Below are 53,509 nucleotides of genomic sequence, written 5' to 3'. Positions count from 1 at the left end.
TTGCAGTCAGACTTCTTTCCATGTCTCTGCTGGGGAGATACTTTGTTACTGTTGACCCCGCACTGGACACATTGTCATTGTGCTGACCCTGATAAAAGGTATTGCATCTGCTGCCGCTAATCCCCCAATAATCTCACCGGCGTAATTATAGGATTATTATGGCAGTTCCGCCCTCCATGCTCCACAGTCACTTTCCCTGGATCGTGGGTTCACATTCCACAAGTGCTGACACCGCAGCTCCTTTCGGGATCGTGGGCACATTCTTTGAATTTTGCTTTTACAAGATGTAGCTTTTACCTAGAAAATATGTGTGAAAGAAGAACGCCAATAAGTATGCGGGCTACATAAATGTTCAGTCCGGATTCCTGGCCAGTGCGTTACATTGTGACACGAGGGTCTGACAGCTGCAGTGAAACATCCAGACTGAAGCGTGTTTAGGCACCGTCCTCACCAGCTAATGACCGGCCGACTTGTCGAGAAATGTCAGCTGACAACGTGTAATATATCTTCTAAGGATGCGAAGGCGGCAGAGTCAGAGTATACCTGTGTATAATCAGCTATGCCGTAAGTGGAAACCCTGGTATAAAATACATATTCTATCTCTTCATTAAATATCTAGTATTAAACTTCAGAGCTGGACTCACTATTCTGCTGGTGCAATCACTGTGTACATACATTACATTACTGATCCTGAGTTACATCCTGTATTACACTCCAGAGCTGCACTCACTATTCTGCTGGTGCAGTCACTGTGTACATACATTACATTACTGATCCTGAGTTACATCCTGTATTATACTCCAGAGCTGCGCTCACTATTCTGCTGGTGCAGTCACTGTGTACATACATTACATTACTGATCCTGACTTACGTCCTGTATTATACTCCAGAGCTGCACTCATTATTCTGCTGGTGCAGTCACTGTATACATACATTACATTACTGATCCTGAGTTACATCCTGTATTACACTCCAGAGCTGCACTCACTATTCTGCTGGTGCAGTCACTGTGTACATACATTACATTACTGATCCTGAGTTACATCCTGTATTATACTCCAGAGCTGCGCTCACTATTCTGCTGGTGCAGTCACTGTGTACATACATTACATTACTGATCCTGAATTACATCCTGCATTATACCCCAGAGCTGCACTCACTATTCTGCTGGTGCAGTCACTGTATACATACATTACATTACTGATCCTGAGTTACATCCTGTATTATACCCCAGAGCTGCACTCACTATTCTGCTGGTGCAGTCACTGTGTACATACATTACATTACTGATCCTGAGTTACCTCCTGTATTATACCCCAGAGCTGCACTCACTATTCTGCTGGTCCAGTCACTGTGCACATACATTACATTACTGATCCTGAGTTACATCCTGTATTACACTCCAGAGCTGCACTCACTATTCTGCTGGTGCAGTCACTGTGTACATACATTACATTACTGATCCTGAGTTACATCCTGTATTATACCCCAGAGCTGCACTCACTATTCTGCTGGTGCAGTCACTGTGTACATACATTACATTACTGATCCTGAGTTACCTCCTGTATTATACTCAAGAGCTGCACTCACTATTCTGCTGGTGCAGTCACTGTGTACATACATTACATTACTGATCCTGAGTTACATCCTGTATTATACCCCCAGAGCTGCACTCACTATTCTGCTGGTGCAGTCACTGTGTACATACATTACATTACTGATTCTGAGTTACATCCTGTATTATACCCCAGAGCTGCACTCACTATTCTGCTGGTGCAGTCACTGTGTACATACATTACTTTACTGATCCTGAGTTACCTCCTGTATTATACTCCAGAGCTGCACTCACTATTCTGCTGGTGCAGTCACTGTGTACATACATTACATTACTGATCCTGAGTTACATCCTGTATTATACCCCAGAGCTGCACTCACTATTCTGCTGGTGCAGTCACTGTGTACATACATTACATTACTGATCCTGAATTACCTCCTGTATTATACCCCAGAGCTGCACTCCCTATTCTGCTGGTGCAGTCACTGTATACATACATTACATTACTGATCCTGAGTTACATCCTGTATTATACCCCAGAGCTGCACTCACTATTCTGCTGGTGCAGTCACTGTGTACATACATTACATTACTGATCCTGAGTTACATCCTGTATTATACTCCAGAGCTGCACTCACTATTCTGCTGGTGCAGTCACCAACCTCGTAGCAGAGACTACCCATCATTCGTAGAGTACCGCCATGAGGGAATGGGTGATGGACGGTGTAAGCAGGCACCAATGAGAAGCAGGTAGCGCCAGGCGGCAGATCAGCATGTAGCTTTCCTTGCTTTATTTTCCTTCTGATCTTGGATTCCTTATATACAGCAGCCAACGGCAGAGGAATATGGCGGCAGCCTAAGCCTACAATGAGTTCCCAGAAATGACACAAAAACGGTTGCGTGTGGTCACCCCTTGGGGAGATCTGAAGGCGATCTTTATAGTCTTGGGACATTCTTTTCATAGTACATTCCTCACATCTATCACGAGAGGTATGACACCATTGTCAGCGCTCTGAGGGCCTCTCTCCTCTGTAGATCTGTTAGGATCACTGATAACCGACCAATGGAAACTCAATAAGGGACAGTCATCTATTAGCAAATACAAAGAGCAGGAGTCAAAGAGCGTCTCTTTCATTGGAGGACCAGACACATCCAAGCATTACACAACCATTGATTTCACATGTAATTCCTCATTTCTCCACCGGGGTTGCTGCAGGCAAACTGACCACTTAGATATCTACAAATCACAGCTGATCGCTGGTGGTTGCAGCAACAGGACAACTTATTATAAGGGGAAGCCTAGTAAAAAAATGTAGAAATAGTCATAACTACAAGGATCTTTGCGGAAGATAATGTGATGAAGAATTTGAATCAGGTGTTAAAAAGCAAGCTGAAAAATTCCGAAAATTCTGAAAAGAACATCTTTCGGTTTTTTTATTTAAAGAAGATGACCTCAAATTCAGGGAAAAGGAGTGTAGCCTGTGTGTGGGAATGAAGGCAGATAGGACATTATTATTATTATTATTATGTTATGAGCTCAGGAGTAAAGTACGCTGTTACGATGTGCCACCAGGGAACATTTCCTCAAGTACAAACAAGCAGTTGTGATTCCCCCCTGAGCAAGAGCAAATCCACCATTTCTTCTAGTGACCAGAAGGAAAAACAAAATAAGACAATGAAGGATCTGGCCGGGTCCCATGTCGCCCCCTAGGGGAGCACCGCCATGTGTTCGGCAGATGCTATACTTCTTTAACTTACAGCAATACCCGGCAAGTCGTTCAGAGGACGAGGGAACAGATGGCTCTGTGCAAAATTCTGCAAATGGTTTAAAAAAAAAATAAATTTTTTTTTTTGCACCAGAATTTAATGTAAGAGTGAAAAAACAGCAATATTACAATATTAAAAAGGATTGCTTGGTCTGTAAAACCCCAGTTACCCTATACCTAGTTCTCCCCTCCCCCCTAATTATAGAAATGGGGGGGAGAAGGGGACCCTCATCTAATAGCCAAAGTAGAGTATGGCTGCGAAGAAAGAACATGACTCAGCAAACCCACATCCTACATAACAGCCCATTCATTTCATAGTGTAATACTCCATTTCCCCTGTGGGGGTGCTATAGGGAAATTGAACACTTAGGTTTCAGCTTATCGGTAAGTAATCTAGGAGCAAAACACTCTGTGTTCAGAGATGTTGGACCTTTCTAACCTAAAATGATCACCTAAAGTGAGTATCTGAATGCTTTTCCCATGCATTAGTAGATACAGGAATGAGCACATAACCTTCTTGGGCAGCTAGTATATAATATGTGGTCAGCAATCTGAAGGGGTCTACTTATTAGAAGCGTCTGTTGACAGAGACCCTTCTAACCTCTTTCTGGAACGACCAATGAATTGTGGGAGAAAACAGGCAATAAGTGTTCAATTCTTCTATAGCGCCACCCCAGGTTAAAAAAAAGCATTACACATTACTTATTATCATTTATTAGTGTAATGCCGGACAGGACAGGTCCTCCAGATTGAGGGATGCTCTTTGTAAAAGCTCTTTGTTGTGACCAAAAGCTGAGGATCCAGGGTAGACCCTCCGAAAAGAGTATAGTTCAATGTTTTGGGGGGATTTTTTAACTAGGAAATCCCTTAAAGGTTTATGACCTTATGAACACTATTAATTTATGGGTCAGTAATCTTCACCAAGAAACCTTCTCTGGTTCTGCTGAGGATAACTTCTCACCATTGGGTTTTATGGTGATATAAGCTAAGCCTACTAGAGCCACGAGGGTCCAGGTATGGAGGCGTTGATATGGACCCTAAAATGTGCACATTCCTCCCCCCGCCAATCAAAGTTCACCCTCATCCTTCTTTAGTATAATTATCTGGAATGTCCCCCCCCAATAAGTAAACTCCCTCTGTCCTTGAAGACAACACAGCAGTAATTATCCCAGCGGGGCTCCAGGAATGTTGATATGGACCAAAAAAAAAAATTCCCCAAATAATGCAACCCCAGATAGGAACGCAAAGAGCAATGACTGTGGCGTAAGTTGCGTAGCTGAAAAAAATCTTAGGCGTTCCAAAAAGTTTTTGGACGGGCAAGGACAGGCCTGGTGCGTACATTCATCCCGCGCAGCGTGCCCTTGATGTGCCTTGAGTTCTGGCAGGAGCAGCTGTCTGCCACGGCCACAATGGGCACTTTCTTCTGTAGTGAGAATAGGCTTTGGAATTTGTTCCTGGGCCCCCGGGGCTGTAGACAAAGTTTTGCACCCAGGCAGCTGTGTGACTCAATAGGTTCCTCTCTCTCCCCTCACCCTGACTCACCTTTTATCCCTGTGGCCTACAGCTGTCCTGACAGCGCAGACAGACATCATTAAGGATATTAAGTATTCATAGTCGGGGATCAGCTCCAGATAAATCACAGAATTATCCGTGACATTAGCGAAAATTAATTCCCTGATCGAGACCTAAATAGTTGTAATCATTGAGCACTTTGTTAACAAAAGGCGGAGGGAGAATTTAGAGTCAAAATTTTCCGGGTGAATAAAAAAACCAATGAAGTAATGTAAGATTTACCTTCAGCAATTAGCAAACTGCTTAAACAGCAATTACTTAACATGTCGATAGAATTGTAAACTGCCCAATTTGTAGGCTTTAGGGGGCTAGGTGTCTGACCAATGTTTGATCCAAGTGTAAGCATAATAATCCGATTCTCTAAGATGAGAGAATGGGAGCACACTAAGGAGAAGATGGAGAACAACATTTCTCCATCTTCTCCATTGTGTCTGTTCACGGAAATCGGACTACATTGAGATGTCATCCGAGTGTAGTCTAATGTTTTCAATGGACTCATTGATTTGCATGGCCGCATGCGATCCGATGATCAGATCAAACTCGGGAATGCAGCGATTTTTTTACTCGGACAGTCTCAGGAAAAAAAAAACAGACATGTGCGTGGCCCCATAGACTAACATTGGCTCGGGTGCGTTCCAATGCTTTGACGGATCACACTCGGACTGATAATACGGTCATCTGCAGGAGCCCTTGCTTTGAAAACATGTCAAATTATGAAACAAGTAAGTTGCTAGAAACCATGTTGGAATTTTTACACTAGGACCCTACAAATTTTTTTCCCCTTAGCAAATAATTGTCACAACTTTGGTTTTATTGTGTCTGGCTAAAGATTGACTTTTGTGACACAACATATAAATATAAACCAACCATCTTATGTGCAATGAAGGGGCAAATGTTCGTTGGTCATGGGCCTCATTCAGGCATCAGTTTTTCCAATTTTTTTTTATATCAGAGTGTAGTCGGAGTGTCATCAGTTTTTTTTCGTATGTGGAGAAAAATAAAGGTTCTTCACCTTCACCTCTCTGACAGTCCATGCAAATCGAACCACACTCAGATATCCAAAAAGTATTAGATAATAGTTGTCTGAACCATCTGATTTTGGTGGTATCAGCTGACCATACAATGTCCATGGTGGCCTCTCGATTCTCCCTCAACAGATTTTGTTAGAAGGGGAAAGGATCCACGTACCGTAGTTGGAATTTCGTGGACCAATCCCTTTGTTTGGTGCAGCGATTAGCTGCCACCAGATGAGTCTGCAATTGAATTTTTCATAGAGAACACAGGAGCGGTCGACTCGGGAAGTCGGGAGAGAGAGACTGCTATCTAATGTGTGGGATCAGTTTACGGAAATAGGGTTGTCCGGTGAAAACAAGTTATTACCTTTCCACGAGATTGGTCCCAAGTTGTTAATTGGTGAAGGTCCAACTGCTGGGACTTGTACCGATTGGCAGAACGGGGCACATTTATCGACCGTCGTTCCACACATTCTCTATACGACTGCTGAGCTCCACACTAAGGCTACGTTCACATTTGCGTTGATGGGCGTTGCGTCGCCGACACAACGCAAAACGCATGCAAAAACGCATTGTTTTGTGACGCATGCATCCATTTTTGGCTTGATTTTGGACGCAAAAAAATGCAACATGCAGCGTCCTCTGCGCCCTGACGCTTGTGCCAAAAATGACGCATGCGTCACAAAACGCCCCATGTTAAATATAGGGGCGCATGATGCATGCGTCGCTATGCGTCGCTGAACCTGCGCCTGACGCAACGCAAATGTGAACGTAGCCTAAGCTTTTTCTGGCAGTCCGATAGAGAATGAAGGAGTGGTGGCATCTGACCTGCTTCTACATTACGCGATCAGCGCAGGTTCCTAGCGGTAGGAGGTCCCTTGGTAGCTTCAGTCCTTCCTCTGCTCCAAAAAACCAACCTTCAAGTTAAGTAGAGCACAGGACAGGAGGACGCTGATGTAGCAGGTCTCCACGACGCTGGGTGCACAGAGACTGGTGAGACCCAACACTGTCCCCTGGTCAGGAGATGTAGGGCTACAGCTTAACTACGACTCTGTAGGAACTTTTTTGCCAATTTGCCATTTTTATTTTTTTTGCAGTTTATTTTGGGATGGGATGTCTGGGGTGCAGCTGACTTCATCTTTATCATTTCTGGTTTTATCCCAAATCTGTCCTCCAACTCATCCTCCTCTGACACATCTCCGATTCTGAAATCCATATATTGTGCAATCCACAGCTCAGGTCGGGTCTGATCCATGTTGTGTATGACTAAGAGGAACATTGCATCAAATCGGAGACTCATAGAGGTTATTTGTGACCCAGACATAGCTGTCCTGAGGATGACGGCGTGTGACTACATGTACAGTCCATGAGTGGAGATCCCCACCGCATAGTGCACATTGAGATCCTACTGGCCATTAGTGACAGGAGACATTTCACTGTTTCCTCTGTCATAATATTATCAGAATTATTTTTGTACCAAAGAAAAAGATGCTCCAAAGGAGCAAGGCTAAATTTGGGCCCATATCATAAAAGTACTGTGCAGTGATAATATACCACACTATAATAGTAGACAATCTATATCAAGGGGTCCCAAAGAAAGCAAGGAAGAATTAATATAATAGAATAATATATCTTTATTAAACATATATCATACAATACAACAGGAATACAAAATAGGTGGTATAATAGGTAAAGTACAGCTAAAAGATAGTTGGCACCCCAAAGATGGCAGAAATGCAGTGCCAAAAAAATCGCAAAGAACGTGTCTCAATTGACACAGCCACACATAATATCCAGAAGAAAGAGAGAGATTGCCCAGTTGTCTCAAGTTAGAGCTCTGCCTATGTCTAATTAGATTAATGCAGTCAGCTAAAAAGTAAAAGCTGACGTCCTGCCCATAAGAAATTGTGAAGGATTGTTGATATATAATAATAATACCTTGCTTGTAAAAAAAGCAGAAATGAACAAGCTATATTGCTAATGGCTGCTGATGTCTAATAATAACCAGATATATGGTGCAGGGATAGCAATGATGATATACGGGCAGAGATTTCAATCTGGGATCTTAGCACAAGGCAATAGATAATAGTGTTATACCTTGAGACATGGTGGTCTTTTTGGTGCTGCTGTGTCCGTGAGACGCGCTGGCCTCGACGCGCGTTTCACCGCCTACGGCTTCGTCAGGAGGCGTACTAAAAGTGTGGGGGTCCGTGGTATAAATAGGGTAAGTGAGGAGATACCGGCGAATCGATGCAGTAGTGTGCCGAAAGATCCGCCCTCAAAGGAGGCGGAGCGGCGCGCGATATGGACGATGGGATCGCAGGACGTGCGTGATCAGAAAGCTGCTGTCGCCATAGCGACGCATCCCTGCTTCACTCGCGTCATAAAGACGCGTCTCAGCTGGCCAAAAGTCAGTCGCCGGGACGCGTGCGCAATGCCTATCTGAGCCCAATAGCTATATGGAATCAGTAAGTCGGCGCACTGTTGCGCGTGATGCTCCGCCCAGCACAGGGGCGGCCCGGTGCAGAGCGCAAACAATGGGGAGGAGGACAACATCATCACTCCCCATCGCTGCAACACCACACCAGGACCGCCCCCGCACCGGGCCGGAGCAGCGCACGCGCAAAGCGCGTCTGCACCGAAATCCACATGCAAGTGTCCATGGGGATACAAGAATCCGGGACTGTGCAATAAGGGTAATATATATAAGAAATGATTAACGCGACTAGCTGGTGCGGCTAACAATATATAATATATAGGTACGATCATATGGGCATCAGTATTCAAACACATATCATAATCCCTGCAGAAAATATGCAGATCCACATATCAGTGGAATATACTATATTGAATGGACTGCTCACAGATTCCGCACTACATAGATCAAGCACAGTATATACTTTTAGGTATTATCCATGTCATGGAAAAAATGTAAAACAAATAATAATAATAAACTAATATGTCCATCCATAGAAATGCCAAAAGATAGGTATTATCAGAATTATATCTCATAAATGTGGAGGGGAAATTTAGTATTAAATGATATTCCCACGGAATACAAGGACAATCCACCAGAGTCCATATTAGGTTTGTGTTTTACAATTCAAGTACGGACTGCAATGTACAGACCGGCCCGGGGCTTCAAACTTAAAAGACAAGGTCAAGAGTCCCACGGACAGTCCATAGATTGCAGTCTGTACTGGGACCATGAAACATGTGTGTGAATCCGTCCTTACAGAGCGGCTCCCAGTCCGAGCTCATGTAGGGGTCTCATGCATGGACACCCTCTATGCCATCCATATGCCCTAATAGGTTAGTGGCAGAGGGGCATTTGGCTGCCTAGTCTTGATGGCTACCCCTAAGCCATCTATGCTTTAACCCCTGTTTGCAGGCAAACTCTCATTTGACCTTGGTACATGTATTACGGATCCACGTTGAAAGGGTCTCTACTTTACCTCCCCAAATTTAAAAGTAGATACAGGGTTTTTTTCTTACATATTCATACAGAGTACAAAGGAAAAAAAATAGGTGCAGTATGGAGGCACCAGTTGGCAGCACAAAAATAGTTTACGCGAAAGGGATCGGTCCTATGGTGGACAAAAATGGGCATTTTATGATGGTGACTCTTTCGTAACTTTGTGATGCTGCTGCACAAGGTCCAGGGTTTGTCACATGTAAAGACCGTTAAAGGGAATCTATCTGTAGGATTAACCCTTCTAAGCCGTCTATATGGGCATGTAGGCCACAGAAAGTTGAATGTAATGATACCTTGATACCTTTGACCTAATGTATTATTCCAGCGTTATTCAGATTTTTTCTTAATATGTAAATGAGCTGTTAAGATCTATAGGGCCGGACATAGATCTCCCCAAGAATCTGCCTCCAGAGATTATTTTAAATATAAAGGATGTTACAAGAGTGAGACATGTAGATCAGGAGAGCAGACTGTCAGTCATCACATGTATCAGACTGGTAATGCCCCCTTTCATTTATTAATGAGCTCTGGAGGCAGATTCTAAGATCTATGTCCAGCCCATAGATCTTAACAGCTCATTTACATATTAAGAAAAAAAGTAGATTTCTCTGGAATAAGACATTGGATCAAAGATATAAAGGTGTCATTTTATTCAATTTTCTATGACCTGCGTGCCCATATAGACGGCTTAGGGTTCATCCTGATGAAAGATTCCGTTTAAAGAAATGCTTCCAACGGGTGGCGCTATAGAGTTCAAGTCATCTTCCTCTCTGAAGAGGCAATTTGCAGTTTAATTAAATAATAAGTATAATGTATTGGTGGTCAAAGTTGTTGTCAGTTTAAAGGGGCACTCACATTTTCTGCATTTATGACATATAAACAGGATGTAACATAAATGTATATTAGATTCAGGTTGCACCTATGAAACCCGCATATATCATCATGCGAATTTGGTCTCATTACATTTAGCTGGCAGTGCAGACGTGATCATAATTCCCATACAAATGAACAGCAAATCAGACCACTAAAAGTAGAGAACGTCAGGAACCCGTTCTTAAGAAACACGTAGTCCCATTGGTAGAAACCATATGTCTTGTGTAAATGCCATAAGTGCACATGAGAATACCCCTTTAATTCCTAATGGTCAATTATGTCCTAAAATATGTAATCATTATCCTCATTACCACTACTACCGGGGGCCAACATTAATTAATGTTAATTTCAACATTACAACTGATTACTAGAGATGAGCGAACCCGAACTTTAAAGTTCGGGGTTGGTACCAGAAAGTTAGTGTCCGGTGCTAAACGGCGAATTCGAACTTCTCCCGGGAGTCCGTTGCAGAGAGGAGAGAGAATTTTCATGCCCAAAAGTTGGGGTCCCTGTACATGTCAATGGAGTTCAAGTATGGGTACTTGAACCGAACTTTGGACTAAAGTTTGGGTCAGTTCCCAGATCCCGAATTTCCATGGGTCTGCTCATCCATACTGATCACCTATCGAAAAGTGATAAATTGCGGATCGGTGGGGGTCCCCACTCATTTCGAGGACAGGGCTCTGAAATGGCGGATTTCCAAGTCATCAGCTACAGATGGATCTGGATAAGTTGGAAACTTGGGCTGAAAGGTGGCAGATGAGGTTTAACAATGATAAATGTAAGGTTATACACATGGGAAGAGGGAATCAATATCACCATTACACACTGAACGGGAAACCACTGGGTAAATCTGACAGGGAGAAGGACTTGGGGATCCTAGTTAATGATAAACTTACCTGGAGCAGCCAGTGCCAGGCAGCAGCTGCCAAGGCAAACAGGATCATGGGGTGCATTAAAAGAGGTCTGGATACACATGATGAGAGCATTATACTGCCTCTGTACAAATCCCTAGTTAGACCGCACATGGAGTACTGTGTCCAGTTTTGGGCACCGGTGCTCAGGAAGGATATAATGGAACTAGAGAGAGTACAAAGGAGGGCAACAAAATTAATAAAGGGGATGGGAGAACTACAATACCCAGATAGATTAGCGAAATTAGGATTATTTAGTCTAGAAAAAAGACGACTGAGGGGCGATCTAATAACCATGTATAAGTATATAAGGGGACAATACAAATATCTCGCTGAGGATCTGTTTATACCAAGGAAGGTGACGGGCACAAGGGGGCATTCTTTGCGTCTGCAGGAGAGAAGGTTTTTCCACCAACATAGAAGAGGATTCTTTACTGTTAGGGCAGTGAGAATCTGGAATTGCTTGCCTGAGGAGGTGGTGATGGCGAACTCAGTCGAGGGGTTCAAGAGAGGCCTGGATGTCTTCCTGGAGCAGAACAATATTGTATCATACAATTATTAGGTTCTGTAGAAGGACGTAGATCTGGGTATTTATTATGATGGAATATAGGCTGAACTGGATGGACAAATGTCTTTTTTCTGCCTTACTAACTATGTTACTATGTTACTATGTTATTGTTTGGTGATAACTTTTAATATTTGGAATATGCCTTTAAGTGCTTCATTCCCCCCAGATCTTGATGAGGGTGCCCAAAGCCCCTGGCACATAAGATGCCAATCTTTAAATATGGCACCTGGCAGGTATTGCATTGGGGCCGCCGGTGACCACTAGGGCTAACCCCATAATGTTCCCACTAATACCGGCAGCTATAATATTATAACACAATATAATTATAGAATGATTACACCACAATATAATATACAGCAGACAGCAGAACTCCCCGCCGCCGCCGCAGGTAGAAGATGTAATTGTCACATCAGTCATAGGGCCGGGGAGGAGACCTCACCCACTTCCCAAATGTGTCTCCTCCCAGCCATACTATGAGAATGTCAGAGCGGTCTCCCTGCTCAGTGCAGCCTGCTGCCCAGGGCTCATACACCACAGGAGGAACCAGGGGATAATGATAGACCCCATAGCAGCATCTGAGGGGTCAGAGAAGGGAAGGGGTGCAGCTCCAGTTTAGGTAACCCCCCCTAGATACTGCAAAAGGGTTTGCAACTTTAGAAACTTTTGCAACTTTCGCCCCCAGATTAAAAATCTGTAATTTTCTGTTAATTTATTAGGAATTATTTAATGATATTTATTTAGTGTTTTAGCATGGCCGTTTAGGAAATTATTCTGGAAATCTACAGGCGGACACCATGACAGGAGTTACCGGAGAGGACAACGCAAGGGACGGGGTCAGGTTGGGTGACATTGGGCGTAGAAGAGAAGAGGAGAGGTCCTCTAGTTGGGACAGGTGTGACCCCCGTGGGGTGCAGGGCTCCACTCCTGGGTCAGGGGCCGTGATGAAACACCATCACAAGCGCAGTATCAAACACCGCTACCAGCTGTTGGAGACCCTCGGAAGAGGAACATATGGGAAGGTGAAGAGGGGGCTGGATAAAAGCACCGGCATGATGGTAAGTGATGGGCACCGGAATCGTTTTCCTATTAGATCAGCGTTTCCCGTGTAGCAGAGCTGGATTTGTTGTTACGCACCTACGTTTGTGTCATTATGTGTCCCTGATGTTTCACGTCAAAGGATTTACCCAAAGATAAGAGGCATCAGATATATATGGCCGCCGCTTATCCTCATCTTTTTATTTTGGGGGAACGAGGGTATCTGGGTCCGGCCAAATATTGTGATCTTATGTCTAAGATTTGGGTAATGATGGAGTCGTAGTGATCAGGTGATGGATGTCGTCTATGGATGATCACATGTCGGGGCGTTCATCTAATGGGGGGTGCGGGGATATGTCTATGACCAGGGGGCGCTCATTGTGGGGGCGCTCATGGCGGGGGCGAATGTCATTGACACATAAACGTTAATCTTTATTGTTGGGTTTGCAGTCCCTGGAGGTAAATGCCTCTGCCGCATACAGATACGGTCGGATAATGACCAAGTTCTTGCTTTTTCATTATTTCAACCAATTCTTTGACGCCATATTTTAAGCGTGAACAAGAACCGGAGCCGTTGCCCATAGCAACCAATTTGGTCACTGCTTTCGTTTTTCGATCAAAACAAAAGCTGAAATCTGATTGTGCCTAATATGCATTAATAATAAATGTCTATAGCAACCAAGATTCCTTATGGAGGTAAACTATAGGAAATAAGGACGGGACATGTTGTCCATAGCAACCAATCAGAACACCGCTTTCATTTTCAAACCAGAATGAAAACTGAAATCTGATTGGACCTGATAAAAAAAAATATCCATGTTGTCAATAGCAACCAATCAAAGCATTGCTTTCATTTTCACACCAGAATGAAAACGGTAATATGATTGGGCCTAATATTCCTTATCAAATAGCCACGTTGTCCGTATCGACCAGTCAGGACGCTGCTTTCATTTTCAGACCGGAATTCAAACAGGGATCTGATTGGTTGCTACGGACGACAGTTCTTTGTTTACACACATAAGGCCTAATAATGGGCAGAATTACTAAGTAATAGAAATGTACAGTAAATGACGCCAATAAGGCAAAGTCCGCGCCGAGGGCCAGGATTATTATGTCTGCTGGATATCTTGGCAGTTTTGTGTAGTAAAATGCGCCAAATTTTTTCAAGATTGTTTTGGCCCAAAATATCAGTGTGGTGTATGGCAGCCAACCTGTCTAACACGTCTCGCTAGTCGCCATTTTGAAAGATCTGGCGCCATTTGTACTATGTGGAGACCACTGCGAGTTCTTTTCACATCACCTTTTTGCTCACTTTTGAGCGCATGCCATTAGTTGCGAGATTTTTTTTTGTGGTGCAATTTACTCCAAAATCCATTAAAGGGGTTGTCCGTGACTTTAACATTGATGGCGTATCCTTAGGATTATTATTATTATTATTATTATTATTATTTATTTATATAGCTCCATTGATTCCATGGTGCTGTACATGAGAAGGGGTTACATACAAGTTACAAATATCACATACAGTAAACAAACTAACAATGACGGACTGATACAGAGGGGCGAGGACCCTGCCCTTGCGGGCTTACATTCTACAGGATTATGGGGAAGGAGACAGTAGGTTGAGGGTTGCAGGAGCTCCGGTGTTGGTGAGGCGGTAGCTCCGGTGTTGGTGAGGCGGTAGCTCCGGTGTTGGTGAGGCGGTAGCTCCGGTGTTGGTGAGGCGGTAGCTCCGGTGTTGGTGAGGCGGTAGCTCCGGTGTTGGTGAGGCGGTAGCTCCGGTGTTGGTGAGGCGGTAGCTCCGGTGTTGGTGCGGCGGTAGCTCCGGTGTTGGTGAGGCGGTAGCTCCGGTGTTGGTGAGGCGGTAGCGTCAATAGTGATGAGGCAGCAGCGGTGTCAGTGCAGGCTGTAGGCTTTCCTGAAGAGATGAGTTTTCAGGTTCCGTCTGAAGGATCCGACTGTGGTTGATAGTCGGACGTGTTGGGCCAGAGAGTTCCAGAGGATGGGGGATATTCGGGAGAAGTCTTGGAGGCGATTGGATGAGTCATCAATGGTCATCAATGTCTGGAACTGCTCAATATGGAGTTGCACAGCTCTGACGATTGTATAGTGGCCCCGCTATTCCCTATTCATATCTATAGAGGCGGATGTACCTTACCCGGCCGCGACCATTATTCCATCGGCGGAGGTGTGCTGTGCAACTCGTCACATCTGGTCAACACCGGGAACAGCTGATCGCTGTCGCACCCTCATGATCAGACATTAAAGACATATCCCAAGGATAGGCCATCAATGTTAAAGTACCAGACCACCCCTTTAAAAGCAATGGCGATTGAGCTGCAATACCACTGTCCACCTGTGGACATACGTGGCGCTGTTTAATAAAGAAAGGAGCCATGTTTTTTTGGCTGTACAAACACTACTGGGCAGTTCTCCAATGGGGGGTGGGTTACGGTGGGATTATTTTTAGATTTTTGGTGATTTTTTTAAGCTATTTTGGATTTTCTATAGAGGATTCTCAGATTGACAATGTTCAGTGATTATTACCAAGCTGAAAATTCTCCAGAATGCAGCAGTAATGTAATGAGAATGAGCGCAGTCCGTGGCGCAGCGCGCCTCATCCCTGCCAAGTTAAATAAACTGTTTGGCATAGATATATACTAACTCAACAGATAGTCTTGCATGGCCGCGCCTTTAAAAATAGACCAAATCCCCCGACTCCAGACCCGAACAGCTGTTTTAATGCAGTAGGAGCTGACACAAGACGTATGTGGAAGCGGAAAAGGTAGCAAGTGTGTAGGACAGATGGAAGAATAATGCAGGCAGGTGGCCGGGGGCAGCGGTGGCATAAAAATTCTGCCTTCAGATCATATTGTGATCTGGAAGGTACCACGACAAGCAAGTCGCAACATGTCAGAACCACTTGGATTTATTGTGACTTTACTTGCTGTGACTTTGCGGCCCCAATAGATTTCTATAGGGCCGCAATAATTCCACGGCGCGCCGTATGGCCAATGGGGCCACAAAAACAGCGTAAGGTCGTTTTTGCGGTGCACCGTGACTTTCGGTTTTGCAGAGCGCTGTTTTTTTTTCCCAATACTTTTGCTATACTATTAGGAACCCAAAAAATGGCGATCCGCAAGATTTTTGGCGGTCTGATATTGCGGCAGACCTTGAAAATTGCGGCGATACGGCCCGCAATAACGGGTTGCAAAAAACCCAGTATGTGTAAAAGAAGCCTTATCGAGGGTTACCTTGACCTTGAGGGGCCCAATACATTCACTTGTATTATGCTGCAATGTCGCATGCAGCAATCTTTAACCACATGACACGTGCCGCAGCCAAATCTACCATGTCAGCTCAGCCTGAAAAAATAAATCATCATGTTGCCCTTGGCACCCAACTGCTCCAGTTTTTTTTAGATGACAGATTATTTTTCCCAAAAAGTAGAATTAGTTTTTGAAACCACGGTTTCCATAGATGCGCAACTTCAACAAATGAAAGGGGACTTGGTCATCAGTTCGATGTTGCACCTACCACAAAAATTAAACCACAGTCAATTTGGGAGTATTTATTCCCCCTGAAATTGTCAGCTTTGAAATAAGCAAATGTAAAGAGAAAAGCATTAATGTGTGATGGTGAAAGCAAGAATTCCACAAAATGTGTCATACATTGCGCAGGAACAGGGTGCTGACTCGTCTAAACACGCTCAGCGGCCGTGCCCACATGGGCTGTCACACAGCTGCAAATGGATTGTGTAAGGGAGAAAAAACCCACACAAAACGCCCAAAATCCAAAAATGTGACATTATGCACAGAATTGTGCACCTGGTTCTGAGAAACCTGGTAATAGGGTGGATCCTGTGTTATCTACTGGAGGAGGAGGTGAGCTGTGACATCCTGTGTTATCTACTGTATATAGAGGTGTTATCAGTCATTGTACAGGAGGAGGAGGTGAGCTGTGACATCACCTATTGTGAATGGTGGATCCTGTGTTATCTACTGTATATAGAGGAGTTATCAGTCATTGTACAGGAGGAGGAGGTGAGCTGTGACATCAGCTATTGTGAATGGTGGATTCTGTGTTATCTACTGTATATAGAGGTGTTATCAGTCATTGTACAGGAGGAGGAGGAGAGCTGTGATATCACCTATTGTGAATGGTGGATTCTGTGTTATCTACTGTTTATAGAGGTGTTATCAGTCATTGTACAGGAGGAGGAGGTGAGCTGTGACACCACCTATTGTGAATGGTGGATCCTGTGTTATCTACTGTATATATAGGTGTTATCAGTCATTGTACAGGAGGAGGAGGTGAGCTGTGACACTACCTATTGTGAATGGTGGATCCTGTGTTTTCTACTGTATATAGAGGTGTTATCAGTCATTGTACAGGAGGAGGAGGTGAGCTGTGACATCATCTATTGTGAATGGTGGATCCTGTGTTTTCTACTGTATATAGAGGTGTTATCAGTCATTGTACAGGAGGAGGAGGTGAGCCGTGACATCAAGTATTTTGAATGGTGGATCCTGTGTTATCAGCTGTATATAGAGGTGCTATCAGTCATTGTACTTGAGGAGGAGGAGGTGTGCTGTGACATCACCTATTGGGAATGGTGGATCCTGTGTTATCTACTGTATATAGAGGTGTTGTCAGTCATTGTACAGGAGGAGGAGGTGAGCTGTGACCTCACCTATTGTGAATGGTGGATCCTGTGTTATCTACTGTATATAGCGGTGTTATCAGCCATTATACAGGAGGAGGAGGTGAGCTGTGACATCACCTATTGTGAATGGTGGATCCTGTGTTATCTACTGCATATAGAGGTGTTATCAGTCATTATACAGGAGGAGGAGGAGGTGAGCTGTGACATCACATATTGTGAATGGTGGATCCTGGGTTATCTAGGAATCCTGTTTGTGATGATAATGAGACTGCTGAAAAGTTATCTGTATAGAACAGGAAACTAGTATAAAGCCTAGTGATAAGTGTTAAAATTTCAGAATTTTTTAAATATCGAGAATAACATGGAATATTGAAAAAATATTGTCAAAAATTAAATAAAAATGAATTTAACTTAAACATTTGATCGAACAATATGTACGTTTATGATCCTATATCCCTTTAAGGGAATGTGACAGAGCTGCAACACCTTAGACCTTGTAATCCTGGGAAACCCCTTTACCTTTCTATAGATATAGAAGGGTCTTTAGTGCAAGCTGGTGGGTATGTAGGTAAGTAGCAGTAATGGGATTTGCTAGGTTCCAGATTACAAAATATCAGATATTTCAATTATAGGTATGGTGTATTATAACATGAAGTTCCTTTAATCTGGCATTTGATAATCCAGAACATCTGGTAATCCAATACCTATTTTCAGCACAATATAGTGTCAGTTTCACAGTTATGTCCTTACACATTGAGGTTTGTGTTGTTTCTGGAATATTTGATAATCTGGCATCTGACAGTTCTCTTTGTGCCGGATTAGAGGATTGTTTTGTTATTTCCCCATCATATCACAGATGGAAGATCAAAGCCGCCCGCTCCTTTCTCTTACCAGCATGAGACTCTTCTCACTTCTCTTTCACTGTTTTCCCACCTTTATTTTCTCCTTCTTCTCAGCCCAGAATGTGCTAGAAGGAATCTGAGTGATTTCAGCGGCTGCCGACATTCCAGAGCAGACAGGGAGAAATTATATAAAGAAATATTGAAGTCTCTGATTCCTGGGGGGATAGAAAGGAAAACGTTCCCTCTCATGAATGGTGGTCAGGGGTCACATTTATTTTTGCATACCCTGAAACTTTTATATATCTGAATCCACTCACATGATCAATAATAATAATAATAATAATAATGAACGCCAGAATGAAGCTTACCAGCCACAAACAAGAGCATTGATTATTCTTTTAAAGCCTGCACTTCAATAGTGGAGTCACTGTGTACATACATTACATTACTGATCCCGAGTTACATCCTGTATTATACTCCAGAGCTACACTCACTATTCTGCTGGTGCAGTCACTGTGTACATACATTACATTACTGATCCTGAGTTACATCCTGTATTATACTCCAGAGCTGCACTCACTATTCTGCTGGTGCAGTCACTGTGTACATACATTACATTACTGATCCTGAGTTACATCCTGTATTATACTCCAGAGCTACACTCACTATTCTGCTGGTGCAGTCACTGTGTACATACATTACATTACTGATCCTGAGTTACATCCTGTATTATACTCCAGAGCTGCACTCACTATTCTGCTGGTGCAGTCACTGTGTACATACATTACATTACTGATCCTGAGTTACATCCTGTATTATACTCCAGAGCTGCACTCACTATTCTGCTGGTGCAGTCACTGTGTACATACATTACATTACTGATCCTGAGTTACATCCTGTATTATACTCCAGAGCTGCACTCACTATTCTGCTGGTGCAGTCACTGTGTACATACATTACATTACTGATCCTGAGTTATGTCCTGTATTATACTCCAGAGCTGCACTCACTAGTCTGCTGGTGCAGTCACTGTGTACATACATTACATTACTGATCCTGAGTTACATCCTGTATTATACTCCAGAGCTGCACTCACTATTCTGCTGGTGCAGTCACTGTGTACATACATTACATTACTGATCCTGAGTTACATCCTGTATTATACTCCAGAGCTGCGCTCACTATTCTGCTGGTGCAGTCACTGTGTACATACATTACATTACTGATCCTGAGTTACATCCTGTATTATACTCCAGAGCTGCGCTCACTATTCTGCTGGTGCAGTCACTGTGTACATACATTACATTACTGATCCTGAGTTACATCCTGTATTATACTCCAGAGCTGCACTCACTATTCTGCTGGTGCAGTCACTGTGTACATACATTACATTACTGATCCTGAGTTACGTCCTGTATTATACTCCAGAGCTGCACTCACTATTCTGCTGGTGCAGTCACTGTGTACATACATTACATTACTGATCCTTAGTTACGTCCTGTATTATACTCCAGAGCTGCACTCACTATTCTGCTGGTGCAGTCACTGTGTACATACATTACATTACTGATCCTGAGTTACATCCTGTATTATACTCCAGAGCTGTACTCACTATTCTGCTGGTGCAGTCACTGTGTACATACATTACATTACTGATCCTGAGTTACATCCTGTATTATACCCCAGAGCTGCACTCACTATTCTGCTGGTGCAGTCACTGTGTACATACATTACTGATCCTGAGTTACATCCTGTATTATACCCCAGAGCTGCACTCACTATTCTGCTGGTGCAGTCACTGTGTACATACATTACATTACTGATCCTGAGTTACATCCTGTATTATACCCCAGAGCTGCACTCACTATTTTGCTGGTGCAGTCACTGTGTACATACATTACATTACTGATCCTGAGTTACATCCTGTATTATACCCCAGAGCTGCGCTCACTATTCCGCTGGTGCTGTCACTGTGTACATACATTACATTACTGATCCTGAGTTACATCCTGTATTATACCCCAGAGCTGCACTCACTATTCTGCTGGTGCAGTCACTGTGTACATACATTACATTACTGATCCTGAGTTACATCCTGTATTATACCCCAGAGCTGCGCTCACTATTCTGCTGGTGCAGTCACTGTGTACATACATTACATTACTGATCCTGAGTTACATCCTGTATTATACACCAGAGCTGCGCTCACTATTCTGCTGGTGCAGTCACTGTGTACATACATTACATTACTGATCCTGAGTTACATCCTGTATTATACTCCAGAGCTGCACTCACTATTCTGCTGGTGCAGTCACTGTGTACATACATTACATTACTGATCCTGAGTTACATCCAGTATTATACCCCAGAGCTGCACTCACTATTCTGCTGGTGCAGTCACTGTGTACATACATTACTGATCCTGAGTTACATCCTGTATTATACTCCAGAGCTGCACTCACTATTCTGCTGGTGCAATCACTGTGTACATACATTACATTACTGATCCTGAGTTACATCCTGTATTATACCCCAGAGCTGCACTCACTATTCTGCTGGTGCAGTCACTGTGTACATACATTACATTACTGATCCTGAGTTACATCCTGTATTATACCCCAGAGCTGCACTCACTATTCTGCTGGTGCAGTCACTGTGTACATACAATACATTACTGATCCTGAGTTACATCCTGTATTATACTCCAGAGCTGCGCTCACTATTCTGCTGGTGCAATCACTGTGTACATACATTACATTACTGATCCTGAGTTACATCCTGTATTATACTCCAGAGCTGCACTCACTATTCTGCTGGTGCAGTCACTGTGTACATACATTACATTACTGATCCTGAGTTACATCCTGTATTATACTCCAGAGCTGCGCTCACTATTCCGCTGGTGCTGTCACTGTGTACATACATTACATTACTGATCCTGAGTTACATCCTGTATTATACCCCAGAGCTGCACTCACTATTCTGCTGGTGCAGTCACTGTGTACATACATTACATTACTGATCCTGAGTTACATCCTGTATTATACCCCAGAGCTGCGCTCACTATTCTGCTGGTGCAGTCACTGTGTACATACATTACATTACTGATCCTGAGTTACATCCTGTATTATACACCAGAGCTGCGCTCACTATTCTGCTGGTGCAGTCACTGTGTACATACATTACATTACTGATCCTGAGTTACATCCTGTATTATACTCCAGAGCTGCACTCACTATTCTGCTGGTGCAGTCACTGTGTACATACATTACATTACTGATCCTGAGTTACATCCAGTATTATACCCCAGAGCTGCACTCACTATTCTGCTGGTGCAGTCACTGTGTACATACATTACTGATCCTGAGTTACATCCTGTATTATACTCCAGAGCTGCACTCACTATTCTGCTGGTGCAATCACTGTGTACATACATTACATTACTGATCCTGAGTTACATCCTGTATTATACCCCAGAGCTGCACTCACTATTCTGCTGGTGCAGTCACTGTGTACATACATTACATTACTGATCCTGAGTTACATCCTGTATTATACCCCAGAGCTGCACTCACTATTCTGCTGGTGCAGTCACTGTGTACATACAATACATTACTGATCCTGAGTTACATCCTGTATTATACTCCAGAGCTGCGCTCACTATTCTGCTGGTGCAATCACTGTGTACATACATTACATTACTGATCCTGAGTTACATCCTGTATTATACTCCAGAGCTGCACTCACTATTCTGCTGGTGCAGTCACTGTGTACATACATTACATTACTGATCCTGAGTTACATCCTGTATTATACTCCAGAGCTGCACTCACTATTCTGCTGGTGCAGTCACTGTGTACATACATTACGTTACTGATCCTGAGTTACATCCTGTATTATACCCCAGAGCTGCGCTCACTATTCTGCTGGTGCAGTCACTGTGTACACTATGACTCTGCCATGTTGGGACACAGTGGAAATGTCCGGAGCGGTGATTCCCAGTGATTGTATAGAATAGTTTACAGATTATGAGGGCTCCGGAGTTTTGTGCCTTTTTTAGTCCTGAATTCCTTATGTGTGAGATGGGAATCCTGCGGAGTTTCTGCGCCTCTTCTCACGTCCTCAGTGACGCCGCAGACGCATGTGTGTTGCAGGAGGATGTGGTTAAGTGTTTTCTGGAAGCTGCTGACTTGTCTGATAGATAAAAGCTTCCGGGCTCATTGATCACTATAAGAACATCTGTCCTTCCAGCAGACGTCCCATAAGATGGCTGCAGACATGGAGGACGCCCACAGGTGGCGCTATGAGTATTAGACCATTTTATATGAGCGATCCGACAACAGACGATCGCCGCCCATTCTAGTCTACTATTAAACATGAAGTCGTAATCCTTCACCTTTTTAGATTTTTATTATTAGTTCTGTGATAATTAAAGGGGTCCTAGAAAATCCGCAGTGATTGGCTCTGGGGAAACCTGGAAGTAAGTGTTTAATTTCCCTGCAGCACCTCTACAGGCGAAATGAAGTATTACACCGTGTCCATTCATATTCTGCATGATGTAGGATCGGCATGTCCTCCAGAGCGATAAATGTGACCGTTCTCTGCTGTGGCCCAAAAATATGGATCCTGAACAAAAGACCATGATTTATTAACCGTGAATTGACCAATTAGAACGTTTTATGTAAAAATATGACCTAAGAGTTGGGGCGATGATGTGGCCGGATTACTGGAGACATAATTGGATGATGGCAAGATTTATTGAATCTATTGTCCATCTACCCTAAGTATAGACTGGGAATTACCCTGCTCTTGAACTGGTAAAACTACAACTCCCAGCATGCCCCGACAGTAAGAAGTAGTCAGGGCATCCAAAAAACTAGTTTTGCAACGGTTGGAGACAGCCATTGTGGCATAATTGGCAATCATGTGTTTATGGGCGGCTCATGCCCAGCTCCGGGGGGGGGTGTATATTTATGCATCGGTCTATTTAGTCTGAATCTTTGCTGCCCGTGACGCACTATGCAAGAAACACGGTGCCAGCGCTAACGAGGAAGGAAGTCGCTTTAAACATGGCCGTGTATCAAACAGAATAAGAGCCTGACAAGTAAACATAAGGCTGAAGGCTCCGGTGCCCGGATTATGTGACGACACTGCAGCTGTGAGAGAGGGACAACTGGCCATTCTTCTTAATGGGGCATTTTCCTGCCATAGGTTGATTGCCAGAAAACTTGGGTAGAAAAGTTGCAAATTTTTGCCCATCTTGTAGTTGTGCAAAAAAATGGCGACTTTTGGTGATTTACTTTTTGAAAAGTGGACGGATCGTAGTGCGACTATGGTGTGGCCCAGCTCCTATGTAAAGGGGACCCCAAACTGCTACATTGTAGCAAACGAGCAGAGAATTGTGCAGATACTGATTTGTTTACGACTGGTTACAATTGTATCCACTTCCATGTACAGGATTGCTGCCTCTGAAAGTAAAAAAATGACTGATTTCACTCACTGTCAGCAAGTAGAGATCTTATTGGTGAGAAGTTGAAGCAATAAGTATATTTGAAAGTTGTAGAACTTTTCATCATGGATACAAAGATTATGGGATTGTTCTCCACATAGAACTTCAGGCGAGGATTGACAGTTCGAAAAAGCGGCAGAGTTGAGCTGCTGATCCGATTTGTAATCTCTACCTTGTTGCAAGCAGAGGCAGATTAGATTCTACAGGACAAGAGCGCTGAAATTGGCCGGATCCAGCTTAAGAGCAGCGCTTGGAAACTCTATAGCAAAGAGATTGTAAGCGCTGCACTCCTTGCCTTGTAGACCGACCACCTTTATAGGGGGGACTTTAACGTTGATAAGAAACACTGACAAAAGATGGTGTCCTGCAGGTCGTCTTACTGATAAACACACATACTAAGAAGTGCAGTGTGCACATACCCTTAGAGAGGAGAGAGGCACTTGGGAGACTTTGTGCTCACATTGAGAAATCCCTTGACGTCACATGCAGATTAGCCTGGAAGTGCATTGGGGGTGGTGGATATGCTCAGATTGTGTGAACACGCCCCCAATGCACTTGCAGGCCAATTTGCATGTGGCTTCAAAACTCGATTTCTCAGCACCGCCCATAGGATTACTATAAGACAGGCGGCATTTTTATTGTGCTATCGATACAGTCATGGTGCGAAGTGTCAGTACTGACATCATCCAGACGGGTTCCTTTATATATGACTTGTATTCCAGGCTGTGTATTGGAGATTATTGGGCCGGTGCTGTGTGCTGGTGTTTACCCTCCCAGTGCTGTGTGCTGGTGATTATTGGGCCGGTGCTGTGTACTGGTGATTACTGTTTCGGTGCTTTGTACTGGTGATTACTGGTTTGATGCTGTGTACTGGTGATTGCAGGGCCGGTGCTGTGTGCTGGTGATTATTGGGCCAGTGCTGTGTACTGGTGATTACTCGGCCGGTGCTGTATACTGGTGATTACTGGGCCGGTGCTGTGTACTGGTGATTACTGGTTCGGTGCTGTGTACTGGTGATTACTGGGCCGGTGCTGTGTGCTTGTGATTACGAGGCCGGTGCTCTGTGCTGATTATTACTGGGCCGGTGCTGTGTACTGGTGATTACTGGTTCGGTGCTGTGTACTGGTGATTACTGGGCCGGTGCTGTGTACTGGTGATTACTGGGCCGGTGCTGTGTACTGGTGTTTACCAGGCCGGTGCTCTGTGCTGATGATTACTGGGCCGGTGCTATGTACTGGTGATTACTGGGCCGGTGCTGTGTGCTGGTGATTACTGGTTCAGTGCTGTGTACTGGTGATTACTGGTTCGGTGCTGTGTACTGGTGATTACTGGGCCGGTGCTGTGTGCTTGTGATTACGAGGCCGGTGCTCTGTGCTGATTATTACTGGGCCGGTGCTGTGTACTGGTGATTACTGGGCAGGTGCTGTGTGCTGGTGATTACTGGTTCAGTGCTGTGTACTGGTGATTACTGGTTCGGTGCTGTGTACTGGTGATTACTGGGCTGGTGCTGTGTGCTTGTGATTACGAGGCCGGTGCTCTGTGCTGATTATTACTGGGCCGGTGCTGTGTACTGGTGATTACTGGGCCGGTGCTGTGTACTGGTGATTACTGGTTCAGTGCTGTGTGCTGGTGATTATTGGGCCAGTGCTGTGTACTGGTGATTACTGGTTCGGTGCTGTGTACTGGTGATTACTGGGCTGGTGCTGTGTGCTTGTGATTACGAGGCCGGTGCTCTGTGCTGATGATTACTGGGCCGGTGCTATGTACTGGTGATTACTGGGCAGGTGCTGTGTGCTGGTGATTACTGGTTCAGTGCTGTGTACTGGTGATTACTGGTTCGGTGCTGTGTACTGGTGATTACTGGTTCGGTGCTGTGTACTGGTGATTACTGGGCTGGTGCTGTGTGCTTGTGATTACGAGGCCGGTGCTCTGTGCTGATTATTACTGGGCCGGTGCTGTGTACTGGTGATTACTGGGCCGGTGCTGTGTACTGGTGATTACTGGTTCGGTGCTGTGTGCTGGTGATTATTGGGCCAGTGCTGTGTACTGGTGATTACTGGTTCGGTGCTGTGTACTGGTGATTACTGGGCTGGTGCTGTGTACTGGTGATTACTGGTTCAGTGCTGTGTACTGGTGATTACTGGTTCGGTGCTGTGTGCTGGTGATTATTGGGCCAGTGCTGTGTACTGGTGATTACTGGTTCGGTGCTGTGTACTGGTGATTACTGGGCTGGTGCTGTGTACTGGTGATTACTGGTTCAGTGCTGTGTACTGGTGATTACTGGTTCGGTGCTGTGTGCTGGTGATTATTGGGCCAGTGCTGTGTACTGGTGATTACTGGTTCGGTGCTGTGTACTGGTGATTACTGGGCAGGTGCTGTGTGCTGGTGATTACTGGTTCAGTGCTGTGTACTGGTGATTACTGGTTCGGTGCTGTGTACTGGTGATTACTGGTTCGGTGCTGTGTACTGGTGATTACTGGGCTGGTGCTGTGTGCTTGTGATTACGAGGCCGGTGCTCTGTGCTGATTATTACTGGGCCGGTGCTGTGTACTGGTGATTACTGGGCCGGTGCTGTGTACTGGTGATTACTGGTTCGGTGCTGTGTGCTGGTGATTACTGGGCCGGTGCTCTGTGCTGATTATTACTGGGCCGGTGCTGTGTACTGGTGATTACTGGGCCGGTGCTGTGTACTGGTGATTACTGGGCCTGTGCTGTGTACTGGTGATTACTGGGCCGGTGCTGTGTACTGGTGTTTACTGGGCCGGTGCTGTGTACTGGTGTTTACCAGGCCGGTGCTCTGTGCTGATGATTACTGGGCCGGTGCTGTGTACTGGTGATTACTGGGCAGGTGCTGTGTGCTGGTGATTACTGGTTCAGTGATGTGTACTGGTGATTACTGGTTCGGTGCTGTGTACTGGTGATTACTGGGCCGGTGCTCTGTGCTGATTATTACTGGGCCGGTGCTGTGTACTGGTGATTACTGGGCCGGTGCTGTGTACTGGTGATTACTGGTTCGGTGCTGTGTGCTTGTGATTACGAGGCCGGTGCTCTGTGCTGATTATTACTGGGCCGGTGCTGTGTACTGGTGATTACTGGGCCGGTGCTGTGTACTGGTGATTACTGGGCCTGTGCTGTGTACTGGTGATTACTGGGCCGGTGCTGTGTACTGGTGTTTACTGGGCCGGTGCTGTGTACTGGTGTTTACCAGGCCGGTGCTCTGTGCTGATGATTACTGGGCCGGTGCTGTGTACTGGTGATTACTGGGCAGGTGCTGTGTGCTGGTGATTACTGGTTCAGTGCTGTGTACTGGTGATTACTGGTTCGGTGCTGTGTACTGGTGATTACTGGGCCGGTGCTCTGTGCTGATTATTACTGGGCCGGTGCTGTGTACTGGTGATTACTGGGCCGGTGCTGTGTACTGGTGATTACTGGGCCGGAGCTGTGTACTGGTGATTACTGGGCCGGTGCTGTGTACTGGTGATTACGGGCCAGTGCTGTGTACTGGTGATTACTGGGCCGGTGCTGTGTACTGGTGATTACTGGGCAGGTGCTGTGTGCTGGTGATTACTGGGCTGGAGCTGTGTACTGGTGATTACTGGGCCGGTGCTGTGTACTGGTGATTACGGGCCAGTGCTGTGTACTGGTGATTACTGGGCCGGTGCTGTGTACTGGTGATTACTGGGCCGGAGCTGTGTACTGAATATTACTGGGCCGGAGCTGTGTACTGGTGATTACTGGGCCGGTGCTGTGTACTGGTGATTACTGGGCCTGTGCTGTGTACTGATGATTACTGGGCCGGTGCTGTGTACTGGTGATTACTGGGCCGGTGCTGTGTACTGGTATTACTGGGCCGGTGCTGTGTACTGGTGATTACTGGGCCGGTGCTGTGTACTGGTGATTACTGGGCCGGTGGTGTGTACTGGTGATTACTGGGCCGGTGCTCTGTACTGGTGATTACTGGGCCGGTGCTGTGTGCTGGTGATTACTGGGCTGGTGCTGTGTACTGGTGATTACTGGGCCGGTGCTCTGTACTGGTGATTACTGGGCTGGTGCTGTGTACTGGTGATTACTGGGCCGGTGCTGTGTACTGGTGATTACTGGGCCGGTGCTGTGTACTGGTGATTACTGGGCCGGTGCTGTGTACTGGTGATTACTGGGCTGGTGCTGTGTACTGGTGATTACTGGGCCGGTGCTGTGTACTGGTGATTACTGGGCCGGTGCTGTGTACTGGTGATTACTGGGCCGGTGCTGTGTACTGGTGATTACTGGGCCGGTGCTGTGTACTGGTGATTACTGGGCCGGTGCTCTGTTCTGGTGATTACTGGGCCGGTGCTGTGTACTGGTGATTACTGGGCTGGTGCTGTGTACTGGTGATTACTGGGCCGGTGCTCTGTACTGGTGATTACTGGGCCGGTGCTGTGTGCTGGTGATTACTGGGCCGGTGCTGTGTACTGGTGATTACTGGGCCGGTGCTGTGTACTGGTGATTACTGGGCCGGTGGTGTGTACTGGTGATTACTGGGCCGGTGCTCTGTTCTGGTGATTACTGGGCCGGTGCTGTGTACTGGTGATTACTGGGCCGGTGCTGTGTACTGGTGTTTACCCTCCCAGTGCTGTGTGCTGGTGTTTACTGGGCCGATGCTGTTTACAAGAACCTTGTGACTGGGCAGAGATTGTGAAATGTGTGTAATATTAGACCAGGGCCGCACTCCTGGGTGATTATGTAACCCTCCGATCTTGTGGTCTGGAATAATATTGTATCTGCAGAACCCGAATGTTCGCGGCTCGGAGTCTGAACAGAACGCTGCTTTTTCTTGTTTGTAAACGGCATCAGCTTATTACAGAACAGCATTATTATAAGAAGAGCGACTAATAAAACGCACATCCATGTCTTCAACATTGTAGCACCTTTCTAATAAACTGTAAATTTCAATTATTCACCATATACTGTATAATATCTCTGCTTGCTGTCAGTGACTGTTAGGCTGTCTGCACACGATGCAGATTTGGTGCAGAAAAATCTGCTGCAGTTCTGCACTAAATCTGCATCGTGTGCACATACCCTAAGTAAAAAAAAAAAAGGAAAAAAGTGCAGCCGAGATCCCCCAATACTGTTCGTATGGTAGGAGCGCAGAAATCCGTTTTGCCCAAACGTAAATGACCGAGTAAACAAGAAAAAGTTACTTCCGGCTCCTGATAAAATTCTTGACTTTAATAAAAAGTGGAACATTCATATGGATCCCAAAAATACAGCTGGAAGCAACTTTTCCTTGTTTATAGTGAGTGTAAATTGCCTGGTTCTGTTCACAAAACGAATGGGTTGGTTGCAATATAGGTTTTGACCATTGTATACAGATATTCCCCCGTCGTGATAGTTTGTTACAATGTATCAGTGCAGATAGAATGTTGGAGTCTGGAGAAGGGGATGTCAAAGACTTAGGTATTGATGACCCGTTTTTAGAATAGGTCATCAATATCTGGTTGGAGTTGGTCCTAGAACCTACTGATATGGAATATAGATCCCCAATAGGGACAGTGCCGATAATGTCTGTAAAGCGCTGCGGAATATCATAGCGCTATATAAGAAAAGCATAACGAATAATAAAATGTTTCCAGCAAGCAAAGATCTTTAAAATTAGAAACTTATTATTTATTAGGAAAAGTCTATAATAAATAATATCATTCTAAATTAGCAATGCAGTTGACTGCAGATTAATACCGCCATCTGGTTAAATACCTTATACCGCTTGTTGTTTTTTTTAGGTTGCTGTGAAATCAATTCAGAAAGACAAGATCACAGATGAGCTGGACCGGGTCCATCTTCAGCGAGAGATTGAGATCACAGCGCTCCTGAAACACGAGCACATCATACAGGTCTTCGAAGGTCAGCAATGGCCTAGGGCTTCTATCTAAAAGTGCGTCAGAGGCGGAGGATTCCCCGGGCAGCGCAGATCCCGCCAGTTAATGGGGTTATTAGCTTAATTGTTCATAGAGACTTATGTCTGCCATACCAGGGCATGAAAGGAACAATTCATTCCAATAGACTCAAATGAGAATTCTTTGACTTTCTAATGATTTTTTGAGAAGCTTTACAAAAAGTTCACTTTGTTTGACTTTTATCAGATCCTCATATTTAAAGCCCCTGCTGGTTCAGTATCTGTACAGAACATCTGTGGGGTGCCCAGGACCCAGCTGCATCCGGTGCTCGGTGTCTGAGGGGTTCAAAGGCCCTGTCATCCATGTAAGACATAATCAGCAGTGTAAATGGGAAAGGGATACAGATACACAAGTATATAAATGCAATAAATGTACTGTAACTACTGACTAATATAATACAAGAACTACTATAATACTGCCCCTATGTACAAGAATATAACTACTATAATACTGCCCCTATGTACAAGAATATAACTACTATAATACTGCCCCTATGTGCAAGAATATAACTACTATAATACTGCCCCTATGTGCAAGAATATAGCTACTATAATACTGCCCCTATGTGCAAGAATATAACTACTATAATACTGCCCCTATGTACAAGAATATAACTACTATAATACTGCTCCTATGTACAAGAATATAACTACTATAATACTGTCCCTATGTACAAGAATATAACTACTACTAGATGTATGATATAATACTACTAGATGTATGATATAATCCTGCTCCCTATGTACAAGAATATAACTACTATAATACTGCTCCTATGTACAAGAATATAACTACTATAATACTGCCCCTATGTACAAGAATATAACTGCTATAATACTGCCCCCATGTACAAGAATATAACTACTATAATACTGCCCCTATGTGCAAGAATATAACTACTATAATACTGCTCCTATGTACAAGAATATAACTACTATAATACTGCCCCCTATGTACAAGAATATAACTACTATAATACTGCCCCTATGTGCAAGAATATAACTACTATAATACTGCTCCTATGTACAAGAATATAACTACTATAATACTGCCCCTATGTACAAGAATATAACTACTATAATACTGCCCCTATGTGCAAGAATATAACTACTATAATACTGCTCCTATGTACAAGAATATAACTACTATAATACTGCCCCTATGTATAAGAATATAACTACTACTAGATGTATGATATAATACTACTAGATGTATGATATAATACTGCTCCCTATGTACAAGAATATAACTACTATAATACTGCTCCTATATACAAGAATATAACTACTATAATACTGCCCCTATGTACAAAAATATAACTGCTATAATACTGCCCCCTATGTACAAGAATATAACTACTATAATACTGCCCCTATGTACAAGAATATAACTACTATAATACTGCCCCTATGTACAAGAATATAACTACTATAATACTGCCCCTATGTACAAGAATATAACTACTATAATACTGCTCCTATGTACAAGAATATAACTGCTATAATACTAACCCCTATGTACAAGAATATAACTACTATAATACTGCCCCTATGTACAAGAATATAACTACTATAATACTGCTCCTATGTACAAGAATATAACTACTATAACACTGCCCCTATGTACAAGAATATAACTGCTATAATACGGCTTCTTGTGTATCAGCTTCTTATTATAATAAATAATTCTCAGACATAAGTGAAGCTTTCCATTCCTCATTTTTAGTTAATAGAAGGATCTTCCATATTTCCTTAGTACTTTGCAGCCTGTAAGTGTCAGACGACGGTTTTATCACTGGCAGTTACTATTGTAGGAGCGTGACCAGGAACGTGCTCTCATCCCAGACACAATAAGTCCATGACAAATTTTAACAGCAGGGACAGATAATAACAGGGAGGACGTGTAAAATTTCATTTCACAGTCTATCATGGCCAAACCAGACTGTCGGGTTGGGTGGATGTAGAATACACGGCTATTAAATCACTGAGTGTCAGGTTGGATATATTCATTTTAATAAGTTCTTAAAGCTGTGACTGGTTCTCTCGAAAATTAATTAAACCTCTGAACATTTATATGTCAATATAGATTCACCTTGTGGGAAGCCATATTATAGTATTAGACATTTGTAAATGTAGCAGTTCACTAATATGTCGTTGTAAATGAAAATAGGAGTAAGAGGGGAGAGGAGGGAGATGCAGCTTCAGTTTCCCTGTGCTTGTCTCTATGAGACTGTGTGCTGTGAGAGGGGAGAAGGAGCAGCAGCATGTGGGAATAATATGAAGACGCTTTTTTTTCTCTTGTTTTTCCAGTGTTTGAGAGCCCAGATAAGATCATCATCGTCATGGAGTACGCCAGCAGCGGAGAATTGTATGACTTCATAAATAACAAGCACCAGCTCCTGGAGAGCGAAGCTCGCAGGTTCTTCAGACAGATTGTCTCCGCTGTTCACTACTGCCACAAGGTAAACACGTTCAGATACAAACAGCGGTTTCCAAACTTGTCAAAATATTTCACGTTCAGTCCTGCCTGGAGCACATACCTGACAGGTGCACTTGCCGCAGGGGAAACAGTCAGCATGGAGGCCTGTTCCCTGGCGGGTTAGAATCCTGCATTTTTATAATCATTCCTCCTATACTGTAAAGAAATCAGCATTTTATGTACTGACTTTACGGTGGGCTTGTGCTTACAGACGGAAGGCAGGGCTGCAGTGTAAAGCAAGGGGGTGGAAGAGAGCAGCAGGTTGTATGTTATATAACACCATCACAGTTTTTACATATGTTTCTGGATTTACGCAAACCACATCCTTCCAACAAGTCATCCGAGGACAGATTGCAGCTCTGTATTGTGGCCTTATGTAAATGGCATTAATTACTGATATATAAGAGCGCCATACAATGCTAATAAGAACATGGGCCTAACTGCCTCACCCTTGGTGCCTTTCTTTTACATTAATGGATATCAATATTATAGATGACATGCCATAGCGGGGGATCCAGTTACAGATTTTGCATTAAGGCCCATAAGCTTCATGTTTCACCTGTAAATAATAATACAAAACAGTGCCAAATAATAATACCGCACAGCACACAAAAGATACAATATAATACAGTAAACACATAAAGGTGCCAGATAATAATAATACTGCACAGTACACAAAGGATACAGTATAATACAGTAAACACATAAAGGTGTCAAATAATAATACCGCACAGTACACAAAGGATACAATATAATACAGTAAACACATAAAGGTGTCAAATAATAATACCGCACAGTACACAAAAGATACAATACAATACAGTAAACACATAATGGTGCCAAATAATATCACACAGTACACAAAGGATACAATATAATACAGTAAACACATAAAGGTGTCAAATAATAATACCGCATAGTACACAAAGGATACAATATAATACATTAAGCACATAAAAGTGCCAAATAATAATAATACTGCGGAGTACACAAAGAATACAATATAAAACAGTAAAGACATAACGGTGCAAAATAATAATGCCATACAGTGAATATAAAACACATTACTGTCAGCATATAGCAATGCCATATAGTGCTACATAAGAACGGCATATAGGGAATTGAAGACAGAACGATACAGCAAACACATAACTTTACTATACAGTGTGCACATAACAGTGCCATATCGTGAGCACATAACAGTGAAAAGATATCAGTGCTGTGCAGTCAGTACAATGCTGTAAAGTGAACGCGTAACAGTGCCATATAATGAACACATAATAATACCGTACAATCAATACATTACATTAACATATTGTGAAAGTATAACATTACCATACTGTGCACACATAACAATGCCATGCAATGTACACATACTCCCATCATGCAAAGCGCTGTGGAATTAATGGCGTTATATAAGTGAGTAAAATAAATAAATACAGTGTACACCTAATAATACCATGCAGTGTGCACATAGCAATGCCATAGAGGGTAAACATAATATTACCATACAGTGTACTCCTAATAATACCAGATTATACAGATGATAATACCACCATATAGCGCATACATACTACTAAATCTGCTGCTATAACATAAGCATTGTCTGTGAAATGGCCACAGTGTGAACATACGTGAACATTGCACGTATGCTAGCTCACGCTGCGGCTCATTTGTTTGGTTTTGCTGTAGTTTCTTGCTCTCTGTGTGGCTTCCCCTTTCTGAGCCACACATTTATCTAGATGGCGCCTGAACCGGCCGGCCTCTGTCCGCTCTGCCCTTATTCACATTGAGGTCGGCTGGAGCAAAAGTAAGGTTTTGATACTAGAGACAGGATAGGACCGCCCCGATGGGTGCACCTTGTCGCGGTGGGATTGGCTTTTTTGATCAGACTTGTGTTAACTACATTACCCTATGTATGTTGTTTACATGTACTATTATCTATTTACTTACTAAAGGATATATGTTCGTTTTTTGTTTTCTTGGGTTTTGCCTGTGAAATGGCCGCAGTGTGAACGCGGCCTTACGCAGGGCTGCTTTACCAGCATATGGTCCGGCTCATTTATTTGGTTTTGCAATGACATAAGGTCACAAAACTTCTAGGGAAATAATATAATGGGGTGTGGTGACCACCATGCTGTTTTCTGGATGTGGGGGGCACCCAGCTGTGGACTGGGGGCATCTCTCTCCTGTGTAGCTACTGCCGGCCGATCCCAAGGAGCGATATCAGTCTGTTAGTTGTATATTTATCTCTAATTCTTGGTATCCAGGCGTACGGATGGGGCGCCTGCATTATGTCCGAGATACTTTATGTCTTGCTTTAAATTCCTAGAACATGGAAGCGTCGGCGCTCAGAGTAATTACCGTCCGGTGCGGTGATTCAGGGGTATACAATGTACCTGGGCCGCACTGCCGGGGTATTTATATTCCGTGACTGCCGCACTGAGTTTATTTCAGGACTCAGCCGGAGAGGAATCTGCGATTGTCCTGTCTCCAGAGAGATTAGCCCGGAGGTGGGATAACGCAGATCACCCACAGGAAGAAACTAATCATCGTCTGTATACATAGAGTATGAACACACTGGGGGGGCGCGACTGGCGGCCAAGACTCCCCCAATATCTTGCCCACAAATACAGAATCTTAAAAATTAATTGATAATCCTTTTTGGGCTGAGTTTAGGCGCCAAGTCAGGCTAGACTAACTAGACGATCCCACGGTCAGGCCTAGCTTCTGACCTAACCTTGTGTCCATGTCCATCCAGACAAGAGGTCCCTACATCTAACCCCTCACACTTCCTCCTGATTTCTGTGTCTATCCATAAACCCAGTCTAAGTCCTTTTTCTTTAAAAAAAAAGTTATGCCATCACTATAATTGATAATGCCTGATTCCTAAAGAACACAGAGAACCAGGTTGTAACCCACAAAGGCCCAACATATTATTTTATATTCAATTTTTACCTTAGTTTTCCTTAAAGGGGAGTGGTCACTTGTCATAAACATATAACATGTTTTACCTGATGTAAACGGTGCTGTTCTCCTGAATCCGGCGATGTCTTTCTTTTGCTCGTGCGCCGCTCCGTTGCTGAGATATGACCACCTGTATATAAATCTAGTCTTATCTAACTGGGCGTTGTCCTCGAGTAGTCATGGCCACGCCCACTTAGCTAACAGGACTGGATATTAGCCAGGAAAGAGAGGGTCATATCTCAGGGACAGAGAGGCACAGAAAGAAAAGAAAGACATCTCCGGATTCAGGAGAACAGCGGCATTTATACCTGGGGGGAAAAAACTACATATTTATGGGCAGTGAGACATTCTCTTTAAGGGGATTGTTAACAGTTATAAACACCCAGCTTTTTTTTTAAAAACTTCACATAATTCCCCATTGGTGTTCCTACTGTTTTTTTTAATAGGTCATAGCATTGTACGTTGGCCAATGAATTTTTGCATTGGCGGCTTGTCCGTGCAGAAAGTCATGGTCAAGAGTTGATACATGGTAGGTCATTGCTGCTGCAGAGACCACCAAGGAACTGGGGGACTGTTGGGATTAGGAGAAGGGAGGGGGGGGCAATGGAAAGGTAAATAGAGTATGTTACAAAATGACGGAAAACCACTTAAAATAATTCATGACTCCTAATAAATGATCCCTTTACAGCTACCTTATTATGATGTATAAAAGACGCTGATTGCACTTTCTTCAGATGTTTGCGGCTCTGGTTGTTTAGACCAAAGACCTGAGATAGGACTTTCTAAAAATATATATACATTTACTTAGTGATTTCACTATTTATGGCTTTTGCTATTTTTGCTTTTCTGCTGAATCGTTATATGTTTACCTGTGAATCATCTCCCGACTCCAATCACAACTTTGTAATAGTTCTGTCCTTTCCATAATGTATACGAGTCCTGGTGAGCTTGTGCCCATAGTCCGAAGCCAATCTGCACAGACTGCGCTGCACTGTAAAGCATGGTGGAGGGACAGAGCAGAGTAGCAGTGATCTCAGACCAACAAGGACTTATCAAGCTCTGCTACATTTATTGTCTCTCTCCCCATCGCGCCCCTGCCTGCTCCCGTCTGCGCAGTCTAGGGAAACATTACTTTAGTTTCTGGGTTTTATCTCCAGAGAGATGCTCTTAATTTCGGCTTCTTCTCCTTTCAATCAGGACGTTACTACTGCTGGCTGTGACCGCTGGAAATAATAAAATGTCTGACACTGATCATTAATCGTCCGACACTGATTATAACCTACTATGGAACAGCCGCACGTAATAACGGGAACAAATCAATGTTCATGCTTAAAGCATGAAAATGTCTGATCTCCTGAAGTCCGACCATTTGGGCCCCCACCAATCTGGGGACCTGGAAACGTGAATTTCATTGGAGGAATGTTCAAGCTCCAGTGGGAATAGCGGAGAGTCAATCCCACCGATCCTAAGAATGGGGTCCAGTCATTGTCTACGGGAAGATTAATTTCCTTTATCCTGAGAACAGTGCTCTGGTAACCCCATTTTAATGGAGTTACGGTCGTGCATGTGCACCACCGCTCAGTTATGTGCGCCACCGCTCCATTCACTCGCTTTGGGACTGTCACACTCTCCGATCCCAAGAACATGGCTCTGACGTCCATTCATTGTCTATGGGAATAGTGGAGGGTCATTTCCTTTATCCTAAAAACAGTGCTCTGGAAACCCCATTTGAATGGAGTTATGGTCGCGCATGTGAACCACCGTTCAGTTATGTTCATCACCGCTTCATTCATTCACTTCATTCACTATGGGACTGTCACTCTCTCTGATCTCAAGAACATGGCTCTGACGTCTATTCATTGTCTATGGGAGTGACAGAGAGACCCTCCCACCTATCAACAGAACAAGACTCTGGATACCCTATGAACGAAGTGATGGTTGCGCATGCACACCACAGCACCATTCATTGACTGTGGGACTGACGGAGCGTTATCCCCACAGAACTGAATAATGTGGCTGTAAAGTTCATTTATTTTCTATAGGAGTGATAGAGTCACTCACACCAACTCCGAATACAGGGCTTAGAATGGAGTGATGGTTGCACATGCCCACCCTCGCCATAAGCATTGACAACGAGTCGGTCTCACCGAACCTAAGATTGCAGCTCTGAAGCTTATTCATTGTGTATGGGAGTGACAAGGGGTCACTGTCATCTATCCTGAGAACTCAGGCGTCCCCCATTAGAATGGAGCACTTGCCGCGCATGCGCACCCCGCTCCACCCATTCTATAGGACTGAGTCCCATAGACAATACATGACCGTTGCTCCATTAACTGTAGAGTCCCACTGTCCAGTTCACTATAGGTCCCAGCGATCGGACGGTTTAATTTAATTCACTGGTGTGAGTTTTTAGCCAGGCACACTTTACACTTACAGACATTTTATGTTTCTAGAGCCCGTTTTTTTTTTATTAGAAAAACATGGCTGACTTTTTCCAAAACAGCGCCACCCCTGTCCACAGGTTGTCGGTGGTATTTCAGCTCAAGAACCGATCTGCCGTACTGGAGATAATCCGTGGACAAGTATGGCGTTGTTTCTGGAATAAATTGACTCGCTAATAGTCCAGAAAATATTTTTTAATTCATCACCGATCACCTGATGAAAACTATCTGAAGATGAAATTTTTTACTAATTCTGTTTTTTTATAACATTATTTTCAGAATGGAATTGTGCACAGAGACATCAAGCTGGAGAACATCCTCCTGGATGAAAACCTGAACGTAAAGGTAAGAAGGGGAAATAGAAAACTTTTTTGAAAAACTAAATTCACGAGAACCAGGTCGTCTAATTGTGCCGAAACGGAAAACTTTCCAGTCGGCACTGATCTGATCGATGGTCACCCAACTTTCCTACACACAGATAGGTGTAGTCACTAGGAGATGAGCCATTGACCGGAGACTTTTGGGGGGGAGCGTTGGTGCTCTTTATAGCATTGATGATGGCATAGCAAATATCAAAATTGGTCCCCATTGTGGTGCCAAATTTTGCCACCCAGGACAGAAGGGCCTGGTGTGTTTTTTTTTTTCCCCCTTATGACCATTACACCAGTTCTCTACCCCACGTTTTCCCAATAATGCCGGTAGGAGTACGGTTTCTCCCCACTTATAGGTACAGTTGAGCAAAAAGATTCATATTACCTGGTCCGGGGTCCACTTTTGTACTCGGCCAACTGGACTTGAGCTGTGGAAACCTCCTTGTCCGCCACTCAAATGCCAGTGTCTTGGGTCTCGCTTGCCCTTACTAGGCCCCCACGACGTCATGGTGGCATATTAGCCTCATGCAACGTCGTAACACGACATCATTGGTGTCTAGTAATCAAAAGAGACACCCAGGATTCGAGTACCGGCCGAGGAAATTTGCTCTGGCCAGGCACAGTTGGCTCAGAGTTCAAAAGGGGACGCCGGACCGCCCGGGGTAGTACGAATCTTTTTGCTCATCTCCACCTACAAGTGATGAGATACAGCACTCCTACTTGAATTTTTGGAAAATGTGGGGTAGAGAATTGGTGTTATGGTCATAAGGGGGAAAAAAAACCACACCAGGTCCTTCCGTCCTGGGTGGCAAAATTTGGAGTAATCAAGTGGATGCCGCACCATGGTGGTGGGAATCCCTTCCCATCCAAAGGATAGTTGGGGGTCCGACGGGTAGGATCCTACCGATCCCAACAAATGGGCTTTGAAATGCCTTTTTGGAATGGAGCGGTGGCCGTTCATGTGCACCTCAGCCCTTCATTGCCAGAGATCGCCAAGTACAGCCCTCGGCTTTTTCGGGTGCCACCATGCAGAATAAATGGTGCAGTGTTGTGATTGTGCCCCCACTGTTCCATTCCAACGAGGCATTTCAGAGGCTCTCGGGGTCCCTCCACTTAAAATTTTTAATAAGGGGACTAACCCTTTAATATCTACTGAAGGCCCCCCTCTCTCCAGGGGCCCCTAGACTAGACAGCTCGGTAGTAGGTAGGTATAAACAGAAGTGGATTATAGTGGGGGGCACGTGTTTTAGGGGCTTCCACCACCCACCTTCCATTTTTTTTAATATGAGAGTCAAGTAAAGTGTGCGACCCCCGAGATGTGATGGGGGGGTCCCTACCAACCTCCATCCAGTCCTGCACAAAGTATTAAGGCCTGGTAGGAACCAAGGAGACCCTATAACCTCCCCCATTAAAGCATTACTTCTGCCAAAACTTCACAATCTCCCATCCTCCAGACGCGACAATCACTTATAAGAAGCCGGGAATGCTAATGGACCCTGATCCGACTCCCTGCCAGCCGCCTAACGACCATGTGCTCCATTAGCAGTGATAAATTGTGGGAACGAAGTAACCGCCCGGAGCCAAAAAATTAACCTATTTAGTGCGTATCCAAAAAAAAAAAAGTGCAACCAGGAAGAAATAGCTGAAATATTCACGGGGCGGCTAAAAATAAGCTGAAGCTGCCCCTGACTAACATCCTGCTGGTGTACGCGCCTTTTATGGACGGTGCGGCAGGTTTAACGCCGCGCACAAGAATGACGGGAATGTCTGTGTTTTACTATAGCACAGGATTAAAAAAAAAATCGTTTAATTGGCTCTGTCTTTAGCGATCCGTTCCCTTCCCGACATATCGCAGGACGCACTCTCATTCCTGGAATTGCTCTTTCCAGGAAACAATCCGGATCCTTTGTGTATTCTCCCGTCTCTTAGTCTTGTTATTGTCGCTCTGACATTGTCATAAGCATTCGTGCTGTATAAACTCTCCGTTTCCTGCTGCTAACCTATACTACCATTGTATGTTACATCTTTAAAAAAAAAAAAAAACAGCGCCACACTTTGAACTGGTGGTCTGTGGTATTGCAGCTCAGCTCTATCCATTTAATTTTTAATTGAGCTGCAATACCAAATGCAACCTGTGAAGAGGTGTGGCGCCATGTTTTTCTAAATCATTTTTGGTTTCAGTGCAAATTTTCCAATTTTTTTTAAAGTTTTAAATTAATGGATTTACATTTTTTTTCCCTGTTTTTAAGCTTGCAGATTTTGGACTCTCAAATCTGTATCACAAGAACCAGGTCTTGGAAACGTACTGTGGCAGTCCGCTGTATGCGTCTCCGGAGATTGTCAAGGGTCTTCCATACCGGGGACCAGAGGTAAATACCTTTCCTTTCTCAAGGTGACATGCAGCCGCGGGGACTCAAATATTATTCGAGCATGTCAAAGATATTCGGTTAGCACCCGAGCATGCTCAGATAACACCTTATCCCAGCATGTTCACTGGTCACTGATCATCATGTATAAATGTATGGCTACAAAGAGCATCTCAAGAATATAGGAAAGGCGATTGATATCATTAAAGACAGTGTAATTCCACACTCCCCCTGCGGAGGCGCTGTGAAGAAATAAAACACATGCTGATTATTGCATTCATTTTCAACATTGCTGCAAAGCGTGACGAATATGTTGATGTACGGACCGAACGATCCACCAGTTCTAGCTGCGTCGGTGCATCGTTACAGTCACGTTAAGTTATGCGGCTTTGCCAAGTAATACCATAACGATTAATTTTCTTGTAATATCAGGCTCCGGCTTTAGAATTGAGTTATCCACATTGTTCTAGTACCGACTATAGTATCTGATTTTTTTTTCCCTCCGCAGGTTGATTGCTGGGCCCTCGGGGTGCTGCTTTATGCTCTGATCTATGGGAGCATGCCATTTGATGACAGCAATTACAAGACTCTGGCAGAACAGATTGGCAGTGGGCTGTACAGACAGCCTCCTCATCTGTCAGGTCGGTGTAAGACGTTTACTATCGTTCTCTCGTCACGGTTATAAAATATTGAATTAAGTCTAAAAATTGGTCAAATGGTTCACAATAATAAATTTAATTTCTTTAGCGCCATTTAGAGCATCTCTGTTTCTCTGGAGGACTTAGCACGCCCACTTATTATATGATTTCAATAGAAATGTGTGTAATACTCCATGTCTCCTGTGGAGGCACTGCAGGAAAATGAAACACAGATTACAGCTAATCACAGGTGGTCTTCTCCAATAATCGTGACAAACGGATGCATGAGTGCCTAAAGCATAGCCCTCTAAGAGGCACCAACATGATGATTTGTAAGGTCCCGGAACTATATCACTCTGATGATTGGGTCCTAGAATATGACAGAAAACACACCCTAGTTCCAAGATCATGACATAATTAGGACCATGCTTGGATAATCTTTAGAGGGTTTTTTCCATAAACAATAGATGTATTACCTATCTACAGAATTGGTAATAATTGTGTAAATTCTGGGGTCCGAGCTTTGGAAACCCCCATCAAGCATAAGACTAGGGGTCCTAAAATTCCTTATGTGAATGGTGTTGTAGTGAGCATGTGCGACCATTGCCTGTTTACTGCCTATAGGTCACACATACTCACCACTGCTCCATTCACAGGGGGATTTAGGACCTTATATGCTCAGGTGGATGGGGATCTCCAGTGACTATAGATCTATCAGTTATCCTGTAGATAGGAGATAAGAATCGTTGAAAGAGGTATTCTCAAGTTTGAAAGTCATAGGATGGGGGATAGCTTTCCGATTGATGGGGGTCTCTGGTGATCCCAAGAACCAGTGCGGAGGTCTATCATGCTCACTATTGCTCCTTTCAGAAGATAAGCAATGTTTAAAGTGGTAGTTTCAAGTTTGAAAGTCACCCCCTATCCATAGGATGGGGTATAACTTTCCAATCGTTGGGGGTCCCAGCGATCCCGAGAACCAAAGCGGAGGTGGATCATGCATACCACTGCTACGATAATTAGAATGGAAGTGTGCTGCTGTCGGCAATCTTCGGCACTTCCATTAAGAGCGAGTGGAGTGGCAGCACACACGATCGACCACCATTCCATTCCATTCCTGTCCTCGGAATCCCCAGGTTGCCTTGGTGATCGGAACCCCGGCGATAGTAAAGTTATCCTTTATCCCATGGATTGGTGATAACTTTCAAACTCAAGAGTACAACTTTAAGGGACAGTTCCTTTAAAATTACCTATGTTATTTCAAGTGTAAGACCTAAAGGGGTGGAGCATGACACAGGAAGTCAAGAATCCACGTGTCATGCTCCACCCTCTCTAGGCAGGAAACTATATGTTTTATCTGGAGTTTTCCTTTAAATTAGAACAATTAATGGTTTTTTTTGTATTTCAGAAATTTAGGACTTTGTAATCAAGGAATTGTATAAGATCTCTTCGGGATATCTGCCGCCATTTATGATATTGGTTGTTTAATTAGATTGTGATTGAAGTAATCGGCAATAACGACTGTCCTCTCTATACAGGAGCCTGCGGACTGATCGACTGGATGCTGACGGTTAATCCAGGCAGGAGAGCTACGATTGAAGACATTGCCAATCACTGGTGGGTTAATTGGGGCTACGACATGGTGGTCTGCGACTGTGACCTGGTGCCCGAATGTCGGTCTCCACTGTTGGCTCGGTACATTGAGTGTCAGAACACGGCGAGTTTCAAAGCGACTCAGAAAGAACACGGCAAAGCCCAGCAATGGGAGGATGACGAATATGAAGTCTGTCTGAGGAAGTCGAAAAAGGAGAATGACATTAATCACTCTCAGCAGGAGCCTGAACTTACTGTTCCCAGGCAAAAACCAAAAGGGATCTTGAAGAAAAGGAGCAGTTTTGACAGTTCTTTTCTAAACTCTACTTTCTCGGAAAACCAGTCTGAGAACCGCTTGGAGCTCAACGGAGAAACGCAAACTGCGTCCGCCTACGAGTCGCACAAGACAGTTAATACCGAATGCACTTTCAACATGCCGAAGAAAGGGATCCTGAAAAAAACATGCGAGCGGGAATCGGGTTATTCTTCTTCCCCGGAGAGGTTGACGCCGACAGAAATCCAGAAAACCTATCTAACAGTACCGGAAGAAAAGGCCAAGGCCGACAAGCACTCGAAAAGAAAAAAAGGCATTCTAAAAAAGAATGGACGCTTCTCCGCCAGCTTGGACCTTCCCGCGGACTGCTCGGCTCTACGGCTTTCAGACTCCATGGAAGACCTCGTCATAAATAACAAAAACCCTGCGAAGAGTCCGAGTCGTCCGTCGAGCGTCATCAGCGACGACAGTTTTCTCTCCAGCGATTCTTTCGACCTTCTCGATGTGACTTCCGATACAAAATCTCAATTTTTCACCTATAATTCGAGGAATAATTTCTACAGTTCCGAAGAAGAAGACGCGTTGACCAACAAATCCATAGAGACTCTTAGGGATCGAGACCATAAACTATAACGGACAGCTTCTTCTTTCGTTACTTGTACTGAAAAACTGTGAGAATTTTCCGTTTGCACATGTTCTGAATCTTGAAAAACAAAGACTAGGTTGTAAATATGACGGCTGTATTTTATTAGTGGATTGTTTTTGTGCTGTACGTTGCATTTAGTTGGATTTTGTAAGTGAAGAATATGGTAAATTTTCACTTTGCGTTGTCTTAATTATTGGAGGCTGATGGGTGAGAAGTCTGGATGAGTCGATCACTCTGATCGATACCCTTACTCTATGGTAAGCTCATGTACTCCCCCTAGTGGTGACAGATACAATTACGAAAAGCCCAGGATGCGGATAGCTTTTATACCTACGCTCAGTAAAAATATGTTTGCAGATACCACAGTACTTTTTCCAAAGCGGGAGGAAATTGCTTAACAAAATATGGAAATGTCGGAGCGTTCCTTCGGAGAAAGGTTTATATAAATAGCCGGATTGAGATCCACTTCGTTCTGTCTTCAGACGAATTTATAAAACAATGTCTCTTTATATGGAAGCGAAAGGAAAACAAGACGGCATTACCTTGATTAAATAGAATTAATGGCACCAGCGTCCGCCTTGTTCATAGAGACTTTCTGGACTCCGGCCCAGTAAAACAGCTGCTGTTTCCACCATGTTAGGTCCATTGGGAAAATAACCATTCAGCAGCGGAAAAACTGCAGTCAAATCTGCAATAACAAATGCAGATTTCATTGCAGAAAAAGGTGCAGATTTGGGGAATTCTCATGCACAACGTTGTGTAATAAGCAGCGGATTTTCTGCATGCAAATCCACTGCATATTTGCATGCTGAAAATCTACAGGATATGCTCTAAATTCTCTGTGGGACGCGCTCTAAAGAAACTGTGGTGTAAAAACAAGATATGAATCAATGGTTTTCCATGGTGTTATACTTCAGAGCTGCATTCATAATTCTGCTGATCTCTTGTTGCCAGAATATTGAAATCATCTTTTGGAGGTGAATGAACAAAAAGGGAAAACAAAGATAAATTTTGTTTTTCTTTTTGCAAATTTGCTCAACATATTTTTCAAAAAGTAAAATAACATGTTGTTCAAGGTCGAGCTGCTTTTTTAGTTTTTGCTTTGCCCAAACACAGGAAATTCTTGGCTAAGTTTTAATTAACTCTGACAATGGTGGTGGCAATTAGTGACCGAGGAAAGAATGTAAGGAATCCCATGAATTTGTCACTATAAACACAATACAAAGAGGCATTATCCAGTGTTGTTACATAGACCACCTTAAAGGAACAGTCCAGAGGGGGAGAGCACAGGAATCCATAGGAAGCCACAAGGGAAACCCCTGTGCCGCGTCTGCCCCTTAGGCCCTGATCTATTTTAAGTTTAATACAATTTATTCATTTTACCAAAAGTTTTACTTTTAAAGTTTTAGTTTAAATTTTCTTGACACAATTATAGAAACCAGGTTTTTATGTTAATTGTCCATTTTACAATGTTTTTTTTACATTTTTCATGTCATTATCTATATAAAAAAAATCAATTTTCATGCTATTTACCAAGACTGATATTAGACTCATTGTTCCTTTAATGTATAAAAGACTTCCTCCCCCTCCGATACAATGACTGATAACACCTCTATATACAGTAGATAACACAGGATCCACCATTCACAATAGGTGATGTCACAGCTCACCTCCTCCTGTACAATGACTGATAACACCTCTATATACAGTAGATAACACAGGATCCACCATTCACAATAGGTGATGTCACAGCTCACCTCCTCCTCCTGTACAATGACTGATAACACCTCTATATACAGTAGATAACACAGGATCCACCATTCACAATAGGTGATGTCACAGCTCACCTCCTCCTGTACAATGACTGATAACACCTCTATATACAGTAGATAACACAGGATCCACCATTCACAATAGGTGATGTCACAGCTCACCTCCTCCTCCTGTACAATGACTGATAACACCTCTGTATACAGTAGATAACACAGGATCCACCATTCACAATAGTCGATGTCATAGCTCACCTCCTCCTCCTGTACAATGACTGATAACACCTCTATATACAGAAGATAACACAGGATCCACTATACACAATAGGGGATGTCACAGCTCACCTCCTCCTCCTGTACAATGACTGATATCACCTCTATATACAGTGGATAACACAGGATCCACCATTCACAATAGGTGATGTCACAGCTCACCTCCTCCTCCTCTACAATGACTGATAACACCTCTATATACAGTAGATAACACAAGACCCACCATTCACAATAGGTGATGTCACAGCTCACCTCCTCCTCCTGTACAATGACTGATAGCACCTCTATATACAGTAGATAACACAAGACCCACCATTCACAATAGGTGATGTCACAGCTCACCTCCTCCTCCTGTACAATGACTGATAGCACCTCTATATACAGTAGATAACACAAGACCCACCATTCACAATAGGTGATGTCACAGCTCACCTCCTCCTCCTGTACAATGACTGATAACACCTCTATATACAGTAGATAACACAAGATCCACCATTCACAATAGGCGATGTCACAGCTCACCTCCTCGTTCTGTACAATAACTGATAACACCTCTATATAAAGTAGATAACACAGGATCCCCATTCACAATAGGTGATGTCACAGCTCACCTCCTCCTCCTGTACAATGACTGATAACACCTCTATATACAGTAGATAACACAGGATCCACCATTCACAATAGGTGATGTCACAGCTCACCTCCTCCTCCTGTACAATGACTGATAACACCTCTATATACAGTAAAGCAACGAACCGCACGAGCAATACATAAGCTCCGCCATGCAAAATTCACAGAAAACCCAAAAGAAAATGGACACTTGAGCTAAAAATGTTTGTACGTTTATTAGAAATAGTCTAAAAAAATGATCAGGTAACAATCATAAATAATCAATAATTAGGGACACACAAATAAGGGACACAATCGGTAAGATAAACAGGCAACACACTAGTGCCACGTACAGGAGAAAGATGTCGCAGGATTAATTAGAATAGCCACTTAACAATGTAAATATACTACATGCATAAATCGATAATCTTGGAATTCCTTCATATGATAAATATAAGAGATAACAGAATTAAGTATATAGGCTAGAAGTCCATGGTAACAAATCAAACACTAATAACCAGACAAATAAAGGGTAAAGTGCACAGTGCCAACAGTGTAATAAATATAGCTCCACAATAAGACCACATACGTTGTTCCAATGAGTAATTAATTTGTAAGGAGCATATTTACACCCGTATAATCGTTATAAAGAATAATCAATAATACTGTATATACTGATCCTAAATAGTTGGTACAATAAATGTAAGGTGCAAAGTGCCAGTAGTCCAATATATATGACCCCAACAAATAAAGCCAAATAAATGGTTTAATGAAACATACAAAAACCAATGCAAATAGAGCAAATCTGGCTAACTGAATTATATAATAAAGTGCAACGTACAAAAACTGCAATAAATTATAGGGGAATAATAACCCCTGACAAATTAATAAGATCAGTAAGTACCATAAGCTGCCATAGGCTAGCTAATTAATTGCAGAGTGACACATAGAAAAACAGGAGAGAATCCTAAGGCTACGTTCACATTAGCGTTACGCTAATGTGCGTCGCTGTTGCGTCGGCGATGCAGCGGCGACGCGCCCCTATGTTTAACATAGGGGACGCGTGCGTTTTTTTGTTAGCGTTTTTCGACACGTGCGTCGTTTCCGACGCTAGCGTCGGACGCAAGAAAATGCAACAAGTTGAATTTTTCGTGCGTCCGATTTTCGTCAAAAAACGACGCACGCGTCGCAAAACGCAGAGTTTTTGCGCGCGTTTTTGGTGCGTCGCGCGTTGCGTCGCCGTTGCGTCGCCGACGCACCGGCGCGCAACGCTGATGTGAACGTAGCCTAATAGATATATGCAAAGAAAACATGAGGCCAGAGGTAGTGAAGGAAAATGAAAGGCACACATGAACCAACCTGCTCCTGGACGTGGGATAGAGAACCCCAACGCGCGTTTCGCACACTCGCTTCCGCAGTGTAAAATGCATGTTTTTTCCTGTATTTTTTGTAGGTTTTACTTTTGGGGTTAAGGGGGTGTTGAGCTTTTTGCAACAGAAAGGTATCAAAGACACATCCTATTTCTACACCCTATATTATAGTTAAAAATGCACCAAAATCCTCACTGAAAAATAATGGCGAAGACTGTATCAAAACAACGCAAAAAAAAAAAAACTTCGCCAAAAACGACGTGCCTTTTAAAAACTTTTTTTTTTTAGATGTGGATTTTTCACCCTAAAAAATTAATGTAAAAAAACAAACAAAAACACTGTGAGAACACAGTCTTAGCTTCATTTGAAGTGCCCATCTGAAAGAGGTGGATTTTTCATTGAAAAAAAAAAAAAACCAGGAGGTATACTCAAAGCTTATTTGTAGGGATTATTGATGCTGATTTTGGAGCAGATCTACTTTATAATTTTACTGGGGGAAAAAAAATGGTGTAAATGTAGCCTTCGACTATGTGCACACGTTCAGGATTTCTCGCAGAAAATTCCTGAGAAAAACCGGACATTTTCTGCAAGAAATCTGCAAGAAATCTGCATGCGTTTTTGCCGCGGTTTTGCCTCGGTTTTGGTGCGTTTTTTTCCGGACATTTCCCAATGCATTTTGTAGTGGGAAATACGCAAAAAAAAACAACGCGTTTTTTACCGCGATGTGTTTTTTTCGCGGAAAAAAACACATCATGTGCACAAAACAAGCGGAATTCATTCTAAATGATGAGATGCTTATTGTTTGCGTTTTTTTGCGGTTTTATAGCGTTTTTATCGGGAAAAACCGCGAAAAAACAGCAACGTGTGCACATAGCCTTATAGCTAAGTGCTTACATGTGCCAATTTTGACATTGTTGGCTGTGGAATGAGTAAACTAAGACTCCAACAGTGAGCTTGTATCTATTTTACCTGTCTTCTCCTCTCAGCTGATTGATCACCGCATCAAAGTTCAACTCAAATTTGATGGGGTCATAATTCAGCCCAGATAAAAGAGTTACAAACTCCTGATCAAGATGAGCTCGCTGAAGGATTCTTAGTTAACTCATTCTGCAGCAGGAAAAAATAATAAACCTATAAAGAACAATTATATTAGTTTTTCCCTGATTGCCCTTTTAAGTACATGAACTTCAGTATTTGTAATCTATGCATTTTCCATCGCAACGTTCCGCAGACGCGTCTCTGATCACCGTACATAATACCGTCACGTTAGATAATTTTCCACGCATCAATCCTAATCTACCTCCACAAGGAGGAATGCGTGAATCCTACACGGCATTTTTACAATATGTCCTGGAACGTTAGTGATTTTTCATCCTATGTATTTATAGTACACGAGACCTAAAAATACCGAACTGTGGAATTTAGTGTTATTATAAAAAAAAAAATAGGAATAAAAAGCCTCTTAAAATACAGACAGCGATATAAAAGCGCAGCGGAGATATCAGCGCCTCTCCCTAGTTATATGGGATGTTTTTGTGGCCCATTAAAATCTACAGAAATAGATATTTATTTTTACTTTATTGGTTGTAAAGCCTCGGTGGGTGAGATAAGACGAGTTCTGTGCTTTCTTGACACCCGGCCATACACACAAGATAACACTCCGTAGGTGGCTAGATCTCCCGACTTCCTCGTACAAGACCACTCGGAATTTCTGTGATTTTTAATGGGGAGAGAGAAGTCTGGCAGAGGATTACAAAAGGATCAGCTGTTTAATTTCTTCTTTTCCCCAGGGAAAAAGTCAGGAGACCCCCTTATACTGTATATTAGATGGTCCTCTGGTCCCACCAGGATCGGCATAGTTGTCTGTCTTCCATCTGATGTGTATGGGGTCTTTAACACCACACAAGTTTCTGATCTACGTGTTTGGGCCTTTTAGGGTAGAGTCAGATAACTCGGACGGGGATCGCAACGCAATGCTCGGACTCACCGGCGGCTTTCTCATCTCTAACTTCCTGCCTTTGAGTACACGTAACAGGACTCAGGACGTATAATCTGCTGTACAACAGACTGCCTCTCCAACAAACACAGCCTTGTTATAAGCGCCGTCCGACAACACGTCCTGTAGACGTTGCTTCGACTTGAACCTTTATCCAAGTTCACAGTTTCGAAAAAATAAATAAATCTGAATCGTGGGAGACATTGGAATGGATTTATCATAACTGCGTAAAATGAAAACTTTTTTGTTGTTGCCATAGCAACCAATGTCATTTTACCGGATCTGTTTATTTATTTATATTTTTTTTAATGAAAGGTGTGTTCTGATTGGTTGCTATAGGTAACAAGCGCAGCTTTCCGGTTAGAAAGTTTTAATTAATGTGAACGTTTATTTACAGATACGAGATTCTCGGCCCGGGCCAGAAAGGGGGATTACTGGGTGAACATGTGAGAAAGTAAAGAAAATTGCCATACTTTTATAAAGATACAGGAAGCTGAGAATTACAATTTTTTTTTTGCCTTTCTTTTATTAATCTATCAAGCAAAACTTTACAATTAAAGCGATGAACGTTTATGTTATCCCAACATTACCGTGCAACTGAATTGTCAGGTTTCTGTGTCATGTTCTGTCTTCGGGAGCACACTGCTCCCCAGCCTCCTGCATTCCGGGGGAGCGGTGTGCTCCTGAATGATTGACAGTTTGTACCAGCGGTATATCTGAGCCGTGCCGGCCCAAGCTGTGTGGTCTCTGATGATCTGCCACTTCGGAGGAACACTGAGGCTGGCCCGATCCTGTGATCCAGGCAGCTACTGAGCAGCACTTACAAGCTCTATAAAAAAGATCTTGCAAACAGGTTCTTTTCCTAGGAGATTGGCCACTGCTGATAAAGTGCAGAGGTGGCCGGTAACTTAAGCAACAAGCAGAAAACTATAGAATTCAAAATCTCCCGTGTTTCAAGGAACGAAAATAATTATTAATAAGAAGCAAGCTGCAAAGTTGCTTGTATTTACTTTATAATAACCTTTTAAAGGGTTTGTCCTGGACTTTTCAACTTTAACATTGATTGCCTATCCTTAGGATAGGTCATCAATGTCTGATCGGTGGGGGTGCGACACCTGGCATCCCGACGGATCAGCTGTTCCTGGTGTTGGCCGGAACGTCTCAGTTATTGAGCTGTACAGCTCAGTTGACAGAATAGTGGCCGCGGCCGGTACTGGAGGTCCACCCCCTATAGCAGTGTTCCCCAACTCCGGTCCTCGAGAGCCACCAACAGGTCATGTTTTCTGGATTTCCTTAGTATTGCACAGGTGATTGAATTCTTGCCTGTCCAGGTGATGCAATTATCACCTGTGCAATACTAAAGAAAACCTGAAAACATGACCTGTTGGTGGCTCTTGAGGACCGGAGTTGGGGAACACTGCCCTATAGATTTGAATAGGGGCGGATGGACAGTACCTGGCTGCGGTCACTAAACAGTCGAAAGAGCTGTGTAGTGCTGGCTGACACCGAGAACAGCTGATTGGCGTGGGTGACGGGTGTCGCATCTCCACAGATCAGACATCGATGGCCCATCCAAAGGATAAGTCATCAATGTTAAAGTCCCAGGCAACCCTTTAAGTCTATGAAATGAATAAACAAAGTCAAGTTGACTCTGTATTTTTTTTCCCATTTAATCGCTATCGTCGCTGCTATCAAAAAACAAAGTGAGAAGATCCTTCTGTCCCTTCTTCTGGGCGGTAAGTGTCGACCTTTCACTGTGTAATGGGCTTGAGGATGGGAACCAGACCATTTTATCTTCTTCGCACTCCGAGCCGGCGTCACGATGCGGATTATTGCCGTCCCACGAGGACGCCTCGTATTGTCCGAGATCCCTCTCCGGTTTGGTAGATCTCCTCCTCTCTACCTCGCTCGCTACTTTTATTTCAGATCGCTCTATTATGTGCTGAGATCTAAGGAGTGAAAATTTCAAGCTATTCTTCTTCTGCGCCTTCCTCAGAGGCGCGGGGGTGACAGCTAAAGATAAAGAGCCACATTTCTGAGAGTAAAACGTAACGCAATCTTGGGTGGTTTCGACAGGGTCGTTGCCAGGTGCTTGTTTGGGGTTGTCAGCGCCGGTGGTACTCTTCGCTCTATTCTTCTTTAGGCCTCTCCTACGCTTATATGTTTTCGTCCTGTTACTTTTGCCTTTAGATCTGCTTATAATTGGTGGATTTTCCCTCTCATTACGCAGACTTATATTTCTAGGTGAGTTGTCATGGTGAAACGACGTGCCGCTATCATCCTGACATAAATGCTGGAGATTACGTGCAGGTGTTACAGCTTTATCATCCATACTTAGAGCATTCTTACGTCTTCTTTGATCACTGGAAGCTCCAAGATCATCTAAAGAATCCCTGGCGGGCGACACATCGAGGGTTTTTCTCATTTCTGATTCTTTAACAAGGGTCTTTCCTCGCTGCTGGCTAATTGCGCCACATATGCAGGGGGCATTGGCCGGTGAAGGAGAAGGCCCGGTGGTTGTAGCCTTCCGCTGGGGTGCGCCATGTTCTTGCACACATCTGGGGGAGGTCTGCGTAGTTTTGTCTTTTATACCACAGACCGGCTCCGGTTTGTTCTTACGGATTTCGTTAAGTATTCTATCTACCGATGATTGCATGGAATCTGACAACTGCTTACATTTTTCTGACAACTCCAAGTGCTTCTCGCTTTGCTGTAACTTTATCGCATCCGTGGCCATTAGAAGCAGCTGTATGTTCGATTTTAGATCTGTCATTTCTGCATCTTTCTACAGAAACAAAGAGGAGGGTTATCCTAGATGCCACAGACACAACAAAAAGACATTTGTTTTGCAAATTGTTCTCCGGGAATGAGAACTTTGTGAGATGAGTGGGGAACGCTGAAAAGGACTTTAGTCGTCTAAGATGGTTTCGTTCAGGACTGGCGTCAGTATCAGAGAAACATGAACCGATGACAGGACGCTAATTCAAGGTGTTATCTGCGTAAATATGCTCAATACTTGTAGGTTTGATAGGGTCAAATTGAGTCATAGGGGGTTGTACACTACTGGGGTGCTGCATGCGTTAGCAAAAGATCTTTACGATCCTCCCAGATCGACGCGGTTCTTCCGCTCTCAGCCCTGTGTCCTCAACCGCTCTCCTGACATAAGCACCATGACATGGCCATCGATCGGCTGCAGCCTTTACAATTGTATCCGAGCTGTAGAAATACCGTTATCACCTCTGTACTTACCGTATTTTGCGGACTATAAGAATCAACCCAAATTTTGGGAGTGTAAATGGGAAAAAAAAAGGTTTTTAATAAAATGGGGGTAAGTCTTATAGTCCGATTTTACCGGGAGGCGGCGGTGGAGCGAGGTCATAGGAGGTAGGGCCGCTGCTGCAGGAAGTCGGTAGCGGCGGATGGAGTGAGGTGATGCTGCGGACCCCGGGCTGGGAGGACGTGGTGTCATTGAGCCGAGATCTCAATCTGCAGATGCGATGCCTCCGATGACCATTTTCTTGAAGCCCACTGCTGGGAAATCAATGGACTCCGCTCCTGCCTCAGACATTTTCTTGCCCCACTACTGCCATCGCCGGCTTCCTGCAGCAGAGACCCTGCCTCCTGTGATCCCGTTCCAGATAAGACACCCCCCATTTTCCTCCAAAATTAGGGGGAAAAAGCGCGTCTTATAATCCAAAAAATTACAGTACCTACAGCTCCTCTGCTCTCAGAATTGTCTCCCCCGCTGGTCTCTACATATAAATAATGTCACGTGACTGCTGCAGTGGCTGCTGATTGGAAGCAGCGGTGACGTGACAATGTTTATGGAAGTAGATGAGCAGAGGACACAGGGCTGAGAGCGGAGGAGCAGTGCCGGTCTCAGCCCTGTGTTCTCTACTCCCATAAACAATGCGACATGACCGCTGCAGCCAATCATTGGCTGCTGCAGCAGTCATGTGACAATATTTATTTCAGGAGACCAGTGGGGGACACACAC

The 53,509-nt window shown here is 43.7% G+C and overlaps 1 protein-coding gene across 2 annotated transcripts; it reads left to right on the top strand.

The window, feature by feature from the left end:
• Positions 1–12,151: 12,151 nt before the first annotated feature.
• LOC138647410 (NUAK family SNF1-like kinase 1) lies at positions 12,152–43,669 on the top strand. Of its 2 annotated transcripts, none has more exons than XM_069736394.1 (7): positions 12,152–12,791; positions 29,551–29,671; positions 32,034–32,185; positions 37,890–37,955; positions 40,231–40,350; positions 40,856–40,988; positions 42,521–43,669. In XM_069736394.1, exons 1-7 carry the CDS (start codon positions 12,531–12,533, stop codon positions 43,480–43,482), a joined length of 1,815 nt encoding a protein of 604 aa, XP_069592495.1. In that variant the 5' UTR covers positions 12,152–12,530; the 3' UTR covers positions 43,483–43,669. The 2 variants fall into 2 exon arrangements, with proteins under 2 accessions (XP_069592495.1, XP_069592496.1); XM_069736395.1 differs by lacking the exon at positions 12,152–12,791 and adding an exon at positions 16,545–16,655.
• The last annotated feature ends 9,840 nt before the right edge of the window (positions 43,670–53,509 follow it).

This window comes from Ranitomeya imitator, chromosome 8 (assembly GCF_032444005.1).
Source record: "Ranitomeya imitator isolate aRanImi1 chromosome 8, aRanImi1.pri, whole genome shotgun sequence".
In the NCBI taxonomy this organism is placed as follows: Eukaryota; Metazoa; Chordata; class Amphibia; order Anura; family Dendrobatidae; genus Ranitomeya; species Ranitomeya imitator.
Note: the sequence above shows the minus strand (reverse complement) of the source record. Positions and strands in the feature narration are given on the sequence as shown.

What these genes read in the sequence shown, in the direction of transcription:
- LOC138647410 (XM_069736394.1), top strand. Translation starts at nt 12,531, where the DNA reads ATGACAGGAGTTACCGGAGAGGACAACGCAAGGGACGGGGTCAGGTTG. An exon ending in CATCATACAGGTCTTCGAAG is followed by an intron (nt 29,672 to 32,033) that starts GTCAGCAATGGC and finishes TTGTTTTTCCAG; the next exon opens with TGTTTGAGAGCCCAGATAAG. An exon ending in ATGAAAACCTGAACGTAAAG is followed by an intron (nt 37,956 to 40,230) that starts GTAAGAAGGGGA and finishes CCTGTTTTTAAG; the next exon opens with CTTGCAGATTTTGGACTCTC.